Consider the following 72,089-nt stretch of genomic DNA (forward strand, 5'->3'; position numbering starts at 1 on the left):
TATTCAGTAAGAAAACTAAATGATTAAAACTCTCCCACGAAGTGCAATCGCCTGCAAGAAGGTAAAAGTCTATTCAAAAGTTGAATCATCACTTTCTATACTTCAAAAATGTGGCACTTGTCCCTCATTATGCCATGTAGCATCTCTTTGTTTGTGGTTAATAGATAAAAAGGATGTGCCTAGTACCTACATGCTTCTATTGCACAACTAACTATATTTTAAAAAATAAAATAAAAGCACATGTTCAGTCTACTTTTATCTAGCCAAGAAAGGAGGTGAATATACAACAAACTGAGCGTTCAATTATCATGCTTCATTGTATTTTCATTATCTTTCCCTTGGTTAACAATTTAAGTACGCAATCATAGTTCAAGATAAGCATATCATTCATGAAACTATTAGAGAATGGTGCAATACAGTGTGCTACCTAGAACTTCTAGACCTTCTCAAGCATGACATCTTGCGCATTCCCTTTTTGTGGAAGACAGAGGTGAACATTTGATGTGAACAATGTTGGAGCTATATATATCTCACCTATTCTTGACTATGGTCTCGCCTATATGTCTCTATGGAAATATCTAATACATACTTCTTCTAGGAGCAATCTTGTGCATCACTCTCCCTTTCTCTCAGCCTCTCAAGGAAATGATGCAAAATGTCTAGCGAAAGGAAAAGGTACGATTGCTCTCAAGTCAGATGGAGTTGTAAAACAGTTGTCCGATGTTCTTTATGTGTCAGATATCAAGAGGAACTTGTTGTTCGTTTCTGCAATCACGGTTCGGGACCTCAAAGTTCACTTCGATAAGAATGGCGCACAGATTTTGGATCTTCAAGGGAAGGTCATTGGTAAAGGTACACAGCGCAACAACATTTACAAACTCTCAGCTTTCAGTGCTCGAGCCGATGTGAGCAACACTAAGCTGTGGCATGAGAGGTTTGGTCATATAAACCTTCAAGTTATCAGCACCTTCAAGTTTATCGCGGTAAGTTGCTCGTCCTGTCCACGACCGCAACTCGTTTTTCGTACAGCTTCTCGCCACTCTTTCCACCGCTTCCAGCCTCAGAGTGTCGTTGCCAGCTTCCTTGTAGCCTTTCTCCATATTCTTTCTGCTACCTGCTGACGCATCATCCCCAACAGGATCGCCAAAAATATCGCCACTCGTATAGATTTGCTCATTTCCTCCGTTCGGATACATTTTACTTTAACCAGAGTTCTGAATTCCCGAGACAGCGGGTTGTAGTGCCGTGTGTAGACGGGGTGACAAAAGCCTGACACGATAACTTGGTATGAATTAGCACTTCTATTAGTTCTCAAACCACACTTTAGAATAACCGACTTCTCTCTCTCTCTCACACTACTTGGTCTTCTGCTCATAAGGCGGACCATTACAATATGAGTCGCATTAGGAAAAAAGGGAGCTCATTTTGGGGCCCTGTAAGAAATTCACTATTTTCTCTTTTCTCTCTCTACAAAAGCAAGAAAATATGGATACTTGGGTGAGAAATGTCAGTGTGAAAAGGAATAAATATATTCTTTCACATGCTTTACATTCAATGTTCATATAAGAGCAGCACTTTTCTGTGCAGAATCTGGTGATTCTGACACCGCAGACGCGTCCGAAACGGCCAAAACCCCAAAAACGGCACTGGAAACGCTGGAATCGGACATCCGGAGGCCCGGAAACGGCCAAAAAAGGCCGAAGAGTGGGATTTGCAGCAAAACGCGATCTGGCACCTTTGGAATTTTCAAAAGGTGCCAGATCGCGTTTTGCTGCAAATCCCACTTTTTGACCTTTTTTTGCCGTTTCCGGGCCTTCGGATGTCCGATTCCAGCGTTTCCAGTGCCGTTTTTGGGGTTTTGGGCCGTTCTGGACGCGTCTGCGGTGTCAGAATCACCAGATTCTGCACAGAAAATAAATTTTTAAAAGATTCAAATTAGATCACCGCATTAATGTGACATGCTTCTACGAACATATAGTACTATTTCTTTTTCTTATTTTCATATTCTTTTGTTGAATTTTCAACGTTACGTTGGCCCACTCCTGATTGGTTGAGAGCCTATTTTCTCTCTCTTCTAAAAGGCCCCAAAATGAGCTTCCTTTTTTCCTAATGGTCTGCTCTCTGATGTTACTCTCTATCGACTATCGAGTACCCGAATATGAGTCGGACTACTCTCTATATGGGTTAGGCTTTACGGTAGCTAGAGCCTCTGCTCTTGCTGTTGTTCCTGGGTGTCGGCGTTGCCTTGGTGGGTTTGCTGCTGTTACCCAAGACCCACTCCTCCTCCGATGATATCTTATGGGTCTTATCCGAGAAGCTTGGCTTCCCTGTTCATCTTCCTTGGTCTCACTTCTGCAACAGCGATCAATTATCTTCAACTGCAACCCGCAACAGTAGATCATGACTCATCCTTGATCATCTCTTTTCCTTCGTCCATTCTCGCTTCCTTTATAGTGGTCTTCAACGGTGCCTTCTTGCATTACGCCCTCCATTACCGCTCCTATACCTCGGTGGATTCTCCCCTGATTCAGGAAGGTACCCCGCTTTCCATAGAAGGTCGAGTTAAGTAGTCTGCTTTGCTTGGTAGTTGGCCAACTCCTGAGTTCCTCATAGATGACTCGGAGATTCTTGGTCGCCTGCCACCCGGTTCCTATCTTCTCCGCTACACGTGTACTTGCTACTCCTAGTGTCAAGTTTTGTATAAGCCATCCTTCCCCATCAAGTTTTGTAAAACCCGCGTGGGTCTTGGTGGTTGAGGCTCTGGTTCGTGTCGTTGTGTGTGTGTGTTCGATCCTTGTGGTCGACTTCGGATACGCCTACTGTGTGCATCTTGGCATTGTTGTTACGAAGTAAAAAACTCTCTCTCTTTCTCTCTCTCTCTCCACCCGAAAGAGCAAGCTCACAACCACGCTCTCTACTTCTTCAATTCACAAATTAAATCACGTTCCTCAAGAAGAGGGTAATTCTCAACGATCTACAGAGGAAAAAGATCTATCTTGACGATGGCTTCATTGATGTACAAGGACATGGAGGCGTGTAAGGCAGAGGAGGAGGCGTTAGAAGATGGCCATAGAAGGAAAGATGATATTGATGTCCCAGATAGGGAGTGTGCCTTTTCAGTCAATGTACTCTCAGGACTGGACTTCCCCACAACAGTTGTGGATACCAAAATGCAGTTTTTACCCCTCAGACATGATGGTTGGTTTTATTCAAACCTACTCCTCCAAGACATTTTTCAGGTCATGAGGCTCACCATTGGGCAGCTCAGGTCGGCCTTGCAATCTAACAACTCACTCAATTTCACATTCGCTTGTTAAACTATACAAAATAAAATAAATTCTCGATATGTGACATCATAAAGATACCACAATTTTAAAGCTTAAATGCAAAGGTACAGATTTCTATCAAGATCAGCTGCAAAAGTCTTAACCACAATCCGAGGCAAGCACATCTTTGAGAAGTTAAAACACTAACTTACCATCAATTTGCACCCCAAACAACCCACATGAGAATCCTCATTCAGAGTAACAACAAAGAACTAGGCTACTCTTGCAAATGTGTGTAACTATTATCCAAAGCCCAAAGGAAAAAGTCTACAAATCCATATAAAATCTTCTTGACGCTTAAAGCTTCATACACAGTCACCTTCCGATAGTTTCCTGATCACACTCAATAAAGACAAAGGTTCAAATTGTGTTGATGAAAGTGCCTCATGCGCGACAACTATGTGTTCTCAACATCTTCTGATGATTCAAGGTCACAAATTGTCTCCATAGGATCTGGCTTTGTTGTACAGTACAAATAGACAACCTTTATGCCTCCCTCATGATCCAAAGACTATTAAACATGCTACTGAAAGAGCTACAAGAAAGGAAGGTGGATCCACAGAAAATCAGCACTTGTCATTGTACACTGAGAGCATGGATTTCACCAAGCGAGGAATCAGTAGAGTACGGAGGAAACCTGAATGGTATGGGGCTTTTGAGGAGTTCAAAGATGATGAGGAAGGGCACAATGAGGAGTCAGTGTAGGCTCTTCCTTTCAAGCATCGTGAGGGAGGCATCAAGGTTGTCTATTTGTACGTATGACAAAGCCAATTCCTATGGAGACAATTTGTGACCTTGAATCATCAAAAGATGTTGATCCTTGGGTGGAACACATAGTTGTGGCGCATAAGGCACCTTCATCAACACAAATTGAACCTTTGTCTTTATTGAGTGTGATCATGAAACTACCCAAAGGTGAGTGGGTATGAAGCTTTAAGCTTCAATAAGATTTTATATGGATTTGTAGACTTCTCCTTTGGGATTTGGAAAATCGTTACACACATTGGTCTGCCTTGCATAGGAGTGCAAAAGTAACATAGTTCTTTGTTGTTACTCTGAATGAGGGTTTTCATGTGGGCTATTTAGGGAACTTTGTCTTTAGCTGTGGGAACCTTGAAAGTGTACTCTTTCGGATCGCCAGCTAGTGACAGGACTGCAATTTTCCCCTTCTCCATCGTGTGGATAAAAGTTTCTCGGACTGTAGTGTATTGCATGGTTATTAAAGGGCTTTCACACGCCCTTACGTCGTGAACAAAAGCAAAGAATCTTTAAAAACACTCCCCTTCACATGTTTTTTTTACATTGTCACCTCAAATATCATGCAACTCAGACGACCTCTCCAATTACGCAAAAATTAACAGAGTTGGGGTGGAGGAGGAAAATATTCAGCTGATGATTGGTCTCCAAATTTTTGCAGCTGTTGTACATGAATGTGATCCAGGGTTTGGTGGGCTGAGTTGGCAACATATTTGCACCATTCACTAAAAGGAACGACATGTGCTTGTGTGAAAGCCCTCTTATTCTATCATGTACATGGATTATATCTGACGTGTGCTTCTAGCTCTGTAGGCTTGTGGAGGCTTGGAGCTAGGCATGCGATTCTAGGGTTGAGTTGTGGGGACACGATTGCTTTAGCGGTTGCAGCTATTTTGGGCATACGAGTGCACCTCCTTATATAAGGGGGTTCAGTGGCCAGTTGGATCGAAGTGCACTCGTGGGAGCGAGTCTCGGATCTCTCTTGTGGCTCTGATACCATATGACACAGCCACTGAAGCTCTTGGGAATCCAGACTTGCAAACAGACACTAAACAAGATCATGAAAATCGAAGGAATCCACAGGCAAGCTCACCTCCCAACCGTGATGCTCACAGGTATCGACCCGTAGAATCCGAACATCGCCCCCGAGCCAAGGGCTAAACTTCTAGCATGTCTCACTCTCACCGCACGATGTCCCATACCACCATGAAGTGCCCCTCGGGCCTCAGGTGAGATTCGGATGGTAAATGCCGGAGATTTCCTCTTACCTATTTCAACACTTGAGAGGGCTTTGTGCGACTAATATGCATTTCAGTCCTTATTGGCAGAAGGTCCAGGATGGGAGCTCCATTGTCAACCCGAACTCAGGGATTCAACCACCTACTATTCAGGTGGTTGGTGGTCAGTGGATGATTCGGAATGGGTTGCTGTTTTGAAATGATAACATTTGTGTACCGGATGTGGCAGATCTTCGATCCGGGATTTTACAGGAGTTTCAAGATGCACCTAGTGTAGGACATCCTGGGGTACACATGACGTTGTCTCTTGTGAAACATACTTTTTATTGGCCTAAGATGAGGGAAGCTATTCAAAATTATGCTATTGGCTGCTGGAACTGTGAAGTAAATAAGGATGAACACCTTTGAAGCACAGGGTTATTGCAACCTTTGGAAATTCCAAGTAATAAGTGGGAAAGTATTTCCATGGATTTTATTACAAGATTACCACGAACGCGCAGGGGTCATGATGCTATCTGGGTGATAGTTGACTGCTTGACAATGATGGCACGATTTTTAGCCACTTGGAAGAGTGTGACAACAAGTCAATTGGCTCACTAATTTGTTGACCAATTGTTTCGACTGTATGGATTGCCAGTCGACATAGTCAGCGATAGGGATTCAAAGTTTACGAGTGACTTCGAGACACTTGTCTTTGACAAGTTAGAAGCACTTAGTCTGAGTTCCTCTCAACATCCCCAATCTGAAAGGCAGACAGAAGTAGTTAATCAACTATTGGAAGATATGTTTTGTGCTTATGTTTCCAAGCGACAATATTCATGAAAAGATTACTTGCCCATGATTGAATTTGCACAAAATAGTGCAAAGCATTCGAGTACTAGTTTTAGTCCTTTCATGCTTATGTATGGGTTTCAACCTAGGTCACTAGTAATGGTAGGGTTTCGGGGACTTAAGAATGATGCTGCTCAAACTTTTTTGCAAGATATGCAAGAAATGTTACAGTTTGCCAAGGAGTCTATTAGAAGTGCACAAGATCGGGACATATTTTATTCTAATAGACATCGTTTGCCTAGAGAACTCTCTCTTGGAACGATGGTGTGCTTATGGGTTCCACAAGTCTCCATACTGGTCAAGTTGTGAAATTATCCTCCAGATATTGTGGTCCACCATTCAAGGTCATTGATGGATTGGATCAGTTGCATATGAACTTGAGTTGCCTCTTGATGTAAGGGTTCATCCAATCTTTCATGTCAGTTGACTGAAAGAAGTTTTGGGTGCTATGGATCAGGTTGTTTCTCCTTAGGAAATTATTGAGGTTCAAGATTTGACTTATGTTCCACATGAACGTGAAAGTATTTGCTTGAATCCCGTGAACGTCCTCTTTGTAACCAGACAATCATGGAATACAAGATTAAGTGGAAGGACCGTGTTGCTGAGGATGCTACATGGGAGTCATTAGCTCATGTTCAAAGAGGGTTTCCAGACTTTCTTGTGAATGGAGGAGTGAATTCTTAGAGGAAGGGGAGTATGTTATGTGCCTGTATTATATTTGATGTGTGCTTTGGCATAGGACTACTGGCTCAGTAGGCTTGTGGAGGCTTGGAGCTAGGGAGACGATTCTAGGGCTAAGTTGTAGGGGCACGATTGATTTAGCAGTTGTAGCTATTTTGAGCATACGGGTGTATCACCTTATATAAGGGGGCTCATTGGTCAGTTGGATCATAGTGCATTCGTGGGAGCGAGTCTCAGCTCTCTCTTGTGGGTTTGATCCTGGACCAGTGTGGACGCACACCTGCTATCCAGCATAGCCAAATTTCCATTAGCTCGAGGCCCGAGGGGTGCTTCATGGTGGTATGGGACACCGTGCGGTTAGAGTTGGATGGAAGCCGATACATGCCAACAGTTTATCCCTTAGCTTGGGGGCGATGGTCAAATTCTACGGGTCGAGTACCCGTGAGCATCACGGTTGGGAGGTGAGCTTGCCTGGGGATTCCTTCTTTTCCCCTCGACAATTCCTTCTTGTGATATGGCTGAAGGCAACTCCGGGAGTGATAAGGTTGCTCAAGCTAATCCTCCACTTTCACTGCCACCTCAGAATCACAGAGATTATGATTTTTATGAGGATTTAGCTACCAAGGAATCTTTTGGTACTATTAAGGTTTGCTACCTCTACCTCAACTTGTCGTGGGGTTGGAGTTAGGCCAAAAGGGATGCTCACTCCTCTCTCTCCCTAAGCTATTCTTTCAGTCTTAGGTCTTTATTCCTCACCTCTCTCTCTTGAATGTGTCACTCACTCAAGCCTCGGGTCTCTCACTCAATAGCTCTCATGGAAAGGGGGAAGGAAGAAGATGAGAAGGTAGACATGAGCATGGGGAAAGGGGGAATCCACAAGAGCATCAAGGCACTCATGAAGCATGCATGAAGCAAGACACAACAAAAAAGGAATGCAGGAAGTGCTTCAGCTTGTATTTCAAAAGTGCAAAAGAGAGAGTGAAGACCAAGTCACAAGTCTTAAATACACAGCCTTTTTAGGGTTCAAGCCAAACCCTAATTTCTTGCCACTAGTCCTGATTACACTCTAATTGGCACCAAATTGGTCCAAATTGAGATATGAAAATTGCTGCTTAATCCTAGTGGCATCAGGAACGACATTACAAGGTTGAAGCTTCCCTTCTTCCAAATTAAAATAGATTCCGAGTATATTTACAAAAGAATATTCCTCAACATATATACACGGTGTTGATGACAAAAATGGTGCCGTGATCTAGCAGAAAGAACCAAGAAAACATCCCATCCATCCCAGACAACAGCGCAAAAAAAATGTTAAAGTTTGCTACCTCTACCTCAACTTGTTGTGGGGTTGGAATTAGGCTGAAAGGGATTCTCACTCCTCTCTCTCCCTAAGCTATTCTTTCAGTCTTAGGTCTTTATTCCTCACCTCTCTCTCTTGACTGTGTCACTCACTCAAGCCTCCGGGCTCTCACTCAATAGCTCTCATAGAAAGGGGGAAGGAAGAAGATGAGAAGGTAGACATGAGCATGGGGGAAGGGGGAATCCACAAGAGCATCAAGGCACTCAAGAAGCATGCATGAAGCAAGACACAACAACAAAGGAATGAAGGAAGTGCTTCAGCTTGTATTTCAAAAGTGCAAATGAGAGAGTGAAGACCAAGTCAAAAGACTTGTCTTAAATACACAGCCTTTTTAGGGTTCAAGCCAAACCCTAATTTCCTGCCACTAGTCCTAATTACACTCTAATTGGCACTAAATTGGTCCAAATTGAGATATGAAAATTGCTGCTTAATCCTAGTGGCATCGGGAATGACATTACAAGGCTTAAGCTTCCCTTCTTCCCAATTAAAATAGATTCTGAGTATATTTACAAAAGAATATTCCTCAACATATATACACGGTGTTGATGATAAAAATGGTGCCAGAATCTAGCATTCTTTTGTTGCTCATGTCAACCTATGCTGGCCCAAGGGTTATAACAGGTACATTCCTAACCAGATTGGATGCACGATTTGAGGAGATATCCTTGAATCAACATTAGATAGTGCAGTAGATCACTGATATGAAGACGCTTGTCCAGACTCTCACGCATATGGACTCGATGGCATCCGTTCTTGGTCCAAATATCATGCCTAATCAATTCTCCGGGGAGCAAAAGGATCGCAAGAAAGAAGTGGTGGACATTGGCTTCACAAGTGGCAAGTCTACTTTAACTTCCACCCCTATTTCACTGACAAGAAAATATAGCTTGCACTTGGGTATCTTGTTGGGAAAGCTCTCCTCTGGTGGAAGGAGCTGAAACCTCAGCCGACCACTTGGGCTGAATTTGAAGAGACCTTTCAAACTGAATTTCTCAAGAAAGAAGAAGATTATGATATCATAGCCAAGTTTTGGGCTCTCGATATGGGTAAGCAGAATCTAACCTTTGAAGTTTACCTACAGAAGTTTCGTGGCCTTTAGACGCAAGTTACCAAGATGGATCCTACTACTCTCTTGGGATTCTTTGTAGTTGGATTCCCTGATTCATATCGCTTATAGGTTAAAACAACAAAAGCTCCACCCTGAAAGAGGCCATTCATTTTGTGCGCATATATGATGATACCATGGCTTCAACCAAGAAGCCTCTAGTGACCGAGACGCAGGATAAGACCAAGAGGAAATTCTTTCCTCATGCTTCTGGCACAGGTGATGGGAAATCTTCTAATGTTCCCTCACAAAAGAAGTCCAAACTGACTAAGGGTGGCGAGGAAAGTTTCCTCCGCTTGCGAAGAGTGGGGATACGCCCGAGCTAAATGCCCAAAGAACCAGGGCCCCATACTCCAGGACTGATACCGAAACCAAAGACATCACCCTTTGTGAAGTCTAAGACAGCCTTGGTGGCGACTTTACAAGGTATTTTTGTGAATGTTATCACTCGCCCTCATTCTTGTGCTTGTTCACTTAATAATTGACTTTTTAGAGCTCATGATCTTTACCGTGCATATGGTGAGGTTAACGGCACCCGGATTCACGTTCTCTTTGATCTTGGAAGTTCTCACAATTTTGTTAACCACAAGCTTGTGCAGAAGCTCCAGTTGCCCATGACACCTACTGATGATGCCTATGAGGTACGGCTTCCTACTGGGAAGCAATTTTGGGATTGCCAGGTGGATCATTTTCCAATCAGGATTCAAGCCTACAAGGATATTTTGCGGTGCTATGTTATGCACCTGGATCACGTAGACTTATCGTTTGTTGCATCAGTTTCTGTTCCAGATTATTTGTCATTGAAAACATTGAATTAAAGAAGTTGTTGTCTGAATTTGTTGATGTATTTCCCGAACAATTGTCGTCTGGATTACCTCCCAAACGAGTAGTAGATCATAGCATAGATTTAGTCCCAAGGGCCCATCCTATTAGTATTCCCCCTTATAGGATGAGCCAGTTAGAGGAGGATGAGTTAGCTCAGCAACTTCAAGAGTATTTGAAGTTGGGGTACATACACCCGAGCAAATCACCCTGGGGTGCTCCTGTTCTTTTGCATCGAAAGAAAGATGGCTCTTGGAGAATGTGTGTGGATTATAAACGGTTGAATAAAGTTACCATTAAAAACAAGTATTCTCTACCACGTGCTGAAGATTTGATTGACTAGTTAATTGGTGCCAAATACTTCACTAAGATTGATTTGTGTATTGGCTACCACCAGATACGAATCTTTGTGAAGCATATTGATAGGACTTCTTTCTGGACTCAATATGGTCATTACGAGTTTCTCGTATCACCCTTTGGATTGACTAATGCTCCTGCTACTTTCTAGCAAATGATGAATGACTGGTTCCATGATTATTTGGGCAAGTTTGTTGTGGTTTTTTAAGATGATATTTTGGTTTAATCTGGAGGATCATGTTGCTCATCTTTGTCTTGTCTTACTTTTGTTGAGGCAGAGTCAGCTGTATGCTAAAGGTAGTAAGTGTGACTTCTTTATGAATGTAAAATACCATGTTTTGGAATATCATTATTTTTCCATATCATATTTATTATTCACATGTGTTCATGAGTTCTCTCTTGCAGGACTCATCATTTTCGACCAGGCCTACATTTTCTGCTATCATGTGCACATGCTTATTCACAGACAGAGTACTCTCACATTCCATGGCTAATCACCATGAGGCTATCTTCAGTATAGCTTGGCACCTTCAGTGTGTCTAAGTCACCTCCAGTGTCACCACAACATTTTGGCACCCTCAGTGTGTCCATATCACCTTCAGAGTGATTAGTCATCTCTAATATGACTCATTTTCATTGTCACCATCTCCAGTATGGTGCTAGTCACATCCAATGACAGGATGACGAAAACTAGTGCATGATTCTTTATTGGATCATCCCTTTCTTACAATCATGCCATACGAGAATGAGATGTTCCATGCATCCATAAGGGTTTTCCATACTCGACGTCTCTAACACCTTCAATGGCCTTAGGGGTAAGCCTTGGTGTGTTAGGAACCGATTGATGCTCAATAAATAAGGACAAGGCGAGGTAGTTCTCGCGATAGATCATGATGAGATCTATCTAGTGGGTTCAGTTTGAGTCAAAACCGAGTTGTCTAGCCTTAGTTATAACCAAATGTGCATGTGAATGCATTAATTAATTAATTTTCCCAATGTGAGGGGGTATAGTGGTATTGAATAAAATTTGGCTAAGTTATTGGACAATTAAAAACTAAATAAAATTCAATTTTTGGAAATTAAATTTTTAGCAACACTCTAAATTCAGTGTCAGCTTTTCAAAAAGCGATTTTTTCTAATTTTAGTTGCTTTTTGCATCCATCTATTTAGAGTCTACTCAACTTTATTAATGGCCTTTGCTTTTGTGCTTTCTCGGTCACTCCCTCCTATAAAACAGGGTGCCTATCTCTCTCTTCTCATTATCTGATATGCGCCATCTTTTGAGAAGCTTGCCCTGCTCTGCTCCTTGCTCACTTGCTCTAGTTAGGCAAAGTTCCTTATTCCTTCTCCATCGCTCTTGCTTATGCTCTGTCTAGACTTCCATTCCATCGCTTCCTTCTTGCTATCTCAGGCCAACTTCTCATCGCCTATTTCTATACTAATTATTGGCCATAAACAAGTGCGATTTTTCCTTGCTGCTGCTTGTGTTTCCAACTACCTCTCCATCAACGTTTTCTTGCTTCTTCACTATTAATTTATCACAATCTTCGCATAAGATTTCCAGCAATCAGTTCGTTGTTTTTCCATTGTTTCTACGTGTGGATTCTTCACCTACTTCGTGGGGTAACTGTTGGTTCAATTTTGCTAATTTTCAGTTCGGTTTTTTGACCTAATTCAACCCAGGAATCCACATAAACAACGTCTAAATTGATATTTTAATAGCTAGAAGTGTGGGGAATCTTATGTATATGAATCTAGTAGTGTTTTCTTGATTATTCATGAAGTTATATGCTAATTACTAACCCTAGACTATGTATTGGTGCTTTTTGTAGATTATCCTCAGAGATAGAGTTCATGATGATGCTACCCGCTACCAGGAGTTGTTTCCTTGAGAGTGGATTCCCATAATTTTTGTATCTAGAATCTTCCACTAGATTTTGAGCTAGTTAGATTGAGAACTATCCCTTGTATTCAACTTGGATGTTGTTGAGCATTCAATAAATCATTTAAATACGGCTACTTTGTCTTTGCAGCAGGTAGTACAGGGGAAGTGTGCCTTATTCACACCTAGTCTGGCGTAATTGTGTGGATTGGCTATCTTTTATTGTGTATTATGGATTGTATGCCATGTGTGAATGTTTGGTTATGGTTATCTTAAGTAATTAAGCATTTCAATTGGAATTTACGCTTCCACATAAGCATGGCTCTTGACAATGAAGGAGATCATTTACCTAGGCCACAACATTTCGTGGGAAGGTATTAGCATTGATGAGGATTGTATCCAAAAAGTGTTGACTTGGCCTATACCCCAAACAGTTAAGCAACTACAGTCTTTCCTAGGCTTTACTGTGTTTTTAAAGAAATAAGTACATGATTATTCCCAAGTCATGGCTCCTTTAACCAACATGTTGAAGGGTCATGGATGGAAGTCCAATCACCCTATTACTTGGAATACAGATATGAGCATTGCTTTTGACACTTTGAAAACTTGTATCAAAAGTGAGTCTGTTCTTGTGTTGCTCGATGCTACTCGACCTTATCTGTTGGAGACTGATGCTAGTGATTATGCTATTGGGGCAACATTATTCCAAGAGGGTCGACCTGTAGCTTTTGAGAGTAAAAAGCTCAATGATACTCAATCTCGTTGCTCCACACTAGAGAAGAAACTTTATGTGGTGATACATGCTCTCAAGATTTGGAGACATTATCTGCATGGTTCTAAATTTGTGGTCTTGATTGATCATCGATCCATCAAATATGTGTGTGATGGGGATAATTTGAGGGGAAGGAAAGCTCGTTGGGCGGAGTTGATGCAAGATTTCGATTTTGAAATTTGGTATCGAAAAGGTTCTTTGAACAATGTTGCTGATGCCTTAAGTCGATTTCAGATGGTAAATGCCTCGGCATTTACCGAGATTTCCTCTCACCTATTTCAATCCTTGAGAGGGCTTTGCACGACTGATATACATTTTAGTCCTTATTGGTAGAAGGTCCAGGATGGGAGCTCCATTGTCGACCTGAGCTCAGGGATTCAGCCACCTACTATTCAGGGGGTTGGTGGTTAGTGGATGATTCGGAATGGGTTGCTGTTCTGGAATGATAAGATTTGTGTACCGGATGTGTTGGATCTTCGATCCGGGATTTTACAGGAGTGTCATGATGGGTGCAGTTGGTGGCTACTTTATATGTAGTGCAGTAGGCTCATACTATCACCATGAGTTTGTGTTCCCAGTTGGTGGTTTGACTAGCTTCGACCGTGCGGGCCATGATTAAGCTAAACATCTTCTTTGAGCTCTCCACTAAGCCATTGGCCCTAGGGTAATAGGTTGTGGATTTTTGTTGCATGATCATAGATTCACTTGTTAGGATAGCGATGGTTTCATTTAGGAAATGGATTCCTCTATCACTAGCTAGCTCCAATGAGCATCCAAACCTCATAATTACATTTTCATACAGGAATTTGGTCATCAATCTTGCATGGGCCCTTCTTGTGTCCTTTGCTTCTGCCCATTTTGTGAAGGAATCCGTGGTCGTAATGATGTATCGTGCCCCGTGCCTTTAGCTACAGCTGGGCTTATTGGGCCTATGAAATCAATACACACTTCTCAAATGATTGATCAATCAGCACATTGGTAAGGGGCATCATATTGGCATTTTAAGGCACTTTTGCTCGGTGGTCGCATCCATAAAAAGCATGGACCACCAGAGGCTTTCTTGCAATTTCTTGCCTAAGCTTCCACAGGCAATCCTTGAATAGCTTCATCAAGAACTTCTACAAACTCATCCTCCCACACACACCAATGTATGATGTCATCCTTTCCCATACGATAGAGTTAGCCAAGTATTAATTGGTACACTACGGAACCCTTATAGAGCTTGCATGCCCTATCGTGTTAATGGATTTGTGTAGTGGGAATCCATTGGTGAGAAAGTGTTTGATCTCCTTGGCCCATTCCAGTATCAAGTCTATGAGGAAGAGTGGGGCATCTAAAAGATTGTCATCCACACCTATTGGTGGTTCTCCATTGGGGATTTGAGACAGATGATCAGCCATCACGTGGATCTTCTCCTTACGAATTGCAACAGTGAAGTTGGCGAGAAGAATTAACAGCTAATGGGTTATTATCCCCATGGCTTATTTACTTGGTGATCAACAAAGAACATGAACTTGTTTGCTAACAAGTAGTGTCTAAAATTTTTGGCTGCATATACCATGGTTAGTATTTCCCTATCCATGGTTGTATAATTTACTTTAGCATCATTGAGTTGACGGATTGCAAAATAGATTAGGTAGTCTAAATTATGCTCACTTGGTTGAGCCAATACACACCCTATTAAAAATTTCAAAGCATGTATATGAACATGGAATATCAAGTCCCCATCTCATGCCCTTAGAACTGGTGCAGTAGCCAAGGTGAGTTTAAGGGTGTCAAAGGCTACTTGGCATTCCTCTATCCAAACAAAAGCCACTAGTAACTTGTAGAATGGGCAAGAAATGTCCACATAAAAGATTATGAAGCTTTGGTATAGCTTGTGTGCCTTGTGAAATGTTGTACACCCTTAGGGTTTGTAGGAGGTGGGAGCTCCAAGATGAGCTTGATCTTGTTATAGTCTATGGAGATCCCATTCTTTTATACAATATGCTCAAGAATTACTCCATGCTTTATCCAAAACTGGAAATTGAGGGGGTTAAGGGATATGTGGTACATGTGACACCTCTCTAGGACCAATATAAGGTATTTAAATGATCATCCCACTTAGAATCAACATTTTAGTCATCAAGAAAGACTTGTATGAAATCTCTTAGGTACTCCCGAAAAGCTATGCTCATTAGTCTTTGGAACATTGCAAGAGAATTGGTGAGCCTGAAGAGCATCAGTTACGGACCAAATACTCCCCATTCCATGGAAAATGATGTTTTATGTTGATCTACCAGGGCTGTGGATACCTAGGTGGAACAAGCCAGTGGATGCCAAGACTCGACTAGAACAGGCCAATGTCGGCGTAAGAGTCTCTACACTTTTGTAGGGGTCCTCAAGGTGGGACCTCTTTTGCATGAGACCTCTTGACTAAGAGTCTCTATAGTATTTATAGGGAACCTCTTGGGGTCTCTACACGTTTTGTAGGCTTTTAGTATTTCTCACTTTAGATCCTGATGTTGTAGGTATGCTTGAATATTTTCTAGAAGGATTTTGGCTATCCTCATCCTTTTAGATTCATCATACCATCTTTCAAGCTCAACATATTACAACCAAAACTTTGCTGCTACACTAAACACACAATGATCTCATCTTCATTGCTCTAGACTGTGCTTCTATGCTTCTGGCCGTTGTTGTCACAAGGTTAATGCTTCTTCTCATTAATTAGTTATTAGAAAAGAATTTTTAAAATCCACTCAAAAATGGGAAAATTATAGTATGTTACTATGACAATCACTATGCACAATGCTGTTATTTTTATTGTTGGAGTCAATTTTTCATTATAATCAATCCCATATTCTTGAGCATAGACTTTTGCTATTAAGCTTGCCTTGTATTGTCAACTTGACCATCTATAATGACTGTAACTCTATAATCACATTTTTTTGTCCAATGCTATGATTACATTCAATTTAACTAGTGTCCTATTAACAATTGTGGTGCCATGATCACATAAGTAGAGGCAAAAGCTATGAGTAAAGGTATGAAGCAAGGGCATGTTGCCATATGGATGGAGGCATTGTCCCACATGTGACCAAGCATATGCAACTATGTATCCACTCCTATAAAAGGGAGAAACTTCAAGCAAGCTCTTGAGCCTCTCTATGAGTACAAATCTCAATGTAGTAGCTCTCTTAAGGAACTCTTAGCTTAAGTTTTACCATAGCCATAGTCCAAGGCACTCGTGTTTTTTCACATGGTATCAAAGCCTCCCCTTTCCTCATGAGCCACTCTCCCTCCTTGTCACAATCTCCCTCTTCATAACTTTAGTAGCTCACAATGCATTTCCTCACTAGTATTGTATCAGAGGAAAGGTTGCTAGTTTTGGGTCATTGATAGAATTTGTAATCTTCCTATGTTCCCTCAACTCTATCCTTTTGAGGAACATATGCAAAACTAGTGTGCAATGAGACAATGTTGTTATCAGGCTACAGACTGTACATGTGTTTGTCTTGAGCAACTCCATCTGATTGTTCTCTGGTATCCCAAGCTCCACTTAATGTTATTTTCTACTCTCCAAGCCTTCAACTATAGCAAGCACACTTGAAAGAAGCCAATCATGCATAACTCAAGAAATGACCAACTCTACCAGCTATAGCCCACAAAGCAAGAAAGCGATTGCATTAGATGATGGCTCTCTAACTCGACAAAACTTTGATGCTACCACATTGTGCATCAAGCCAAACACACGAACAAACTCAGATGAGGAGAGCTAACAATCCAGTCACCCATCTATGGCTACTATAATGGATAGATGCAATGACATAAGTAGCACACAGCAATCATGGGATGGACCAAACAACACAACATAGATGGTTGCATCTATAACAACATAGCCACACTAATTCTATGTATTTAGTAGCTAGACCTCAATGCTACAATGGACAATGGGCAGACGGTACCATCGACCCAAACAAATCTTCTTCCTTAGATCATAGTTGCACTGTGAAATGACCGTCATTTCCATCACTTAGCCCTATAAGTTTCTACAAGTTGCCATCACTCAGCCTTGCGAAATGACCGTCGTTGCCATCACTCATCCCTGCAAGTTTCTACATCGTCTTTCTTCTATGGTGTAGACCTTAGGCCACATGGCATTTTCACATCATAGATAGGTTACCCATATTAGGGTTGGTTCGAGGTGTGGTTTTGGTTTTGCCACATGAGACCTTATTTGCAATGTCAGCATAATCGCCCACCCTACCATATCATCAACCACAACATTATTGCCACATGGTATTCTAACTCCACCTAAGCATAATTTTCCCCTTGCTAGAAAAGGATTTGTACATGCTCCAAAATGGAAACTTAATAAATTTTTTGGGCTCCACATACTTATCAGGTCAAAATCATAGTATGCTATTAGACTTTGTGAATATTCAAAGAATTCAATTGATAAGACCTTTGCAACAAATGATAAAGCAAAGCATGATTATCATAAGCATGCAAAAAGCACAAGTGCATGAGATGATTAGAACACAAAACATGGTGTCCACACATAATGCATTAAAGATGGGAAAACATAGAAGATGATGCATCCTCGAATTACTTGACTGGTAGCATGAAGAACAAAGCACCATGCATCAAGAAAAGAGGATATTTCCATTGATAGAATGCATTAAAAAGTAGATTTTATCACCTTTGACCCATGTTTTGTAAAGGTCACCAAAGGAGTAGACCTTTGTTTTAGTTATCAAACTTGACTAGCTGAGAATAGCTATGCAAACACCCAAGGAAGTATTGATAATGTTGTAATACCACGTGGACTTGACCACCTTAAGTAGCAAGTATGGAGGTGTTGGAGTTTTCTTTGCTAAACTCACATCTATCCACCTTACAATAACCAATGCATCATGGCACCAAGGGGAGCTACTGAGAATTATGGTGCCATGGCAGATAAGTAGAGGCAAAGGCATGAGTAAAGGTATGGGGCAAGGGCATGCTGCCACATGGCATGGAGGCATTATCCCACATGTGAGCAAGCATATGCAAGTATGTATCCACTCACATAAAAGTAAGGTTCAAGCAATAACATCAAGCAAATATTAATCCTCTCTATGAGTACAAGTCTCAATCTTGTAACCTAGTTGTGCTTGAGTCTATGCTATCTAGCTTAGTTCTCCATCATGTGTAGTCTTAGGTTGCATCCACCATTGAGTAGCTCTACTCAAGCACATTTAGCTTAGTTGCACTAGAGCCATATCTCCAAGGTACTCATGTTTCTTCACATGTCCATGTTTGATTGTCCATGATGGTATTGTGAGTCTTGTAGATTCTCTCTTTAGCTAACCAATTCATTGATTTCCAGTACCTTTTCCATGACCTTTTCCATGAATAAAAAATCTGCTATAAAATTTGTAGTGTATGTCCATTACCAATTCATTGATTTCCATTACCTTTTCCATGGTATAGTGAGTCTTGTAGATTCTCTCTTTAGCTAACCAATTCATTGATTTCCATTACCTTTTCCATGAATAAAAATTTGCTATAAAATTCATAGTGTATGCCCATTACCAATTCATTGATTTCCACTACCTTTTCCATGAATTATTGAAAATTGCTTAAAAATTGGTAGTGTATGTCCATCTATGTGAGGCCTTTTTTCCAGTTGCAGATGTAGAGTCCGCTGGCTGGCTGCTTTGCTTGTAGTAGGACGTCGATGGAGATCAGGAGGCAGGGCTGGCGTTGTTTGGAGAAGGCCCGTGAAATAGTTGATGGAGTCACCTCTGTGACAAAGCTACAAGAGACGTTTTTTGATGCTGCATGTTGATGAAGCTGCTGCAACTGCTATAAGGGTCACCCGCCACAGTCGAGAGGGATCCACAACGTCTATTGGCTGTGGAGAAGGCTACAGTTGGAGAGATAGATGAATGGAGCCAAGATCTGTACGTAGGCGAGAATCCTTAGGGCTTGGTTGAGTAGGTTGTTTGAGATCTAGGAGTCACCTTCAATCATTTGCACCTTAGAAGAGCCGCTATGCTAGGCACTGTAGAGGAGCCATTATGCTTGGTGTTGTAGAAGAGCTGCTATACTATGGAAGCCGCTGTAGAAGACCAAGCGTGAAGAACAAGTGGACGAGCCACAGGTTGAAAGTCGCCTTATGAGCCTTAGCTTGCTGCCCGTGGTCTGTGGACCTTTCTTTAAAGCATTTCTTTGTCGAAGTAGTGTGCCTTGTACCTCTTAAACTTCATACACTCCGATCTCTCATAAGAGAATACTCTGATCTCTTTGAAACAAATCTCTCTCTCAAATTACTCACATGCAATGACGGAAAACTCTCTTTTTCATACAATCTCTCAGCGGAAGAGATGTATCTCAAATCTCTCTTTCTCTTGATGAACTAAGAATTCCTCTCAATAGAACAGAACAGAAATCTCTCAATCAAATGGACAAAAATTCCTCTCAAATGTACGGGAATTTCTCTATCACTCAAGGAATTTTTCTCTCACGAAAGAGAAAACTCGATCTCTCAATGGAATTTTTCTCTCACGGAAGAGAAAACTTGATCTCTCAATCTCTCAAACTATCACACTCTCTCATACTCTCACATACAGATCGCAATGCCTTAGCGGAAGGCAAGGGTGCTCTGATACCATGACAAAATATGAAGAGGGGAGAAGAGAAGAGTGGAGATGAGGAGAGAGGGCACAGCTAGAGAGCACAGCACAAATGATTAACTGTACACTAGATTTAGTTGAAAATGTAGAATATATACAAACCCATTTAGGGTTAGGGTTAGGACATCTAACCCTTTCCTTTATAGCACTCTATTGGGTTAGTGCTATGCACATATGATCACATGATATTGAGCGTGATCTCTCAACATCACAAACCTCATTTGGGAAATGAATAGGCCGTAAACCTTGAACAACATTGTACCTCTTCATGAAAACAATGCTTTTGCAACCCAGTCACCCAAATATTTTGTGCTTAAAAAAACTAGCAAAATTTGGATTGTCACCACATTAGATGCCAAAAAGGCATAGGAATAAACAATTTGTATAGTCTAGCAACTTTGGTTTCTTTAGTCACAAGCTATATGATTGTGTTGTCTAATGAAGACTCCACTTTTGTTGAACAAGATATCACAATTGTTGTTAACCATTTGTCCAACTGATAGCAAAGTTTGAATGAGATCTAGTACGTCTAGAACATTTTCAATCACTCTTGCTTGGTTTAATTAAATGTTCTTTTAAATTCAAAATTTAGAAATCTAGGTGCTTTTTGGTTTTGGGGCCAAAAGCTTGGTGACCATGGCATTCAAAAATTTTTGGAAAAATGTGTGTTGATTGCAAAAAAAAGGCTAAACTTTCATAGCTCATGTCATGTTACTTATTAAATCACATGATAAGATCTGATTTGCATGAATATTGTGTTTTGTGAACCATTTATTATAAAGCTATTTTATGAAATTAGTCATTTAATGAAGTTATGATTAATTTAGCACAAGGTTACCCATTTTATGAAGTTATGGCTAAAAGTTACCAATGGAGGCTTTCAGTTCTCAAGTGTGGGAATGATGGGATAGTCAAGCTATGCTATCATTTTCCAATGGGGTCCCCAAAGAAAAAAATTGGTCTCAATATTTCTTATTTGCACAAAACCTATGGATTTCACTTTGCACAAGTGTCCACTACAATGAGCACATGCCCTTTGGGATTTGGATTCTTGTAATATAAGAGATCCATTCTCTATAGGCAATCGTGTGATATAGTAGATAATGCAACTAGACATTTTAGATCATATGTGTGATTGGGATTTGAATTAAGAAAAATATATGCTACTTTGAGAATTTGATCATGAGAATTGGCATAAGTTCCACTCTATCTATAACCTTTGGCCGTAGGATTGAGCTCTTTATTTGTTATTGCATTTAGACTCCCAATTTTTTAGTACTTTGTAGTAATTGCAATTGTTGTATCTTCTTGGTGCATTTTTACTAGCATTCATATTGTTGAACTAATTGGTCCTTCTAGCATTGCCTCACCTTGCTTGAATGCAAGCATTTTTTAGCATTTTCTACCTATTTTGGTGACTAGGTGATGACCTTTGATTCAAGTTTTTTAATTTTTTGATTGAAAAAATGTCTCTTGTTTGATCATTGATAACCTTTGTTAGACTTTGATGGGCTAATTGAAGCCTCTAGAATATCTGAAACACTGACATACAACCAATACATGACTTTTGTTGAATGCCTTCAATTCTACAGTAGCAGGATTTTGAGCCAATGCGGGTTCCTGCTCAACACCATTGATGAACTCCCATACTCCACTTCCCATAAGGAAGTTTGTCATCCTGAACTTCTATGCTTGGAAGTTATCTTTATCAAGCTTCTCACTTACAATGGTAGATAGATTATCATACATTTTGCAAGTCAAAATTTGCAACAGTAACCTGAAAAATATAGCTCACCCCTCACAAGGGCAAACAACAACACTTCTACAACACGCCTTACAAGGGCAGTGGCAAGCAACCACTAGTCACTTCAAGTGGCGAAAATGCATAAACACAGCAACCCAAAACTGGCCTGTATTTCTCGGAATCTTTGTACTGGTGACACACAACAACCTTTCTGTTGCGTATTCACACACAGATGAAAATCACGCATACACAATAAAAAACTACCACTTTTGCTATGTGCCTCCCGCAACTTTTCAATGCCAAAACGGACCTCAAAATGGCCCCGGAATGTAAGTTTTTGCGACAGAAACTGCTATGCATTCGGTTTTGTCTAGGTAATGCTCTCGTGCTCCACAACGGAGGGTGCCTCAATCAGACGATGTGCACCTTGCACCCATGACTATGTACTTGCACCAATATGCTCCCCAAAAGTCCGAAAGAAAGAAGACATTGATCCTCTTACCAGGGTATTGCAACCTTCACTTGCCTTTGCTTGCTGCCTAAGCTCCTCACCACAAACCAAGCTCTGATACAATGTAAAGAATGTGGGAGAGATGGAGGAGACTCAACTTGCAGCAATCTCACAACTCACAAGATAGAGAGGACACAAGATGTGGAGGCTGAAGCCTGTCTTCACTTACTTGGAAAATAGCACACAACAACAATACAATGAGAGAGTGATATACCCTATATGTCTAGCCCTATAATACATGGTTCATATGTGAACCCAATCCAAACATACGTGGCTGTTTAACTATGCCACAAGTACAACCAACAAAATGTGGAGACATAAATGAGAGTCACCCAGGAGATACGGTGGGGGTTGAGCTTGATATCTCAACATGCCACAGATCCTCCCTTATGCCCATGGAATCTTGCATCCCAGTCATGTGATCTCAAATGATAGACGCCACATTCTTGAAGATATGCATTGGATCAAGCAAGTGATTGGGGCCAATATGCTAGCCGATAGAAGATGAAGTATCTAGACAAAAGATTATGGTAGCATGTAATCTTTATTGCCACACAATCTAGAACACAAAAGTTGCAAACTCTTATCGGGTTATGCCACGTGGAGATACGTCTTTGCAACTTTCCCAAATTTGCTTCCAATGTCCTACATTGAGTGACTGTGGAGGTTCTGCATTCCAAGGGGAGACATAGCTAGCATGATCAATTGGGAGAAATCTATGGTGATTCTTGTAGATGCACTTTTTCAAGAAATTTGGCCGTGAAGCAAGTAGCGGAGGACCACAAACAGGGCATGTCCTTAAACCCAATGTAGAAAGACCTACACAAGAATCATGTATGCATAAGGAAGCTGGGTTCCCAATGCCATGTCAATTGCATACTCATAATCAATTCTCCCATTCTTACCTGAACACTTCGCCATAGCCTGGGAAGTCATGCATCATCCACATCAACACTGCCCTCAAGAGAAAGTCTCTTGATGAGGGAGGCCTACTCACGTCATGCACCTCGATACCTCTCCAAAGTTCCTCTAGCTCTTCAATCAAAGGCTAGAGATAAACATCATTGCTTTTCACTTTATGTCCCCCTAGAATTAGAAGGGATAACATTAGATGCCCCTTCTTAATCGCTATAGATGGTGGGAGATTATAATTCACCAATACCACTGGCCATACACTGTAGGAGGTGCTTTTGAGACCAAATGGGTTCACACCATCCATACCCAATCCAAGTCTCAAGTTCATGGGTTCTTCCTTGAATCTTGGCCATGTGTCATCAATATGCCTCCAGGTTAGAGTGTCCACGGCTATTCTCCACTTGCCATTGGTTGATCAATAGGAGGAATGCTATGACATGAGCTTGGCAATGGATTTGCACTTGAACATATGCTGGATGCAAGGGACTATGAAAAAATGTTGCATAACCTTAAGAGGCACATACAAAGTTTTGAGATCCACTCTATATCTTGGTTTGCCACAAACAAGACACTCACGACCTCCTTATGTGCTCCACGAAATAACACGCAATCATTGACGCATTGCATGTATGTGTTTGTAATCCAACCGTCCAAGAGATGTCACATACTACCTCACCATATCTCTCAAGATAGGTGATCTGTTCTCTTTTGGAAGCATGTTACACAATAACCTACACATAAAGACCATAACTGAGAAAAGTATTCATCTTCATCCATATGAGCATAATTCAACATGTTTGAGAGAAAGAAAGCTTACTTGAGTTATGCATTCAAACTCGCATTTCTCCATCCATTAATTGTTTGCAAGTTTAGTAACTCAAGGGAGGCACGAAGAATAGAGAAAGTGCACCCCTCAAATACTGGTGTCAATGCTACGTTGAAAAGATGGTCCTTCTTAAAATTATCATCACTCCCTTTGGGATCATGGGAAAATAGATCATGAACCATATCATCAAATACCTCCTCCTCTGGCCTCATGAGGTAATGGTGGAGGGATACTATCACCATCACAAAAGTCATCCATAATAGTCCCCCTTGAAGATCCAACTTGATCCCGCCACCAATTTTCCTCCGCATGACAAGCATAGGGCAACATTTGCACATGTGGAATTTGATAATGTGTGAAAAAAAAAGGAGCATCAAGAACTTAAACATAACACATGCAACATTGAAAACGATTCCCAACTTCCTTCAATACTTACTGGGTTTACGACCCGATCCCATTTTCCATATTCTTCGACGTGATTGATTGTAATTCTATGTGAACGAAACATGAACTTTTGGCATCGATCACAAGGACATCTCTTTTTTTGTTCCAACCATGCTTGTAGATTATGGATACAAAGGGATTCATCATCACTAGATGACTCCTCACTTGTGTTCCTTGTTGAGGATGAAGACATCCTGTAAACATTTCCAAATCACAAACACATGAGGCACAAAAAAATGAATGATTTCTTTTTTCTCTGTGTTCGTGTTTATAAGCGCGGCTAAATGACAGTAACAACACGGCTAAAACACAGGCTGACGCACCTATAGTCGTGCTTTTAGATGCAAAAACTATTTAAAAACCTTGAAGAAACCTGTATTTTCCCACTTCCTATATCATGTCTTCTAATTCTCTCAACCTCACATCACACCCTTTTGTCCAGCAAGGACGTCTCAAGAGGAGGTTGCAAGCACCCGCATCAAACAAAGAAGAGCTCCCATCCCAAAGCTTCCATACCTCTCTCTGGGTGAGTACTTCTCTTTATCTTCTTGCTTTGTCCTTGCTTCTTGCCTTGTGGTCTTTGCTTTGTCTTGTCCTTTTTGTATGCTCATAAATGGACCAAAAAGTTGGAAAATGTTGCTCCCTTTGTCCTATTTCTGAAGCAATGTCAGGATCCGACACTTTTGGTCAGGTGCCTTTTTGCAGAACCGTGGTTATAGGCTCAACTATTAGCTTGGCTAAACTGCAGAATAGCCGGGGTCATAGGTGCAGCCATAAATGATGTTCTGCAAATCATGCTTTAGCTTGGGTGCAAGGAGCTTGTGCTTGAGATTGGTTGCAAGGAGCCAATGCATATGCTTATGCGATGTCCTTGCATTGTGCAGGCAATGGATCATGAAATACATGTATTTGCAGGGGTAGTGGGAGAATTGCTTGCATTGGCGGTCCTCTCTTGCTTGGGCATGAGGCTTGTCCAGGACTTTTCTGGGGAGCCCAACTCTCCCGTGCATGAAAACTACCATGGCATGCATGAGGAGCGTGCTTCGAGAGTGGGACCATGACATCGTGTTTGAGATGTTGGTCTTGTAATATGTGTATAATGGGGCCTAAAAATTGCATGAGGTGCCCCATTTCGTATTAATATTTACTGGCTTTAGGTGCCATAAATACCGGCTTGTAATCTATAACTTGACGTGAGCTTGACGTCATGCAATTTTGAGATGACTATGTAATCACGGATGGTTGGAAATTGCCACCCCTAGCTTCTAAATGAAAAAGAAGTCTTTTATTATCAATATATACATATGATGTTATGGCTTTTGGATTTGGCTGTTACACTAGGTATGCATCATTATGGAATGCATCTATGCACCTATGCATCATAGGGAATGCATTATGCACCATATGCATCATGTGGAATGCATTCCTTTATGCATCATATGTAATGAATCTATGCACCTATGCACTTATGCATCTATGGATTAATTCTCTTCGGATTATGCAATATGGTTGTTTATACACTTGTGCATTTTGCATATTGATTATGGATATGAAAGTGCTTTTGGTGTCTTCCCTCTCTCTCTCCCCCCTCTTTCTCTCTATCCCTCTCTTTTCCGCTTGTCAATAGGGCCCTTTCCCCTAAAGGGACCCCTCAAGGGCCATATTGACATTCATGTTGCCCTTGAGGGGTCCCCTTTAGGGGCAATGCTTGTCAATCGGCTTTCTCTATCCCTCTCTTTCTCTATCCCTCTTTCCATGTCCCTCTCTTTCTCTATCTCTTTCCCTATCCCTCTTTCCTTCTCTCTCTTTCCCTCTATTTCTCTATCTCTTTTCCTCTTTCCCTCTTTCCCTATCCCCATCCTTCTCTTTCTTTAGGGTGGCAGGTAGCATTTTGTAAAAGAAAGCTCTATATGATGGATTTATGAAAAAGGAGACAGCTATACATGATGGAATGGCCATAGAAAATGAGATCGTCCTAGTGCTCATCCAAACCTTGCCATCCTCTCCAAGCCTGTCTTCTAGATTGGATGCTACAAGGATCCTCCGTTGCCATAATCATTGTCTGATGAAGTAGAATATTTTCTTCATAAGTGTTTTGATCCCAGGGCAAGAGGACAACTTTCCATGCTCGAAACTCCTATGCTTACTTCATTGTTGACTTGTTGATCATGGGAAAAAAGCACAATCCCATTGACCTCACGATCTCCATTGATAGCATGCTCAATTTTTTGTGCAAGCATGATCTACAATCAGAAAGGACCATGATGTGGTACTTTGAAAGTACCCAAAAGTTTATCTAACCTTTCCCTTACCTTGCAACTCATGATCTAGGAATAATCTAGCATCTAACAGCATAGAAAAACAGGTCACGCATCTACAAAAAAAGAAGCAGTCCCTAGGCTTCCCTATTATAAATTCACATGTCTGATGTTTTCAGATCACACATAGTTTCTTCAGCCTCCTTCCAATCACAGTGGGTTGCCACATATATTGAGCTAAATTATTCAGTAAGAAAACTAAATGTCTATTCAAAAGTTGAATCATCACTTTCTATACTTCAAAAATGTGGCACTTGTCCCTCATTATGCCATGTAGCATCTCTTTGTTTGTGGTTAATAGATAAAAAGGATGTGCCTACATGCCTCTATTGCACAACTAACTATATTTTAAAAAATAAAATAAAAGCACATGTTCAGTCTACTTTTATCTAGCCAAGAAAGGAGGTGAATATGCAACAAACTGAGCGTTCAATTATCATGCTTCATTGTATTTTCATTATCTTTCCCTTGGTTAACAATTTAAGTACGCAATCATAGTTCAAGATAAGCATATCATTCATGAAACTATTAGAGAATGGTGCAATACAGTGTGCTACCTAGAACTTCTAGACCTTCTCAAGCATGACATCTTGCGCATTCCCTTTTTGTGGAAGACAGAGGTGAACATTTGATGTGAACCATGTTGGAGCTATATATATCTCACCTATTCTTGACTATGGTCTCGCCTATATGTCTCTATGGAAATATCTAATACATACTTCTTCTAGGAGCAATCTTGTGCATCACTCTCCCTTTCTCTCAGCCTCTCAACATGGTATGAGAGCCATGGTCCATTGAGTTCATATCCCTCGTGTCCTCTTCCATCATGGCATGGCTTATCAAGCCTTGTGACTCTGAGTATCGCTTAGTAGTACTTCCATAATCATGTGATTATTGCACTTTTGATACAAACACCGCTTATACAAGGTTTGTATTCGTGATAGTTGCATCAACACATGTGGAGAATGAAATCAGTTTTTCCTCTTCTACTTACACGAGGTATGTATGATGTTTTCCAAGCTTTTGTGAATTGGAGACTTGATGATCTTAGTTTTCTACCAATATTTGAACAATTTACATGACCTGGATATATTTTGTTTTGTCTCTTGGTTTCATGCTTGAGATGCACCAACTAATATGTATCTAAGGCAATTTCTTTTGTGTACCGTGATTCTAAGATTCCTTATTTGTTTTTACAAATTCCAATTTGATCTATTCACGATTGAGTTTTATGTTCAAGTGTTCATCTTGGATATGTATATTCAAAAGAAACAATTCCGATGAGGTGTTTTCCTAGTTATGCTTGGTGATCTGGTAGGAGATCTGATATGTATAAGCATGTGCTCCCTATCATATTGTTTTGGAGGAGAAATAGGATATGAGTTTTCTCAAAATAAACGTTCTGGGTGTGTTGTTTTTGTGGTTACACTTGGTACTCTGGTAGGGGATCGGATATGTATAAGCCTATGCTCCGCATCATATTCTTTTGAAGGAGAAACATGCAATGAGCTTTGCCATAATATTCTTTGAAAGCATGCTATAATTAGCAGAGATTGGTCCCGTATTGATGGCTCTATACATATTTGTCATATCTTAATCGAGAAGGCAATTTTCCTTATAGTTTTGCTCGTTGCTTATTATCTAGCCTATGATCGACAATTGAAGTTGAACCACGCAATAGTAAGCATCATGCTTTGTAAGCAATTAGAATTTACTTGGAAAAAAATCTCCATTTCTAGTCTGCTGGTGTGTCTACTTCTCACTTCCTGCTTCGAGGTGCACTCCGTCACCCATGTAAGCTTCTTGATATAGTAGAAACCACTTCGGGGCTGACCCAAGATTATGCTACCAGTGTGATGGTGAGGGGAGCTTAGTTCTGGTCGATAGGGTTGATCTATTGTTCTAGTGCTCGATTCCTTTGTTTCTATGGCTGTTTGGTCCAATATGAGTATGTTGCATTGTGAGTGTGGTGATGCTACACTTTCTGGACACTACCCAAGATCTCTGACATGCAGGGTGTCTCGTAGCACCTTATGAGCTTGAAGTGGTCGGTGGTCTAGGATTAACGTAATGCCTAGCTCCTTTCTTGGGGTGGTCATTATGTAAAAAACCCATAAGTTACACATGCAAGCAAGCACACATTTAAAATACCCCTATATTTTAAATTTTCTCATTTTTTCTCATAATTGTTTACCCCTCTTCTGTATGTATACATGTTTTAATTTTGTAATTAAAACTACCCTCCTTACATGTACATACCATAGCTATATTACATAGGTATTTTTTCAACCCCCTCATGTCTGTAAATGGCCCATAAGTCCCCCGAATTTAAAAATACCCTTCCATTAACTAACATGTTATCTTACATGTTTAAAGAGTGACCGTGCCTTGGGGCTCCTTTAGGCTGATGATCATATTTGAAACAACATATATTAATAACTCTGGAAAAGCAATTGTGAAAAATCATATGCTAATAGTGTGATATGACAAGAATAGCATCATGGACCACTACCATTGACTAGTGCTTCTATAATTGCCTTCATTTTTCTAGGCTAGACTTGTATCCATTACCTCTGCAAGCTTCTTGGAACTACTTGTCTGATGATCAATAACTATTGAGTAAATTTAAATTGATTTTTAAGTTCCTAAACCTTGCTTAGTTTCGTGGTTGGTATGGCCGAACCGTATGCCAATGTAGACATGATTTGCTTAGTATTATGGATCAAGATTCTTTGAAGTGTATGAAATTTGTTGTTCAAAGGATTGCTTTTAGTCATAAGTGATTTTTTTTAGTGTTTCATTACGAGACTATGCATCTCTATTTTTGTTGGACCCTACATTTGGTTGCAAAAAATTTAGAGCTTATTACCCTAAATTGACTGTTGACACCATCATTGATATCTGAATGTGTTACTTGTATGTGAAGAAGGCAGAACATTGAAATTTAAACCGGCTCATACTTCTCTGGGTAGCTAGAGTTCTATGTTGGCCTTGCACTTTTGCAGGCAACCTAGCAATTCTGTTGGCCCTTGAGTTACAAATAGCTGCCCCTTCAGGATCTATCATTACTATTTCATGCCTACTATTTGTAGTATCAATTTTAATTTGCCTCGAGCATCACTAGTGGATGATTGCCATGAAGTTCTAGACTGCACTATTTTATGTAATAAACACCATATTCATTAATTTTGGACTATTTTCTCATTTTTGGACAAAGACTAATAATCGTTCGAAGATCAAATTTTGATTTTGAGACACTTTGGTTTCGGACAAAAATTACAAAAAATAGGATCACCGTATGCCAATGTAGACATGATTTGCTTAGTATTATGGATCAAGATTCTTTGAAGTGTATGAAATTTGTTGTTCAAAGGATTGCTTTTAGTCATAAGTGATTTTTTTTAGTGTTTCATTACGAGACTATGCATCTCTATTTTTGTTGGACCCTACATTTGGTTGCAAAAAATTTAGAGCTTATTACCCTAAATTGATTGTTGACACCATCATTGATATCTGAATGTGTTACTTGTATGTGAAGAAGGCAGAACATTGAAATTTAAACCGGCTCATACTTCTCTGAGCAGCTAGAGTTCTATGTTGGCCTTGCACTTTTGCAGGCAACCTCACAATTCTATTGGCCGTTGAGGTACAAATAGCTGCCCCTTCAGGATCTATCATTACTATTTCATGCCTACTATTTGTAGTATCAATTTTAATTTGCCTCGAGCATCACTAGTGGATGATTGCCATGAAGTTCTAGACTGCACTATTTTATGTAATAAACACCATATTCATTAATTTTGGACTATTTTCTCATTTTTGGACAAAGACTAAAAATCCTTCGAAGATCAAATTTTGATTTTGAGACACTTTAGTTTCGGACAAAAATTACAAAAAATAGGATCACCTAAAAATACAAGTTATTTAAACTGGCATGACCATGTCTATATTTTGAGAGGCTACATGATTTAGCTTTAAAGAAACCCTTCATATAAAAACCTCCACTTTTTTCAGTTTTACTTTCTCAAAGCCTCACATGGTCTCATTTACAAGTGTGACATAAACATTTAAAGCAAGAATGACATAACATTTAATGGCACATAGGCACGACATAACAATTTAATGCAAGGATGAAAAACTTTTGTACATTAACTTTAGCTAATAAAATCTCAAAGCCTTTGATGGTGTTAACAAACACCTTTTAGTACTTACAAGAAATAAAATCCATTACATTTTGCTTGGAGCAAAATGTAATGGATTTAAAGTTTAGGAGGAGGACAAGGAGAAGGGGACGCGAGGGGTAGGAGAGGGGGGAGGAGAAGGGCAAGAGGGGAGGGAAGGGAAGAGGAGCAGAAAGAGAAAGATGGGAAGGAAAGAGGAGAGGAGGGAGGGAGGGAAGGGGTTTAGGGTAAGGGAGAGGGAAAGGGAGGGAGGAAAGGGAAGGGAAGGGAGGGAGAGGGAAGGGGAGGCGTGGGAAGGGTTTTTCGACCACCGAAAATATTTCCAGGGGATCTCGCGTTGCCGCAGCAGCGTAGAGAGGGGGGAGTCGATTTTTTTATTATTTAATTTAATTTTTATGTTTTTTAAAAAAAATTTCCCGCCCCCCACACCGTGGGGCCTCCCCTCACTCCCTCCCTTCCCTCTCCTTCCCTCCCTAAGCCCCATTTTCCTCCCTTTTTCAAAATTCTAATTTTAAATGGGGAGAGGGGGGAAATGGGGGAGAGGGAGAGGAGGAGGGGAGAGGGAAGAGTGATGGGAGGATATGTAGTCCACTAAATCCCATTTCCCTCTCTTTTTCAAATTTCAAATTTTGAAAAAGGAAGGGAAAGGGGGTTTAGTGGACTACATATACCCCTATAGCTCATTCATTCCATCACTCTTCCCTCTCCCCTCCTCCTCCTCCTCCGCTTCTCCCCCTCCCTCCTCCTCTTTCTCCTCCCCCACTCTCCCCCCATTCTCCCCCTCTCGTCTCTCCCCTCTCCCTCCTCCTCCTCAACCCTTCCCCCATTCTAGTGATGGGGGGGGGGGGGGGGGGAAATACCAAATTTTTTTTTTCAAAATTTTCTTTTAAATTCAACCCCCTAGCGCATGACCAGCCAGAATTATTTCTGATGGCAAGGAAAAACAATTCGAAAGAAAAAATTTTGGAAATTTTTTTTTGAAAAAAAAAATAAATAAATAACAACGAGAGGAGTAGGGGGGGAGTGGGGGGGGAAAGGAGGAGGAGGGAGAGGGGAGAGAGGAGAGGGGGAGAATGGGAGGAGAGTGGGGGAGGACAAAGAGGAGGAGAGAGGGGGAGAAGAGGAGGAGGAGGAGGAGGAAGAGGGGAGAGGGAAGAAGGAAGAGTGATGGAATAAATGAGTTATGGGGGCATATGTAGTCCACTAAACCCCCTTTCCATCCCTTTTTCAAAATTCAAAATTTGAAAAGGGGATTTGGTGGACTACATATCCCCCCATCACTCTTCCCTCTCCCCTCCTCCTCTTCTTTCCCTCCCCCCCTCCCCCTCTCTCCCCATTTAAAATCCAAATTTTGAAAAAGGGAGGGAAATTGGGCTTTAAGAGGAAATGAAAGGGAAGGAGAGGGAAGGGAGGGAGTGAGGGGAGGCTGCACAATGCGGGGGGTAGGAAAAAGTTTTTGAAAAAAAAAAATCAAAAAAGAATTTGAACAAAAAAAATTTCCAAAAAAATCTAAAATTCAAAAAAAAAAATGACACCCCCCTCTTGTGCTACCACAGCAGTGCGAGATCGGTCAAAAATATTTTTGGTAGTCAAAAAACCCTTCCCACTCCTCCCCTACCCTCTCTCCCTTACCCCTTCCCTTTCCTCCCTTCCCTCTCCCTTCCCTTCCCTCCCCTCTCCCTTCCCTTTCCTTCCCTTCCCTCCCTCCCTTCCCTCGCCCTTCTCTTCCCTTCACTTTCCTTCCCCTCTCCCTCTCCCTTACCCTAAACCCCTTCCCTCCCTCTCTCCCCTACTGTTCCCTTCCCATCTTTCTCTCTCCTTTTTCTTCCCTTCCCTCCCCTCTTGCTCGTCTCCTCCTCAACACCCCCGAGATCGGCCCCTCGCCTCCCCTACTCCCCATCCTCCTCCTAAACCCTAAATCCATTACATTTTGGAGCAAAAAGTAATGGATTTTATTTCTTGTAACGAGTAAAAGGTGTTTGCTAACGCCATCAAAGGTTTTGAGATTTGATGAGCTAAAGTTTATGTACAAAAGTTTGTCATCCTTCCATTAAATTCTTATGTCGTGCCTATGTGTCATTAAATGCTTATGTCATTCTTGCATTAAAATGCTTATGTCTGACTTGCCAACGAGTCCATGTGAGGCTTTGAGAAAGTAAAAATGAAAAAAGTGGAGGTTTTTATATGAAGGGTTTCTTTAAAACTAAATCATAGCCTCTCAAAATATGGACATGGTCAAGCCAATTTGAGTCTTTCAATATTTTTCACTACTATTAATAGTTCATATTTTGCTAACAAGCTTGGCTCCAGATTTACTTTGATGAGTTGGTCCAACCATACAAAAGGACCGCCCCGTACCACCAAATTTAGAAGAATGCATACAAGTTATTCCTTTTGATCCACATTAAGTTACATATTGTTTTGAAGGTTTAATTTTTCTTTAATGATCAAAACATATGTTTCTTCCTCTATCTCATAATTTTCTAATAATTTTGGAAGGTTGACTTTATTTTTCATGATGAGAGCATATGTTTTGTCCTATTATTGTTTCAGCTTTCATTTACAAGTTTCAATCCACCATGTTTCACTAACAAGTTTGGCTCGAGCTTTCAAATCTATTAGTGTTTCATGTTCCCTTGACAAGTTTGGAAACAACTTCATTCGACGAATTGGTCCATCCTATGGAAAGAGACTTGCCAAATATTTTGTATCATTTTGAAGTCCAGATTTATTTCTAGGATGAGATGACTTACGATATGGAAAGGAGATTCTGGCCAAATGTTCCATATCATTTTGAAATCATGATTTTGTTTCGAAGATGTGCACAAATGCTTTCTTTATCATAAAAAACTATACTTACAAGTGCATGCAGATTCTTACCGGATAGTGGTACGTGCCTTCTTACTGATTAACTTGCATGACTACCTATTGGTCACTTGGCGGACAATGGTTTGTACCTACTTACTGATTTCTTATGTTCTATGGTTTATGTTGTTATTTTATCGATTATGCCTAACCAGCACACATTGTTTTCCATGGCATAAGCTCATGAGACTTCATTATTTATCATTCTAAGCTACCATCTTCTCGTTGTACCAAACCAAGACATGCTGCGTTTCCATGGCCTGAGCTCGAAGATTTCATTATTTGTTATTCCGAGCTGCTATATTCTCAGTTGTGCCCAACCAACACATGTTGCTTTTCAACGACCTGAGCTCGAAGATCTCATTATATGTTATCCTTCTGGTTGGAAGTAATTTTTCTCTTGGATGCTTCTTCTCCATTGAGCTTATTATTATTACCCTTCCAGTTGAATGTGATTTTTCTCTCAGATGCTTCTTCTTGGTCGAGCTTATTACTATGCTTCCTATTTTTGAAGTGACTTTTCTCCTGGATGTTTCTTCTCGGTTGAGCTTATTAATATTACCCTTCTGGTTAGAAGTGATTTCTCGAAGGGGGGGGGGGGGGGGGGGGGTCACTCATAATATGTAACCCTATCATGTGAGTTCAACATAAGGGATTTGAAAAATCTCTTTTACACATTTTTTACATACAGAGGGGTACCATTTAAAGGGGGTGTTCATAGATTGACTCGATAAAGGGTGCATTTTATTCAATTAAAATTCACAGATAAGGGATTTCTAAATTAGGCCTTGAACGCATGTGATAGAGAGGATTTACATATAGTGACCTCCCCGAGAGTGATTTTTCTCCTAGATGCTTCTTCCTGGTCGAGCTTATTACTATCCTTCCAAATGGAAGTGCTTTTCCTCCCGAATGATTCTTCTCGGTTGAGATTATTATTATTATCCTTCTAGTTGGAAGTCATGGTGCAAGTGAAGCATTATCTACATGATCACTTTATTGGATAATATGGTTTGTGCTTTTGGCGACACATTTATTTGATTAAAATGGAGATGCACCAGAACATTTTGGTGACATATTTATCTAATTAAAATGGAGATGCAACAAAACACCATTGTTTTATCCTTTGGTAACAAGTTTCATATTTTTCTAACATTTGAGTTTCATACCTTGCTTACATGTTGTGATCTTGCAGTTTCTACAGAGAACATGGATAGCCAACCAACAAGTGTTATTTTTGCTCCATATTTTATTTACTAACAAACTTGCAGGACTACTCACTTGGTGGACAATGATCTATCAATTTTATTGATTCTACTAGCCCCGAGGCAATCACCATGCAATATGTAAGATAGCACATGAGTTCAACAGAAGGGGTTTTATTTGCTTGAAAAGTTACATAAATACATATACATAGGGGCTATAAGGGGAACTTAAAATCCCTTTGGGTGAACACACATGATATAGGGGGTTCTTTACACGTTAACACCACGGGCTACCAGCATTGGGAAATGAACTAGGAGATGAAGGATACAAACGAGTATTTGGCTATATTGTTCATCATCCTTTTGAAGAATAGCTCGGAGATCAGTTATATTGAAAGTACATCATGTGGAATGGACTCAAAAGTCTTCTGCATGGGGTGAAATAGCCTGCAGGGTTCCTTATTGATTACTTGGTGGATGCATCTATGTGATGATGTGTTCAAGATAGTTGTTGGTTACAAAGAACTCGGAGAACATTAGCTTGAAAGTGTTGCATGTGCAACGGACTTAAAAGTCTTCTACTTGGAGTCATTTGAGTAAATTGGGATTCCTACATAACAAACATTGGGATCGGCATACGTCATTACATGCATTGTGACAATATACTTTGTAATATGTGGCTTCAACCCACCTTGTACAATATGTGGCTAACGACCACCTTTTAAAATATTTTGACATTTTATACCACAGAAATATATAGGAGCTCGGGTTTTTCCCTTGAACTCCCCAAGGGTTTTTGAGGGGTTTTTTCATCCGCAGCTAGAGGCTCTAGTTTGAGTGGGGGTGTTGAAAATATATATAGCTCACCCTATTCTCGACTATGGCCTCACCTATATATCTCTATGAAAATATGTAGTACATACTTCTTCTGGGAGCAATCTTGTGCATCACTCTCTCAACAAACAATAGTGTTGCAATACCATTCGATGCCTAGACAAAACCTTGTCTAAGACTTGATGAACCTTGTGTAGACCATGTATCGCATTGTGCGTCTCAACTCATTGTCTCTCTGCATTTGGAGCTTCCCCCATCCTTAAAACCCCCTCTCCACCCATGTTCAGCTAGTGGCACACTCTCCACAGATTTGCAATGCCAAATTTTGGCCATGCAATAGTGGGACACATGCAAGTGGTAGCAAGAAGTACATAGAGTAAATTAATGAAAAGCTGAGTAGAGATCAATTTCTCGCGTTGTTCAATCATGGGAGAGTTCGATTAAGTTTTTGTCGTCGACCAAATTAGATCTCCAACAATAGTAGGCAGTACTTACTTCATTGAGCACCCACCTACGTGTCTGGGCTAAGGTAGAGTGTAATTTATTTAGAATCATTTGGAATGATTATTGTAATCCAAGTGATGGCCAGTTTTTTTTAATCCCGCACCTTCTAACTTGCACTCATGTAGGGAGATATGGGATCATTTCTGATCTTCCATGCATTCAAAACCCGTCAAGACATGCGGAATATCTAATGTTTGTTGTTAGAATTCCTTCCAGTTGGCTTAAAAAACATAAAGCCATACACCACACCAAATGTCTATTGTAGACTTCCTTCCTACTGGCTTCAACAACACATCACATGTTTTTTAAAATTTTTGGGACTCAAGACTATTGTTGGCTCGCTATTTAAACACTTGAAGGATGACGAAGAAGATTGTATGCAGATGACTTTTGATACTAAACGAAGGCAAAAGCTCCTAATTTGAGACATAAAAGTGCGAAGGAGTCATTGTGGATAGATGGTTGGTGCAACTCAAATTGGGTCAAATATATGCTTGACATGAAAGAAAAGCAAAAGATTTGGGTGGATCACATGTCAACAAAATTAAACAGAGAATTCGAGTTTCAGAAAGCTTGCCAAATTTTACGAAAGGTCAAGATAGCTCACTTGAGCCACCACTATTCATCGGTATGTGATCTATGTTCGTGTTCAGCCTCAGCAACATGCATCATTATGATCAAAGAATCTCCTTGGCAAACCGGAACCACTCAAAACATAGGCTAAATGCAATGGATGTAGATAAATGTTCCATTTCTAGAACGGCTTCAAGAAGGGTCTGTCCCCCATAGTGCTAATTCTTTCTTACATAGCTCAAAAGGAGTTGTTTGAAATGGTACCTTCTTTGTTCATATACCTTCTTAATCAGGCTCCTTGATGCGACAATAGTAGGTTCCTTGCACAACACTATGGACCGGTATGCACAACGGGTCCTCCTCCATGGATACTTATTCCTGGTTGTGGAAATTTGTATCTTTCGACCAAACTTTATGACTCAGGTTTCAAGCGCATTGTGAACATTTACTTTTCCAAGGTGGTTGTATTGCCGAGATGCTCACACAACACTTATGCAAACGACCAAAAATGCTTTGGAGTTCATCATGGACATGACGGAGATGCAATTTTCAAACATAGGAAACGGAGGTATAAGGCTTCTCGAAAGGAGGTTTAAGTGATGAGAAGCTAATGTAAGAATTGGAATCCCTACATTCGGCAAGGGTTGAAGTTTCTCAGCGAGCCACCCATTCCATTTACTTGGTATCCTCTTCAATTCATGTAGGTTTATCCTCCCAATCATTTCTAATGGAGAAGGAGTAGTTTGATCAATATTAGTCATATGTCTTTATAGGCCTTCATGATGATAGATGATTTGAATGACAAAAATGATGGAGTGTGGATTCAAAATGAATCATCAAAGGGAGATGTGGAAACTCAAGACTTCACGATGCTTGACATTCTAGCTCCATGAATATGAGGTGACATCTCCTTGCTGCCACCATTTGGGCATAGTCGATCTCTTTTATGTAAATGTTTGGGTATATGGATTACACTTCCTTCCGAGCAGCCGTTACACTTTTTTTTTGGGCAATCATGGGAATTGGAAACATCAAATCTTGTATGGCTAGCATTTAGCCTAGCCTTTCCCTAGTGGTTCCACGTGGGCACTAGTGATCCATCCTTAATAGGATAGATACTCACACAGAGTGCATAGACCAATGAGAAATCCATCTTGCATGCGTGCATGAAAGATACATGCAAATCCAAGACAACACAATGAATTAGATGAGATCTATTGGATCAATCTTTCTACAAGTTGCTCAAAAAGGCCAGTCATCAACATATAAATAGTGAGTGGAGAAAATAGACTCACTAATAGTGGGTATTCGAAACTTCATACAAACTAAGAACTAATTTAACCTCGCAGACAACATATGTGAATCATAGATAGCAATCAAGGTTGCTTCAAACAAATTCAAGAAGTGATTCTTATTTGTAAAGGTCCATGGCAAGGTGAGATACGACTCACAAAAGCTACCCAAGGTCATTGTTGGAGGGTTGCAAGCCACACTGGTAATAACATTGTCATTTGACGGGTAGGATGGGTTTACCTCATGTGAGGTTCATGGAGATAACTATCAAAGAGACCATGAGCGAGAAAAAACCAGAGGGGGAAAGGGTATGAACTCTCAATGAGAATAACGACCTAATAGTCACTGAGTGGTTTACTTCCAAGGTAAGAGCAGTGGTAAGGTTGAGGGACACCTTGTGTGGAGATCATTGTGGAAGGTTCAAAAGTGGGTTGTCTAAAGCACTATGAGGTGGACAGAGTTAATGATATACTCAAGGTGTTCCTAATTTGATGCTCGGTTCTATCTAGTCGGTTCTAGAAACTCAAAAATATTTGTTCTAACACCCATCTCTTTTGCATGAAAGTTATGCCTTTCTCTAGAGTTGTAGAAGCTTGTTGGTTTGCTACGTTTTTCTTTCGATTTCTCCCCTATGCATTAATCCCATGGAATTTCCACAATTGAGCAGGTATTTCAAGTTATACCATCCAAATTAGTATGCTTGATGTGTTATGGGTTAGGCGGGTCCGAATTAGTGAGGTTTCTACCTATGATGAAGGAGATAAGAAACAATGCGAGGATGTAAGAAAGAGTATTGGTTTTGCATTTTTTGGAAATTCTAGTTGGTGATTGACTTCTTTTTTAAAACTTTGTCTAGACTTTGCAATGGATTCTACATAGTGACAAAATTCTGGTAGTCCAAAATTACTACTCAAAGATTAACTTAACAAAACATAAATCATGGGTGTCTTATGGGCTTTATTGAGTAATCTAGATAGCATTTTCATATCATGTCTTTAATAAAAATATATTTACGGAAGGGTATTTTAAAATACATTTTGACAAAAAGTTATATACTTATATAGAAAAAGGGTGTCTTTTAACCATACAATATCTAGGGAGAATGGATTTATAAAATATCGCTTCAATGCAGGTGGTACATAGGGTTTACAGATAGTGACTTTGTGACAAGTTCCTATTGGTTGAAGACATGAACAAACTAATTAAAAGGTGAATTGACCTTTGTGGTAAATGGAAGATGCTTCTTGGGGTTATTGGATTCCTAATATGTCCTTCACAATGAAGGATTAATGTTTTCATATCGATTCTTTCTTTTAGAAATTTATGCTCATGTACGCACTCTAGAGTTCACTTGAGCTCGCCATATGGTTTGCAATATGTAAATTGAGTTGTAGTTGGGCTAGGGAATGTCCCCTATATTATATCGGCACTCTTGCTAATTCGATCTATTCCCTAATTCAACTCTAAACCTTTTTGGCACTCTTTTTCTGAGCTTGCAAGAGTTTTGAATGGGTTCGAGATTGGATAATGAATGTGAAAGAGGTTTGAACGGGAATCCATAAGGCAATCCATCAGGTAATATGAGGGAGAGAGAGAGAGAGAGGATAATGAATGTGAAAAAGGTTTGAACGGGAATCCATAAGGCAATCCGTCGGGGAGAGAGAGAGAGAGAGAGAGAGAGAGAAATCTGCCACTTGACATTTCACAATACTAATACGGAGAAAGTTGTACACACGCGTCCATGGACAAATGTAGCTTTTGGCTGCCAACACGAATCGCGATTTATTCCTGGGCGTGCTGATGATCGTTAGCCGCCGCTACCAGTGTACGTGACACATGCACATTCCAGGCGTCCGCATAACTCGTGAGTGTGCAAAGTTCAGACGAAGGTGCTCTGCTGTGCAAACAAAGGTGCTCGATCTGCTGTGCAGCAAGTGGGAGGCGGGAGCAGGAAGATGGCATCATGCCAAAGAACGTAACTGATAAAAAGCGACGATGTTCAAGCAGATTGCTTTACCCTTATTACCTTATTACATCTTGTTCAGGTTTTAAGGGCAGGCTGGACGCCATTGGCCGCCCGCACACCTGTACACACGCAAGTGCCAGCGCAGTTAGTTTGATCGCTGCAGTGGCAATTTGGCAAGGGAGCGCTGCAACCGTAGGCGTTGCAGGGGGCGGGGCAGCCGGTTTGAAGAAGAAGCTGGAGGGAGAAGCCACCAGCAGAACAAGCAGCAGCAGCGAGGGGAGCAGCATATTGCGAGGCAGGGTCATGGCTGATGAGTGAGCGCTGGCACTGCGCAATATAGTCACGTTTTTATAGTTGCTCGGGAAGCCGAATAGCACAAACCGCAAGTGTGATCCACGCCCCGAAAAGAAACTACCCAATGGAAAAGCTTAACCGCAAGTGTGACACGCCTCGAAAAGAACAATAACTTATTGCTAAAAGGTGACAAAATCAATGTGATGATAAGTCGAAAAGGATGGCCGATAAGTTTAAGAAACTGCTCTTTCAAGGTACTCATAAATATATACTCCATCCTCTAATCCTTGACATTTGTAAGCAGATTCAAGACTCTTTCAAACACGTGAGGAAGAAGATGAAGGCCCTGGAGTTGAAGATGGAAGGCCACACGTACAAAGAACAAGATCCCAAGCTGGCTCATATGGAGGAGAACCTAGTCAAACAAGAAGAAATCATCGTAGCCCTGTCACTACTCAAAAATCAGATCTTAAGCTTGTTGTAGACTGTGCTAGCAAAATGCTCTTTAGATGAGAGACACTAGCACCTCCCTTTTGAATAGGACTTCCCTATTGTAATTCCCCCAGCATGTTGGGGTTGTTGACTCTGCCTCCGGGCAGCGCTGTAATCTTTCTCTTTTCCTCCAATTTAATATAATCGCAGCTTTTCGAAAAAAAAAAAAAAAGTTTAAGAAACTGTAGATGGCTATACAGTGGTAGGGACTCGTGCAAATCCTCCTCTGCCACACGTGCCACACGTGTCATAGAACCACGTCTTAGGCATGCAGGGACCATCATTTTTACCTCTCTTACCCCTGACTCCTCTGTCCCCTTGTCTATTGTGGTATTTTTGCTAAATCCGGCCCCCTAATAATTGAGAAATCAAACTGAAGGAGCGAACTACGTGAAACATAAAAGCAATGCATTTTATTTAGATGCAACACACACAATACTTGCATGGCACACATCCTAGGGGGCTTGTTGTGATCTTACAAAGCTTCTAAAACACTGTCTTGCAAAGGCCAAAACGTCCTGCAAACACATGAAGTACAGAAATGAAAAAGCATCATCTAATCGAGCCAAATATATAGATGTGGTAGATGCTTGAGTCGATGAGGAGCCATGATAGATGCCAGCTACATCTTCCCACTATAGCTGGGCATAGTCGAGCACAAAGATGATCACGCATAGTATGTTGCTACCAGGAGTAGCATACACTGGCTCTCATGCGAGAGATATCAAAGCCGATCACGAACCGTGTACAGAGAAGAAGACTCCTCGATCCACTCACAAAAGTCGACTTTGTAGAAACTTGTAGAAGAATACATGTGGTGAAGCCACTTGGCAATGTACACACTCAGGGGGTTCACCTAAAAAAATTAGTGTACCACATGCATTCAAAAGGAGAGGTATTTTAATTCAACTTTTGAAAAAAATTCATTATGATCACAATGACGTGTGCAACTTAGTAACCTCATTGACACACAAATATCGCAATGCCATGTGCAACTTTGAAACCTATTGGATGCAAGTAGACAAGTATTGAGTGGGAAAACTAAATTGAGGCGATGATGAGATTAAAATGTTGGTTACTTTCGATCGCTTGGCTGATGCAGAATTGAAGTCTTGAGGTTACAATATTGAACTTAGGGGAATATAACCGGCCCTAGCATTATCACAATTCCGTGTGCAACTTGGTAGCCTCATTGACAAACAAATATCACAATGCCATGGAAGTCTTCAGGTTACTTTTGATCACTTGGCCCGATGCTGAATGTAAGTCTTGAGGTTACAATATTGAAAGGAAAATATAACCGGTCCTAGCATTATCACAATTCCGTGTGCAACTTGGTAGCCTCATTGACAAACAAATATCACAATGCCGTGTGCAACAATGCGGATGACGTAAAGAATAATAATGAAGCTCTTGCTCACCAATAATAAAAGGAGCCCCGCTTCATTCAAGCTCCAACACAACACTCTTGAGACTTGAAGACACTCTTCACTGTTCAGCGCACAACTTACATGCAAGCAAGCAAGCTGCTAGTAAGTAGCTACTATTATGGCAGCCGCATTGTCCACCAGACCCAGACCCACTGCACTGCAAGCGATATTGCTAATGGTGTGTGTAGTAGTATCGCCTGCCTTGATCCGGTACGCCAACGGACAGCAATGCGGACCTAATATAGGATCTTGCAGTGGCTCCTACTGCTGCAACCAGTTTGGCTACTGCGGTACCAGCTGTAAGGATTGCGGAGCCGGCTGCCAGTCCGGCTATGGGGTTTGCGGCCGGTGCAAATGTTTCCCAGGTGAGCTACACTGAGCTCCTGACTCCTTATATTAACGCGGCACGCCTTCAGGCTCTCATGCTGCAACTATATTAGATTATTAGTACACAATCTGATGCTAATTTGCCCTGTAATTGCAAATGGACAGCAAGCGCAATGGTACTGACGCGAGGTGGGATCACCAAGCCAATATCTGAGCTCGCCATCGGTGAGGAGGTAAGTATATATATCCAGCCTGCTTCACTAGTCCACACTTCCTACTGTATATTATGGAAATTAACGCCTCACTGCCTGAGTTTTCATCCGAAACTTAAACCGCAGGTGGCAGTTCGCAATGGCAACACAGGATCAGTGGAATATGACGCTGTGTACGCACATGGATACTCGGATCCCTACGCATTGTCGGAGTTTATTGTCCTCACACTTTCCAGTTTGCAAGATGAGAACGTGACCCAAACAATTGAGCTTACTGCTGGGCATTTCACTCTAGTTCAAGGTTTTCTTGCTTTTAGTGCTTACCCATCGTCGATCCTTTCCACAACTGAACAACCCATACATGCTTTCATCACATGTTTATACGTATATGCATGTACGTCACCATTGACAATCTTGTATGCAGGATTTGAAGACAGTACACTTAAGTACAAATTAGCCCAGGATGTGAAGGTTGGAGATCGAATGCTCACTACCCGTGATGACGACCTTCAATTCTCTACTTTTGTTGTCTCGGGTACAAAGTTCAAACCACATCTTTCAATCATCAGCTTGACCAATCCAATATTCAATTCGCATGTATATTTATCTCATTTCTCAAGACTGATGCTGCAGGTATCGGGAAGGAGGTGATGAAAGGTCTCTACAAGCCGTTTACGTTGAAAGGAACTATTGTAGTTAACAATGTGCTAGCATCCTGTCATAGTGAATGGTTCCTACACTCCACCCTCAAGCGCATTTTTGGTGCACACAATCTACCCTCTATTTATCAGGTTGACCACTTTGTTCAAGTTTTAGATTCCAATCATGTTCTCTTTTTGGAGCAAAGCATTCATTTTTAAAACTTACAGCTTTCATTTGTGACTACTCCTTGTTTAATGAACTTTAGATATTTCCATGATCAATAACTAATTTCCTTTAATATATAATTTTACAGGCAATGTTGACACCTATAAGAATGCTCTACAGCGGAATGGACAAGGATGCTTACAAAGGAGTTTATACTCAAATAAATTCCCATTCTAGCATTGCAAAATTTGGAAGTGTCTTCAATGGATATTTGAAGCTCGACATCCTCATGGGGCCTTTGTCACCAAAATCGTATGACATCCATACCACCTAATTAAGGAAGATGTAAACCGAGGTTTATTATCTTTATGAATGCATGTATGCAACAAGTCTTCAAGATGCACTAGTGTGTGCCAGTTATGTAATTAAATAAGGACACTTGTTGCTCCAAGTTTGACCAATATAAAGGTTCCAAGTATGCTTCATCTCTATCTATATTAGAGATTGTATTCAAAGTGTGCAATTATTATTAGATAGTCGAAGACTTTCTTAAGTACTTAATTATAATGGTCTCCAGTATTGTATATCGATGGCATGATTTCTTGGCATCTTGTATTTTAACTAAAGAGACTTATGCTCATACTATTTACTCATTCTAGTAGGATTTATGCCCTAGTTCAAGATTAAGAGATGAAGAGAACCTACGTTATTTTTTCCAAACACACAAAACATGCTTTTAAAGTTTTTAGATTCATGCTCACTAGTATAATTGAAAAGTGTTATCGTACTTGTAAATATAGAAGCACACTGTCTCTTAAGCAATGCAATATTTGCTTATGGCTCTCATTTTGTATTAAAAATAAAGAAACCTTTTGAACTCTTTATGTTTCCTTGAGATGACTCGCTCTCTACTAACACCATATACGCATGATTACAAGCGCTTGCTAATCACATCAAACACTAATGAAGAAATGACATTGAAATAAAAAAGATGCCCGACTAATACATGGAGGCGAGGGGGAAATTTCAATAGATCTTCTAGTTTAAGAGAAATTTGTGAATAAGAAATGAAGTATGTGCTAGCGTCAAACTATCATCCATAAAAGGAGAACATTAAGTTCAAAATCCTTCATTTTTGGCATAATTATGCCATTGCATGTATATACTTAATTACTCCATTGCATATCTATGGAGTAATTCAGTATATACATGCAATGGCATAATTATGCCTTGACATACTATGATATTAAAGATCATGGTTCTTTGACCCTAAAAATTTACGAGGAAAGTATTAACATCAAAAGCTATCATTTTTTATCAATTAGGACTAGACTTGCAACGATGTGTAGATGGTCCTTGTGAGAACCATATTGAGCCTCTTAGGTGATATCTGAAGTATGGATTCTTTAAAAATGAATGAATAGTCTTTCGGGATTCAAGGCAAGTGTAAGCCTCATTTCTCTCCAGTTTAGTATATGGTAATAATTTCAAAATCAAGGAAAAGAATGTGCCAGACCAAGCTTGTTGAAGAACCTGCATGGAATAGAGTGGATGAATGCATACACAATTTCAATTTCCATACCAAGTAAAACGAAAGTTCTCTCTAACTCCAAAGGGCTAAACACTACATTATAGACAATCTCTCTTTGTTAGTCTATGTGATATAACTATTGGGGGGACTCATGAGTTGCTACGGCATTCCACTGGCCGAGTTAGGCAACTGAGAGTTGCTTGAAGTTGAGATTGAACGTAATCTACATCATAAATTAAGAACTCTCAATAAGATCACTAATTTGAAAGTTCTTATGCTAAGAAAGCAGACATGTCATGCCCCCCCAGAAACACTTAGGACATGCACGGCCCTTGGTAAGGCTTTCGATTGACATTAACTATGTCCAATTGTCTACCTAATTTTAGCATGATAAATTCATTGTTATTTACAAATTTTTATCTTCTTGATGTGTATTGCAAGTGGGATGGATTTATGGATCAGTGACATAGGACATTCTTACTAGATTCATAATGTAAGTTTGCAGTTTTTAGTTCAATGAAGATACTCTTAAGTCAGTATTATCCTATCTCGTATGGCTATGGAGTCCCTTGGAGCAATTCACGTACATCAACATGATAGTTTACCCATTGTGAGCCTGCTTATGTGCAGTCGTTGTGCGGGCTACTAGTATTGCTACCAAATGCAATGCTAAGATTACAAAGTGCTAACAATGTAGATGCTGATGCCATTGTTTGTAGAAACATTGTACTAGAAGAAATGTAAGACAATAGGCTGCAAAGTTGAGTTCATTGATTCATTGATTCACACACCAAAAGGACAAAAAAACATTCTGATGAAATAGGTGTGTCGTCCAGATAACTATCATGCACAGATACAACCGTATAACTTCTGGATTGCATTTCTTGCCATCCCCGCATAGAATTGACTATTGATATCCCTTATCAATAATAGACAACAATATTAAGGCCCTTAACACATGGCACTCATGGTGGACTGTGCGAACCACACATGCAACGCTATCCCCTGAGTCATAGTTAGATGCCTTATACAATAGTTACACCTTTAGCTTTAAAACACAACCCTAACACTTTTCATCAAATCCAGAAGGAGCTTGTCATCTCGCTCACTTATTGCTCGAGGAGCCTCTCGCAAGCTTGATTTAATACACCTAGCTACTATTGAAAAGTAGCAGGACATGAAGGACTTGGACGATCTGGATCCAGCCGATGACTCGGACCAGCACGTTCTTCCTCTTGTCTCTTCTGCAATTGCTCAATAACATCTCGAACGCTGCCTAGCACCCGCACTGCTTCAACATAATCCAGCTGAAACCGAGCCTCAAGATGATCAATCCGGAGAGCTCTTGCTACTCCTAGTGGCACAGGAGTTTGAACAACAGCTCCCCTTGGATGAATACGCCCTAGTGGCGCTACTGGTATAGTACCTTCCACTTGTGCAATATCCAACAACCCTTGCAATGGATGAGAAGCATTATAATCAATAGGCTGAGTATCATGCCATAAATCACGAGGCAACTGCTCCATGATGGCCTCCTGCCAACAAAGTCACCATCGAATTCGCTCCTCCGGTAAAGGATCCCACCGAATACGCATAGGGAAAAGAGGAGGATTAGGTACCAGACGAGGAAAAGGAGTATGGAAAGGATAATGTTTTTCCAAAAATTGATCAGCCACTTCCCAATACGGAGGAGTAGGAGGAAGAGTTAGAGAAAAAGAATGAGCACATAACTCAATCGAGCCATCTTTCCTATTAATGACATACCAATGGTGCCCACATGGCAGCACTAGGGAAAGAAATGGAGAAATTCATGTTGTAGAGAGCAGCACGATAGATTACTTTCCAATGCCAAGGAGATATGAAGCGTCAACTTTGGCAACTTGCAAGAGAAATAGGAAACTTAAAGGTCAAGATATGAAGCATCAGCTTGCAAGAGAAAGAAGATTTGTAAACGCCAATGACTATTGCTGTGAACTGAACGATAAACACCAAATGTTTGCACTAAGATAAATATTGGCAGATAGATACAAAGTAGCGTAGTATGCGATTGAGTTGGGCAGAAGAGCAAGAGCAAGCTGTCCTATTCTTTACAAGTATTATGTATATCATTTTGTTCAATGTACACTTGCCATGAATTGCAAATTTTTGTCATATTTCACCCATTGCATTTGTGTTATTTCATCATTCATTACAAGATCTAGGAGAGGCATCATGGAGCACTTGATCACTGGAAGCCCCAATTTTCCCTGACATAAATGATATGAACCTTGAGAATAGATCATCTCTCACGTGTTTAACCAACAAACAAATTAAACATCAGAGACCTACAAAGGGTCTCTCCCTCCAGCTCACAACAATGACAAGCTCAACGTTGTTTAAATCGTGGCTATGAACAAACAGATCTCTACTTTATATATTTTGTGGCTTGGAGTTGGAAAGCAACAATTTGCCGAAATAACATCAAAGTATCATATTGACCACGATTTTTTTGATAAAGTAGCATTAATTCACGTGATATTTGAGCATAAGAATTGTGTCCATTGACAAGACAATTGGAGAGTGCCATCAACAGGAACTACACTATGTTGAGAGCACTATCCATAGATCACAACAAGACAAAGCACCCATAGACGCACACACAGACGCGTTTACTGAACTAAATAAAAAACTTACGGGTGCATCTATTTCCACATCTGGAGACCCGCATCTAACAACGCATCTATATAGCAGACACACGCGCTTATAGATGCGCATTTAGATGCCTAAGTAGACGCTCTGCTTAAAAATTTAAAAAATAGACAGATGCATCGTTAAACGCGTGTATAGACACATTTTTAAACAGTCTTATAAACGCGTTTATAGACGTACAAATAGACACTTCCCGAACAGACAGACGCGTATATAGATGCATTTATAGATGCACTGATAGACGCACTGTATAATATTTTTTTTAAAATTTACAGAATGCTATGTATGTTGTGTATGCTATATAGTTACAAGAATCCCATTTCGACATTGTGTAATTCAATTCTTACAGCCAACCGCATTTTAATTACAATTCCAAATAAAACATTACAACTCCAAAATGCAATAAAATTGAAAGCTCAAAAAGTGCTTGTATGTACATATAGCATGAAGCTAAGCCATGTCATGTGGCTTCAAGTACAAAAAATAAGGAAGCTAAGCCACGTCATGTGGCTTCAAGTACAAAAAATAAGAGGAGTGTATATACAAGAGGCACGAAGCCAAGCCGGTGGCTTTAAGTACAAAAAAGAGTAGCTAGCACTACTTCTACAACTAATCTATGTTCTTCATGTCCTCGCACTACTACACACGCATCCTATTGCGACGTTTACGTACCGACGATTAGCGCCCGCTTAGCATTAATCGTCGGTATAAAAATCGGGTTTCGTAAATCGTCGCTATATAGCGACTTTTGCTAAAAGTCGCTATATAGCGACGTTAGTAAAAGTCGCTATATAGCGACTTTTAAAAGTCGCTATATAGCGACACTGAGACAAAATATTATAGCGACGTTTTACAGAGAGGTTTTTTTTTTTTTAAAGGCCTTAAAAATTATTTTTTTCCAATGACAAAATTTTTTAATTTTTCATACATGTTTGAGCTCATAGAGAATTAAAAAATGAGAGCATGTACATCAAGCCTTTGAAGCTCATATATTCATGTCCAAGTTTGAGATGAGAAAAATCAAATAAGAGCATTTACATCAACTGTTTCATCTTGAGCCAAGTCTAAGGCGCCAAGCAAGTCTATCTCCAACTCTATACCGAGTTGATCTCCTATATCATCATCGTACTCTAGTATCGTACGTTCACCTAAAAGTATTTGATCATCTTCTTCAATAAAGCTTAAGTGTGGTGATTGATCTTGATGATTGTTGTCTTCTTCGTCAATATCGTGATCTCCATCCTCCTCCCGTGCGATGTCATTATGCGCATCTTCCTCTTGCCTCATATGGTGATCTACATCTTCTTCGCTAGATTCATCAATTGGATCCGGCATTGGTAGTGGCATCTCCATATCCACATCTCGATCTTCAAAAATTTGCTTACTTCGTGGTGCAACTTGGATCACGTACCACCATCTTGGATCAGAACGATCCGGATGAAAAACCACCTATATTGAAGATGGGTGCCAAATGTCGTCAATTATATATATATCAATGGACTTTAAAAATGAAAGCTTCGACTAATTAAATCATTAGTATGAACCTGCTCACAGTGCTCGGGAAGAAGAAAAGTATCACTTTCATCGGTCCAATGTTTGGTGGAGTCTATTGCAAAGAGACCGCTACTATCTTTTCTCACTGTCGCATGGGGACCGTTGTAAGTAGTTCTAAACCATTTTACATCAAGAATGAAAATAGTAAATCGTCTAAAATCAATTTCATAGATGTCGCGTATGGTTCCACAATAATCCAACTGTGAGGAGAGAAGATTGGTATCCGAAGCACTTGCTCGGCTATCTTGTGTGAAGTTAGCCATGACTCCACAATCAACGTGACTCTCTTTGAATCGATGCGTTCCACGTGAAAATGTCGTCCATATGACCATAATGCACTGTACTTTTTGTACTGTAAAAGAGCATCATTAAATCAATGAAGATGCACCTATTTTATAGCATATATTGCCTCAAATAATTACTTAATTATGTCAAGAGATAAGAAACTTACATGCACCATACATCCAGATGATAACTCTCGCTCGCGCTCGTTTATTGTCTCTCCATCACGTTTGGCTTTACGTACAGCTAGTTGTAGCCAATCAAGTGACATGTGAGTAGGGAGAAGAGCCAGATCTCGTGGATATGGTTGTGATCGCCTGTACATTACTCTGAATCTCGTCCTTGCATTTATTCTTTCTGCTTTGGCCACTTCATATCTCTCAATCCACTTCTGCATCTCAGGGCTATTGAGGATACAAAACTTATTGAATTTCTCCATTTGCTCTTCGCTCATCTTTCTTTCAATCCCTTTTCCTTGGGGGACCTCGCCAATGATGCGATCATCATCCTTGTTGTGCCAAGCTTGCGGCATATCAGGATCCGTGGATGCAAGAAACTCTGTGATATATACTAATGACTCTTGCACAAGCCATCCCTCTGCCATGCTTGCTTCTGGTCTTGCTCTTTGTCCTACAAACCCCTTTAAATTTTTCATAAACCGCTCGAGAGAAAACATCCATCGATTATGAACGGTACCTGCTATAGCCACCTCATCAACTATGTGCACAAGCAAGTGGACTTGAGTTGTCATAATGCTTGAGGGAAAGTGCTTCTCAAGCAAGCATACGGCTTCGATGGATTCCACCCTAGCCTTCTCGATGCTCGATATAGAGATCTCTTTTTGAGATATCCACCTATTTCACATGTCCATGCATATGTAAGATATTTGAGATATCCACCTATTTCACATGTCCATGAAGAAAATACATAATGCGAATTGATAGTAAGCATACCTCACAATACCACAGATCTTGAATATAGCATTTCTAACATCTTCTTGTAAGCACCCTTTTATTGTAATTGGAAGGATGAACTATCAAAGCAACAATGAAATCATGTCAACAATATAACATAATAATAATTATGCTAATGCATCACTATTATTGGTACACTAATTCTACTTAGAATACCTGTAAGACCTTGTGCCAATCATGGGACTTGAGGCCACTAAGCTTATTGTCCTTTGAAAATGCTCCTTTCAAGCAACGCATGTGAGTTTGTTTCAACAATGTAGGTTGTTTGTTTGTTAGCTTTGGTTTTGTGAGTGTTTCTACTTGTATTGCTAAAGTTGTAAACTAGTTTTCATGCTTGATTTGAAAGGATTGAAACAAAAAACGAAATTTCAAGAAAGAAAGAAAGAAAGAAAACTCACCTCTTCTTCCTGTATTTCTTTCCTTCTCTTTCTCCTTGTCTCCTCAATCTCCTCCTTTCCTTGTCTCCTCAATCTTCTCTTTCCTTGTCTCCTTTCAAGAAGTTGCTTTTGTGATCTCCTCTTTCCACTAACATCTTATTTGAAAAAATGGGTTGTTTTCTCTCTTTTCTAGGGCCAGTCCACTACACCGAGCAGGACATACTCTCTCTTTTGTGGGGCCAGTCCACTACACCGAGCGGGACATACTTTTACAGGTAAGTGCTTCCTCTTCTTTCCATTTAATATTTTTGTTATTTGCATTGGCCTGCAGCTAGCGCCTTAAGCGCTAGCTGCAGTGATGGGCGTAGGAACCCTCTCTGTCCCTCTCTGTCTTTTCGTCTTCCCCCTTCTCTTTTTCTCCTTTTTCCCCCTTCTCTTTTTTCCATCTTCTCTTATTCTCTCTTTCCCTCTTCTCTTATTCTCTCTTTCCCCCTTCTCTCTTTCCCCCTCTCTCTTTTCCCTTCTCTCTTTCCTTTCCCTCTTATTCTCTGTTTCCTTTCCCTCTTATTCTCTTATGCTTATGCTTCTCTCATTCCCCCTTCTCTATTTCCCCCTTCTCTCATTCGCATAAGCTCTTTTTCCGCATGAGCATAAGCTCCTTCTCTATTTCCCCCTTCTCTCATTTGCATAAGCTCTTTTTCCGCATGGGCATAAGCTCCTTCTCTATTTCCGCATAAGCATAAGCATGAGCTTATGCTTATGCTTATCCTTAAGCATAAGCATGAGCATAAACTCATGCTTATGCTCATGCATGAGCATGAGCTTATGCTTAAGTTTCCGCATGAGCTTATGCGGAAATAGAGAATGAGAGAAGCTTATGCTTCTCTCATTCTCTTTTTCCGCATAAGCTCATTCTCTTTTTTCGCATGAGCATAAGCTCCTTCTCTTTTTCCGCATGAGCATAAGCATGAGCTTATGCTTATGCTTATGCATGAGCATAAGCATAAGCATAAGCATAAGCTCATGCTTATGCTCATGCATGAGCATGAGCTTATGCTTAAGTTTCCGCATGAGCTTATGCAGAAATAGAGAATGAGAGAAGCTTATGCTTCTCTCATTCTCTTTTTCGGCATAAGCTCCTTCTCTTTTTCCGCATGAGCATAAGCTCCTTCTCTTTTTCCGCATGAGCATAAGCATGAGCTTTTGCTTATGCTTATGCTTAAGCATAAGCATAAGCTCATGCTTATGCTCATGCATGAGCATAAGCATAAGCATAAGCTCATGCTTATGCTCATGCATGAGCATGAGCTTATGCGTAAGTTTCCGCATAAGCTCTTTCTCTTTTTCCGCATAAGCTCCTTCTCTTTCTCTTTTGCGTGAGCATATGCGGAAATAGAGAATGAGAGAAGCATAAGCTTCTCTCATTCTCTATTTCCGCATATGCGAAAACATGAGCATAAGCTCATGCTCACCCATGAGCATAAGCATAAGCTCACGCGGAAAAAAAGAAGGAGCTTATGCGGAAATAGAGAATGAGTTTCCGCATAAGCTTCTCTCCTTCTCTTTTTCTACATAAGCTCCTTCTCTTTTTCCGCATGAGCATAAGCATGCGGAAACTCATTCTCTATTTTATGCATAAGCTCGCTCTCTATTTTCGATGCTTAAGTTTCCGCATGAGCTTATGCTTAAGTTTCCGCATGAGCTTATGCGGAAATAGAGAATGAGAGAAGCTTATGCTTCTCTCATTCTCTTTTTCCGCATAAGCTCCTTCTCTTTTTCCGCATGAGCATAAGCATGAGCTTTTGCTTATGCTTATGCTTAAGCATAAGCATAAGCTCATGCTTATGCTCATGCATGAGCATGAGCTTATGCGTAAGTTTCCGCATAAGCTTATGCGGAAATAGAGAATGAGAGAAGCTTATGCGGAAACTCATTCTCTATTTCCGCATAAGCTCTTTCTTTTTTTCCGCATAAGCTCCTTCTCTTTCTCCGCATGAGCATAAGCATGCGGAAACTCATTCTCTATTTTATGCATAAGCTCGCTCTCTATTTCCGATGCTTAAGTTTCCGCATGAGCTTATGCTTAAGTTTCCGCATGAGCTTATGCGGAAATAGAGAATGAGAGAAGCTTATGCTTCTCTCATTCTCTTTTGCATGAGCATATGCGGAAATAGAGAATGAGAGAAGCATAAGCTCATTCTCTATTTCCCACTCTATATCCCCCTTCTCTCATTTCCCCCTTCTCTCCTTCTCTATTTTCCCTCATCTCTTTCCCCTTCTCTATTTCCCCCTTCTCTCATTCTCTATTTCCTCATTCTCATTCTTTTCTTTCCTTTACATCTTCTTTCCCTCTTCTTTCCCTCTTTCCTTTCCCTCTTCTTTCCTTTCCCTCTTCTTTCTTCTTGCCTATGCCTATGCCTATGAGAATGCTCATGTTTGTTTTTTGTTTTCTGTTTTCGTGTTTGTGTCTATGTTAGACATGGGATCACGTCGCTCATCCGACGAGTACGGACAGCCTCGCAGGAGGAGAGCTCACGATCTATATGCTTCAGAGGACTTTGATTCCTCTCAGGCGACTACCCCGAGGAGTACCCCTGGTCCGACTCCTCTCGGTCCTAGCACTGCGACTACCCCTGGTCCGACCCCTCTTCCACGTAGCACTGCGACTACCCCTCAGGGGACTCCTTTGCTAGCCGCGCATGGCTTTGTCGGGACTCCCGACGAGTTTGTAGCGCAGATGAGCGATGAGGAGGCAGCGAGATTCTTCTCTCTGCTCTCTCAGAGGACCTCCGCAATTCCTTCCCCTACAACGACGGGTGGACGTACTGCCCAGCCATCCCCTCGCGCCCCTTCGACCGCGGGATCATCACCTGCGCATGCCTCCCGCAAGGGAAGGAAGAGTAGGATGGGCGGCTCATGTTGTGCTGACTCAGGAGATGTAGACGAGTCAGCACACTCACGCTCCTTTAGGTCTCCACTTGGTCCGGAGACACAGTATCAGTTAGGTCCCTTTCCCTCTCCTACTCCCACAGCTACTCCTCGATCCGGAAGCGGTCGCGCAGCTTCCACTCCTTCAGACTCTGCTACCGTCAGTCCCCCTTACTCATCAGGGGATCTCTCCTATCAAATCACATCTGCCGGAGAGATAATAGAAGACAAAAAGGGCAAAGCAGTGATGGCCGCCATGAGGAGGTTGATGAGTCATCACTTCAAGAGCGGCATAAATATCGATTGGCGGTATCAAGATGCCCAAAAGAAGCAGGCGGTGATCGATGAGTTAAAACAAAGATATCCTAATCCGCCAAATGTGGAGTTTAATAACAATTATATGCTCGAGCGCATGGGTTTGGTCCTAAAGCATCGCAGATCAACCTTGCGTACTTCCATTACAAAGGGGTTGGCTAAACCCAGCTGGGCAGACAAAGCTGATTGGAAGTACTTCAAGAAGCAACATAGGGACCATCCCGAAATGTTCAAGGGTCAGAGGAGGGCTGCAAAGAGACGGCTTGACGTCGTAGGTACTTCGCACTTTGGTGCAGGCGGACGGTATGCGTTCGAGGCAACCGTGGTAAGTCTACTTCTTCCCATTTAATGTATTGTTCTATTTGTTTTACTTACATATTACATGCACTTTAGCTAACTCTAACTCTCGTAAATTGGATCCACAGCAAGCTGCGATGGGTCGTCTTCCTACGGATGCAGAGACGCGACGCGCATTTCAGATAGGAACAAAGCCGTGGTTCATTGAGCAAGAGGCAATGGGAGCGACAGTCGATTGGGCTGAGGTGGCTGCTCGCACGGTATAAGTTTACACTTACTTGTAATCTCACTTTTTAATTTAAGTTCCAATCTAATTTTCGATTTATATGGTTCACTCTTAGGGTCAAAGCTCAAGCATCCCATCATCAGAGATGAGCGATCAATAGGGGCAAGGATCGGACGCAGGTGCCGAGGACGAGGGAGAGGACGCAGGTGTCGAGGACGAGGGAGAAGACGCAGGTGTCGAGGACCAAGGAACAGGCCAACAAGACGATTCGGATTCGGATTCGGATGAGTAGTGGTAGTACCATTTTGTATATCCGCTCATTTGAGCAATTTTGTATCGCCCTTTCACAGGGTAATTTTGTTACAAACACAGTTGTATATGTATATGCATTTCTTCCTCATTGTTCACAAGAACAATTTTGTATCACCCTGCAAGCAAGGGAAATTTTGTTATAAAAAACTTTCTTTTGTAATTACAAAAAAAAAAAAAGGATTAGTGGGGCTAAACAGGGCCAAAAGGAAGCCCTGTTTAGCCCCACTAACCCTTTTTTTTTACTTCTGTTAATCGTCGCTATATAGCTACGATTACCAGTGTCGCTATATAGCGACGGTTAACAGTGTCGCTATATAGCGACGTTTGCATCATCGCTATATAGCGACGATTATCAGCGTCACTATATAGCGACGGTTTATAGCGACGCTCCTTTTCCGATGATTTTAACGACTTTTATAGCGACCTTTGCGCCCGTGAAAAAAAAAATTTTTAATGTAAAAAGCGTCGGTATTCCCGTCGAAAAATGGCCTATGCCTTGTAGTGTCGCTCCCTTCCATGCTCCCTTCTATGCTCCATTCTGTGCCTCCTTCCTCGTCTTCTTCCTCGTCTTCTTCCTCGTCATCTTGTGCACGGGCCTGTAAACAAGGGACAACATATATCAATGTATGAAAAATCAAATCTTTACTTATAATATTGACATTATTTAATTACTTTCAAATACCTCGGGGGCCGCTCCAGTAGCCCGGATATACTGCTCCTCAGTAATCAACTCGTCATGATAGAAGTAACTCCATGTATCTCCTCTGTGATGGTGGTGGTGGTAGGCTGTCTCGACAAGAGTAGGGTATCTGTCCATGATCTCAAGCTGCAAGACGACACAATTTGCGGAGGGATTAGTACAAAGAAACAACCTCTTAATAAACTACATAAGCAATATAATTTGAGATCGATACTTACAAATTGGGCCTCCCATGATTCAACACCCCCTGCTCCAAAATGCATGCTTCCATATTGCTCCATCTGGATCCTTCGTGCCTCCACGTGCTGCAGACTGGGGTCCTCCCCCGCTAACTTCATTGCTTTCTTCCACTCACGCTTATGAGCGGTGTGGGGCGGGCCCCTTGGTGGTTGACCTCCCTCGAGCCTGGCAATCTCCGTTAGTGCCTGCCTCTTAGGCGAAGATCTTTTATTGCCAAGTATCGTAACAATCTTTGACTTGGCCCATTTATCTGTGAACTGGCGATTGGGGGGTTAGGATACCTAGAGCGAACAGCAGCGAGGGTCTCATGAGCCAACCTCTTTGGCTGGTCTCACAACAAGACAAAGCACCCATAGACGCGCGCACAAACGCGTTTCATGAACTAAATAAAAAACTTACGGGCGCGTCTATTTGCGCGTCAGGAGACCCGCGTCTAATTGCGCGTCTATATATCAGACTTACGCGCGTATAGACGCGCTCATACACGCGTAAATAGACGCTCCTATAAACGCTTTTATAGATGCACGTATAGACGCAAGTCGAACAGACAGACGCGAATATAAACGCGTTTTTAAACGCACTGATAGATGCGCCTTTTTTTTTAATATAAATTTTACAGAATACTGTGTATGTTGTGTATGCTATATAGTTACAAGAATCCCATATCCACATTCTGTAATTCAATTCTTACAGCCAGCCGCATTTTAATTACAATTCCAAATAAAATATTACAACTCCAAAACGCAATAAAATTGAAAGCTCAAAAAGTGCTTGTATATACATATAGCACGAGGCTAAGCCACGTCATGTGGCTCCAAGTACAAAAAATAAGGAAGCTAAGCCATGTCATGTGGCTTCAAGTACAAAAAATAAGAGGAGTCTATATACAAGAGGCACGAAGCCAAGCCAATGGCTTTAAGTACAAAAAATAAGAGGAGTCTATATACAAGAGGCACGAAGCCAAGCCAATGGCTTTAAGTACAAAAAAGAATAGTAGCACTACTTCTACGACTAATCCTCGCTGCCTTCCACGCTCCCTTCTGCGCTGCCTTCTGCGCTGCCTTCTGCACCTCCTTCCTCGTCTTCCTCGTCGTCTTGTGCAGGGGCGCCCTGTAAACAAGGGACAACATATATCAATGTATGAAAAATCAAATCTTTACTTATAATTTTGGCATTATTTAATTACTTTCAAATACCTGGGGGGCCTGTCCAGTAGCTCGGGTATACTGCTCCTCAGTAATCAACCCGTCATCATAGAAGTGCCTCCATGTATCTCCTCTGCGATGGTGGCGGTGGTAGGCTGTCTCCACTAGAGTAGGGTATCTGCCCACGATCTCAAGCTGCATGACCGCGATACACTTTGTGGAGGGATTAGTACAAAGAAACAACCAACCTCCTAATAAACTACATAAGCAATATAATTTGAGATCGATACTTACAAATTGGGCCTCCCATGAGTCAACACCCCCTGCTCCAAAATGCACGCTCCCATACTCCTCCATCTGGATCCTCCGTGCCTCCACGTGCTGCAGACTAGGCTCCTCCCTCGCTGACTTCATTGCCTTCTTCCACTCACGCTTCTGAGCGGTGTGGGGCGGGCCCCTTGGAGGTTGACCTACCTCAAGTCTGGCAAGCTCCGCTAGTGCCTGCCTCTTAAGGGAAGATCTTTTATTGCTAAGTATCGTAACAATCTTTGACTTCCCCCATTTATCTGTGAACTGGCGATTGGGGGGGTTAGGATACCTAGAGCGAACAGTAGCGAGGGTCTCATCAGCCAACCTTTTTGGGTGGTCTTTATAGTGGATAAAGCAATCTCTGTAATTGTTAGCAATTACAGAGCGCATGAAGGCCATTATGTCCTTCCCCCGCGCATCCATCAAGATGCCTCCTGTCTGGGTGATGTCATAATAAATCGTACCATCACCCAGAGGCACGTCTAAATCATTTGAATCATCCTCCTCCTCACCGCCACATGGCCCAAAGCAGCATCCGCCACCGCTCTCCCTACTACTACGCCTGCTACCCTGTCGTGTCGAGCTCGTACGCTGGCCACTCGTAGCTGGGGACTGCGCGGGACTACGCTGACCACTCGTAGCTGGAGAACCGAGTCTCGACGGCTGGGGAGTACGTCGACGGCTCGCTGAGGCAGAAGGACCTCCTGAAGGCATGGGGGAAGGGGCATAAGACGGGATGGCAGAAGGGACATAAGACGGCATGGGGGAAGGGGCATAAGACGGTACGGGGGAAGGGGCATAAGACGGGGCATAAGACGGCTGTGCGGACTCCGCTGGGGTGATCTCAGGCGGTGTGGGGTGGCTCGGAGTCTGTAGTGCCGACTCCTGGGGAGTGTTAAGGGTGCCCGTCATGTACCCGTATAACTCCGCAGGACTAGGAGGGTGCCCTAAAATATTATATAAATCCTTCCATATCGATTCACGCGGATCAGGTGAGCTAGAAGCACTTCCTCCCCACATGTTAAACTGGAAAAAAATAAACAAATCTATTACTTTGGGAGCTGAGAAGAAAGGGGAAAAAAAAAAAAGGCTCTGTCAGAGCGCGTCTATAGACCCGTCTAATCTTCGCGTCTATAAACGCGTCTAACAGAGCGTTTAACAATTGAAGTAAAAGCGCGTCTAACAGTCCGTTCATCAATCCGTCTACCAGTGCGTTAAAAAGCGCGTCTAACAATTCGTTTAAACCTCCGTTTAACAGAGCGTCTGCTTGGGCGTCTATATAGGCGTCTGTGTGTGTCTGTGACAACCCAGACGCACATATAGACGCGCTTGTAGACGCGCGTTTACACGCGCCCTCAGACGCCCCTATACACGCGCTCCGACAGTCGAGAATACTCAAAAGTCGAAAAGGACGTTTCGCCCGACAAAAGAACGCGTCTCTCATACCTAGATACTGCGTTTCGTGGATGCGAAAAAGTACAAAACTGGAAAAAGAAAGTAAGAACAACTTCAAAAGGACTTACTTGGAAAAAGGTATGGAAGGATCTTTCTTTTCCAAACTTGTTTCTTCTCCTTGTTCGTACTGCTCCTCTTCTTTAGGCGATGAAGCAAGCTGTGTAGGTACGGTCCCTTTGTCTTGAGTGAAAGCTTGGAACTCTTAAGCTTCGAATCTATAGAAGTGCTAATAAAGAAGGAAGAAAGCCGCTCGTGAAGTTTAAGTAGGCAAAAGAAAAGCAAAGCGAGCGGCGCGCCGAAAAGCAGGTTTAAAAGTCGCGGGTATAGTCACGTCTATTAGCGCGTCTATAGTCGTGTCTGAATACACAGAGTCGATGCGTTTATAAACGCGTCTATTAGTGCATCTACAGGCGCGTTTAAATACACAGAGTAGATGGGCATGTAGACGCGCAATTAGACGCGATGATAGATGCGGCGATAGACGCAACACAGAGTTTTTTAAGTTAAGCATTTGAAGAAGAGCAAATTTGGTGGGTTGTTTGTTTGTAGGATGTCTCCATCTTCAACAAGCAGCTCCAATGAGGATGAATCCCTCCGTATCCACCATCGCGAAATGTGGTTGGAGCAAAAAATCAAATGTCTGTGTGATCGATGTCGAGGAAACATGTATCGTGCACGCAGGATTACGCTCAATCATATCTCAAAGTATGGAGAATGGGATGTGACCGTAAACAGGGTAAGGATTTGTAAGTTAAGGTTGATTGAGATACCTATGGGTGTTCATATGTTTGAGTTATAATGATCCCATTTTAATTTGATACAGGATGCAGTGCCACACCCGCACATGTTACCCTATGCCCGTCGTGAGGAGGCGAAGCGTCGGCGATATGAGGTGGGATCTTCAGAAGGGACCGTTACGGATGCATGGAGTGATGGTGATAGTAGCCCTCCACCATTACCTCATGAAGCCATGGAGGAGGAGGTGTTTGATGATATGGTGTGGGATTTATATGTCCATCAAGGGAGGGATAATAGCATGGAGCAGGATGATCTTTTCACCGCAGCATCGACTCCACTGTTTGAGGGGTGCACATTCTCTGTTCTACGTGCCTCCCTTGAGTTACTAAACTTGCAAACCATCTATGGATGGAGCAATGCAAGTTTGAATGCATTACTCAAGTAAGCTTTAAAGTCGATTTTGCAAACATGGTGAATTATGCGCGTGGGTCAATTACTCGAATGCCTTTCCTCATTTATGGTCTTCACGTGCAGGCTATTGTGTAAAATGCTTCCAAGGGAGAATAAATTACCGACCTCAAGAGATATGGCAAGGCAACATGTGACCTCTCTTGGAGGATTAGATTACAAGCGCATCCATGCATGTGTCAACGATTGCGTTTTGTTTCGTGGACTACATAAGGATGCAAGAGAGTGTCCTACTTGTGGAGAGGCAAGATATAGAGCAGATCTCAAAACCTTGGACGTGCCTCGTAAGGTATTGCGACATTTTCCCATAATCCCTCGCATCCAACATATGTTCAAGTGCAAATATATTGCAGAGCTCATGTCATGGCATTCCTCCCATCGATCAACCGATGGCAAGTGGAGAACTCCCGCGGACTCTCCTGCGTGGAAGCATATTGAAGACACATGGCCAAGCTTCAAGGAAGAACCTAGGAGCTTGAGACTTGGATTGGGTATGGACGGTGTGAACCCATTTGGTCTCAAAAGCACGTCTTACAGTGTATGGCCAGTGGTATTGGTGAATTACAATCTTCCACCCTCTATGGCTATTAAGAAAGGACATGTCATGCTGTCCCTTCTAATTCCAGGGAAACATAAAGTCAAAAACTTTGATGTTTATTTGGAGCCTTTGATTGATGAGCTAGAGATACTTTGGAGAGGTATCGAGGTGCATGATGTGAGCAGGCATCCCTCGTCACGAGACTTCAACTGCAAAGCAGTCTTGATGTGGACGATGCATGACTTCCCAGGCTATGGCGAGTGTTCAGGTAAGCATTGCATTTTTTAATTATGAATAGGCAAGGACGTGGCACCCTAAACCCACCTTCCACTCTTAATTGCATCTATTGTTTCAGGTCTCACTACATCGGGTTACCATGCATGTCCTGTTTGTGGTCCTTCGCTAGTTGCCTCACGGGCAGACGCATTAAATAAGGTCATCTATGAGAATCACCATCGATTTCTCCCACCTGATCATCCTAGATATGTTGCCCCTTGGAATGAAGTCCTCCCACAATCACTCACCGCGGGAGATTGGATGAGAATTTGGGACGGTTCCACGACTCCTCCACCACTTGGCATGAGCCGGTAAGGATTTGTAACTATTGGCTGGAAGTAAAGATTGGCTATATTGGTTGAAAGTGAGGATTGCACGCTAACACTTTATTTTTTTTAGATACTCCATCTTTTATCGTTTGCCATATTGGTCCCACCTCAAGATCAATCACCTGCTCGATCCCATGCATATCTTCAAGAATGTGGCATCTACCATTTGGGAGCATTTGAATGGGACACGAGATTCGGCAGGCATAAGGGAGGATCTACGTACCACAGGGAGGATGCGTGAAGCTTGGCCTCAAGAGAGACCAAATGGGCGTGTTTTTTTACCTCGTGCACCGTGGATGTTATCAAAGTTAGAGATGGCGACGGTGAAGCGCGCTATTACTACAATTCGTACTCCCACTGGATGCATGAGGTGTTTGAAGGGAGCCTTTACAAAGAGCAAGAAAAGAGGTGTAGAGCAATTATATGGCTTGAAATCTCATGATTGGCACAAGATGCTCCAAGTAAGTATTTTATATGCATAATATCTTTTTCCTTTCAAATTTGTGAGTGAATAGCTATAAGCAACTAATCAACCACCTCCTCGCGGGTTCAGTTCATACTACCTACTAGCATTTCACGTAGTGCATCAAAGGACGTGAAAGATTGTATTTACAAGATGGGCGAGCTTGTGAGGTATGTGAGCTCAAAGGAAATAGATCCCACCATGCTTGAGAATGCTCGAGTTATGTCAGTGGAGGCGGTTTGTTTAGTGGAGGAGACATTTCCACGTTCTATTCTCACAAGCCAACTACATCTCATAGTGCATTTGGTGGATGAGATTGCTATATGCGGTACTATACATGCACGATGGTTGTTCTTCCTCGAGCGCTTCATGAAGACATTGAAGGGCTTCGTGAGACAAAATGCAAGACCCGAAGGTAGCATGGCCGAGGGTTGGTTGGTACAAGAGTCACTTGTATATATTTCTGAGTTTCTTGTTGATGTGGATAGCTCTCTCCCACGACTATGGAGAGATGATGAAGACCTAAGGATGACCTCTATTGTGCCTCAAGAAAAAGGACGCAACAAAGTAATAGACACGGAGTTGCGTAATAGTATCAACCTCTTTTGCGTGCTTAATAGTGATGTGATGAAAAGATGGGTGACAAGATACGAGGATGCAAAGGCAAGAAGACAAGAAGAAAGGGCCCTCTTTCGTACACACCACGGATCTCGTGTGCCATACCCTCAGCGTCTAAGAGCACTTCCAAAGGATATTCATGTGGATTGGCTACTTGATGAAATGGAGAAAGCCGAGAAAGACGAGGGGATGCATATCACAATGGAAGAATGGGAGTATGCTAGGGGATGCATGAGCAAGGTCGGTATATAGAATGTTATGCATAAGTTAGGAGCTTTTTATAATTTAGATTGCTTATTTAATTGATTTTTTGTTGGTGTAGTGCACTATGTTCAATGCTATATGGTGTGAGGGCAAGCATTTTCGAACACAACGGATTGATGATAAGAGAAACACACAAGATTGTGGCGTCATTGCTAGCTTTGAGGGAGCCAATGGAGTCATGGATGATTATTGTGGCATAATCCAAGATATCATTATGCTTGACTTTCGACGCTTCTTTGTGTATGTTTTGGATGTAAAGTGGTTTAAGGACGTGGTGGAAAGAGGCCCTAATGCAACAATCAAACGCCATGCAAGTGGCTTTGTAACTATTGACTCCACAAAGTTTTGGCAAAGTAGGAAGGACACACTAATACTACCACAACAATGTGAACAGGTACTGTGCACACACATAAAAATACTCGCTTTTAAATATTTGATGCAAGAAAAGTAACATGATTGTATTTGTGTTTGAATTAGGTTGTCTATCAACCAATGGTCGATAATAATAGGTGGTGGCATGTCATACCTATTATGCCACGTTCCAAAGTGATGTATAGTACATTTACTAATATGGAGCATATGGAGGATGATCATGGCCATGGACGTGATGATGACCGTGATACAAGAGAGGAGGATGATCATGAGATAGGAGATATAGATATTGAGGCCGGCATTACCCGTGAGGACGAGCCTACCATTGGAGATCTTGATTTCGATGAGCACATGAGTGGCACAAGTAGTAGTGGGTTGAATGTATTTGTAGATCTAAACACTTGTTTGGATTTTGAAGTAGATAGTTTGGCAAGGGTTGATCTCATTGAGGATGAGATTGAACCGTAGCCCCACAATTGATATTGGCAAAACTATTTTACATATTGTCTCATTCTCCTCATTTCCCTTAATTCTTGTATATGTGGGCTTGCAAAAAATTATGTGCTTTGGTAATCATGGGCAATGTTTGGAAAGCAATGATGTACACCAAAATCTCACTTTCTGTATTCTCTGGAGCGCGTTTATTTACGCGTCTAAATGCGCGTCTGATTCTTAGTGTAAACGCGCAAATAAACGCGCAAATACACGTGCAAATAAACGCGCTAATAAACGGGATGTTAGACGGGCCCGTATTTTCTCCGGTCTAACGCGCAAATAAACGCGGTGATTGATGCGCAAATAGACGAGCATTTAGCCACGCTAAAGACGCGCCCGTAATTTCTCTACTAAAACAACGCCTATAGACGCGCTCGCTATTTTGCACGTCTACCAAGCACGTCTATAGTTGCTTTGTGTTGTTGTGTCTTTGAAGTGGATAAAGCAATCTCTGTAATTGTTAGCGATTACAGAGCGCATGAAGGCCATGATGTCCTTCCCTCATGCATCCATCAAGATGCCTCCTGTTTGAATGATGTCATAGAATATCGTACCATTACCCGGAGGCATGTCTAAATCATCTGAATCATCATCGTCCCCACCGCCACCCCTCCCAAAGCACTGTGCCATGCATCCCACACCGCTCTCCCTGCTACTACGCCTGCTACCGTGTTGTGTCGAGCTAGTACGCTGGCCACTCATAGCTGGAGCCTGCACGGGACTACATGGATCACTCGCAGCTGGAGAATCGAGTCTCGACTGCACAGGAGTACGCCGATAGCTCTGCGAGACAGAAGGACCTCCTGACGGCATGGGGGAAGGGGCATAAGACGGCATGGGAGATGGGCCTGCGCTGTGTAGCCGGCTGGGCTGTGCTGACTCCGCTGGGGTGATCTCAGCTGGTGTGGCGTGGTTTGGAGTCTGTAGTGCCAACTCCTGGGGGGTGTTTAGAGTACCCGTCATATACCCGTATAACTCCGCAGGACTAGGAGGGTGCACTAAAAGATTATATAAGTCCCTAAAAATAGACTCCTGGAGATCAGGTGAGCCGGAAGCACTTCCTAGCCACATGATGAACTGGAAAAAAGAAAAAAAGACGATTACTGATGAGCTGAGAAGAAAGGGGAAGGGAAGAGAGGATTACTGTCGGAGCACGTCTATAGATGCGTTTGATTAGCGCGTCTATTTTTGCGTATAATAGCGCATCTATAGATGTGGCTGTCTGTGTCTACAAACAGGCTAGACACGCATCTAGACGTGATTTTAGACACGCTCTGAGACGCACCTATAGACGCGCTCCGATAGACGGACTTTTCTAAAAAGTAGAAAAGGACATGCGCCCGACACAAAAACGTAACACTGATACCCAAATCATGCATTTTTTGGATACGAGAAAGTACAAATCCAAAGAGAGAAAACTTCCAAAAAAGATCAACTGCAAAAAGACTTACCTTGGATAGAGGTATGGAAGGTTCATCTCCTTTTTCAAAGTTGCTTCTCTTCCTTGTTCGCCCTCTTCTCCTTTAAGCTTGGAAGTAAGTGTGGGTGCCTTCCTCTTAAGTGTAAGCTTGGAAGTAAGTGTGGGTGTCTTCCTCTTAAGTGTCGAAACTGTGGATCTGCTAATAACGAAGCAAGCAAGCCATGCAAAGTATAAGTAATGTGAAGAAAAGCAAAGCGAGCGCGCTAAAAGAAGATTTAAAATCCGCATCTAATAGCGCATCTATATACGTGTCTAATTACACAGATTAGATGCGGTTTTAGACGCGCTTGTAGATGCACACCACAGAACAAATAGATGCGGTTTTAGACGTGCTTGTAGACGCGCACCACAGAGCAGACAGACGTGGTTTTAGACGCGCCTTTAGACGCGCCATAGAGTTTAAAATTAAATATTTGAAGAAAAGCAAATTTTTTTGGGTTGTTTGTTTGTAGGATGTCTTCATCTTCAACAAGTAGCTCCAGTGAGGATAAATCCCTCCGTATCCACCATCGCGAAATGTGGTTGGAGCAAAAAATCAAATGTATGTGTGATCGATGTCGAGGAAACATGTATCGTGCACGCAGGATTACACTCAATCACATCTCAAAGTACGGAGAATGGGATGCGACCATAAACATGGTAAGGGTTTATAAGTTAAGGTTGATTGAGATACCTATGGGTGTTCATATGTTTGAGTTATGATCCCGTTTCAATTTGATACAAGATGCAGTGCCACACCCGCATATGTTGACCTATGCTCGCCATGAGGAGGCGAAGCGTCGGAGATATGAGGTGGGATCTTCAGGAGGGACCGTTACGGATGCATGGAGTGATGGTGATAGTAGCCCTCTACCATTACCTCATGAAGCTATGGAGGAGGAGGTGTTTGATGATATGGTGCGGGATTTATATGTCCATCAAGGGAGGGATGATAGCATGTAGCAGGATTATCTTTTTACTGCAGCATCGACTCCACTGTTTGAGGGGTGCACATTCTCTGTTCTACGTGCCTCCCTTGAGTTACTAAACTTGCAAACCATCTATGGATGGAGCAATGCAAGTTTGAATGCATTACTCAAGTAAGCTTTAAAGTCTATTTTGCAAACATGGTGAATTATGCTAGTGGGTCAATTACTCGAATGCTTTTCCTCATTTATGGTCTTCACGTGCAGGCTATTGTGTAAAATGCTTCCAAGGGAGAATAAAATACCAACCTCAAGAGATATTGCAAGGCAACATGTGACCTCTCTTGGAGGATTAGATTACAAGCGCATCCATGCATGTGTCAACGATTGCGTTTTGTTTCGTGGACTACATAAGGATGCAAGAGAGTGTCCTACTTGTGGAGAGGCAAGATATAGAGCAGATTTCAAAACTTTGGATGTGCCTCGTAAGGTTCTACGACATTTTCCCATAATCCCTCGCATCCAACATATGTTCAAGTGGAAATCTATTGCAGAGCTCATGTCATGGCATTCCTCCCATCGATCAACCGATGGCAAGTGGAGAACTCCCGTGGACTCTCCTGTGTGGAAGCATATTGAAGACACATGGCCAAGCTTCAAGGAAGAACCTAGGAGCTTGAGACTTGGATTGGGTATGGATGGTGTGAACCCATTTGGTCTCAAAAGCACCTCTTACAGTGTACGGCCACAGTGATATTGGTGAATTATAATCTTCCACCCTCTATGGCTATTCAGAAAGGACATGTTATGCTGTCCCTTCTAATTCCAGGGAAACATAAAGTCAAAAATTCTGATGTTTATTTGGAGACTTTGATTGATGAGCTAGAGATACTTTGGAGAGGTATTGAGGTGCATGATGTGAGTAGGCCTTCCTCGTCACGAGACTTCAACTGCAAAGCAGTCTTGATGTGGACGATGCATGACTTCCCAGGCTATGGCGAGTGTTCAGGTAAGCATTGCACTTCTAATTATGAATAGGCAAAGGATGTGGCACCCTAAACCCACCTTCAACTCTTAATTGCGTCTATTGTTCAGGTCTCACTACATCGGGTTACCATGCATGTCCTGTTTGTGGTCCTTCACTAGTTGCCTCACGGGCAGATGCATTGAATAAGGTCATCTATGAGAATCAATATCGATTTCTCCCACCTGATCATCCTAGATATGTTGCCCCTTGGAATGAAGTCCTCCCACAATCACTCACCGTGGGAGATTGGATGAGAATTTGGGACGTTTCCATGACTCCTCCACCACTTGGCATGAGCCGGTAAGGGTTTGTAACTATTGTGTGCTATATTGGATGGAAATAAAGATTGCCCGCTAACACCAACTTTTGTTTAGATACTCCATCTTTTATTGTTTACCATATTGGTCCCACCTCAAGATCAATCACCTGCTCGATCCCATGCATATCTTCAAGAATGTGGCATCTACCATTTGGGAGCATTTGAATGGGACACAAGATTCCACAAGCATAAGGGAGGATCTACGTACCACAGGGAGGATGCATGAAGCCTGGCCACAAGAGAGACCAAATGGGCGTGTTTTTTTACCTCGTGCACCGTGGATGTTATCAAAGCTAGAGATGGTGACGGTGAAGCGCGCTATTACTACAATTCGTACTCCCACTGGATGCATGAGGTGTTTGAAGGGAGCCTTTACAAAGAGCAAGAAAAGAGGTGTAGAGAAATTATATGGCTTGAAATCTCATGATTGGCACAAGATGCTCCAAGTAAGCATTTTATGTGCATAATATCTTTTTCCTTTCAAATTTGTGAGTGAATAATTATAAGCAACTAATCAACCACCTCCTCGTGGGTTCAGTTCATACTACTTACTAGCATTTCACGTAGTGCATCGAAGGACGTGAAAGATTGTATTTACAAGATGGGCAAGCTTGTGAGGTACTTTACATGATACAAAACATGATGCATATCAATGCTCCATGCAAGTTTGAATGCATATTGCTAATATGCTGTACTTTTTCATTTCTAGGTATGTGAGCTCAAAGGAAATAGATCCCACCACGCTTGAGAATGCTCGAGTTATGTCAGTGGAGGTGGTTTGTTTAGTGGAGGAGACATTTCCACGTTCTATTCTCACAAGCCAACTACATCTTATAGTGCATTTGGTGGATGAGATTGCTATATGCGGTACTATACATGCACGATGGTTGTTCTTCCTCGAGCACTTCATGAAGACCTTAAAGGGCTTCGTGAGACAAAATGCAAGACCCGACGGTAGCATGGCTGAGGGTTGTTTGGTACAAGAGTCACTTGTATATATTTTTGAGTTTCTTGTTGATGTGGATAGCTCTCTCCCACGACTATGGAGAGATGATGAAGACCTAAGGATGACCTCTATTGTGCCTCAAGGGAAAGGACGCAACAAAGTAATAGACATGGAGTTGCATAATAGTATCAACCTCTATTGAGTGCTTAATAGTGATGTGATGAAAAGATGGGTGACAAGATATGAGGATGCAAAGGCAAGAAGACAAGAAGAAAGGGCCCTCTTTCGTACACACCATGGATCTCGTGTGCCATACAATCAGTATCTAAGAGCACTTCCAAAGAATATTCATGTGGATTGGCTACTTGATGAAATGGAGAAAGCAGAGAAAGACGAGGGGATGCATATCACAATGGAAGAATGGGAGTATGCTAGGGGATGCATGAGCAAGGTCGGTATATAGAATGTTATGCATAAGTTAGGAGCTTTTAATAATTTAGATTGCTTATTTAATTGATTTTTTCTGGGTGTAGTGCACTATGTTCAATGCTATATGGTGTGAGGGCAAGCATTTTCGAATGCTATATGGTGTGAGGGCAAGCATTTTCGAACACAACGGATTGATGATAAGAGAAACACACAAGATTGCGGCATCATTGCTAGCTTTGAGGGAGCCAATGGAGCCATCGATGATTATTGTTGCATAATCCAAGATATTATTAAGCTTGACTTTTGACGCTTCTTTGTGTATGTTTTGGATGTAAAGTGGTTTAAGGACGTGGTGGAAAGAGGCCCTAATGCAACAATCAAATGCCATGCAAGTGGCTTTGTAACTATTGACTCCACAAAGTTTTGGCAAAGTAGGAAGGACACACTAGTACTACTACAACAATGTGAACAGGTACTGTGCACACATATAAAAATACTCGCTTTTAAATATTTAATGCAAGAAAAATAACATGATTGTATTTGTGTTTGAATTAGGTTTTCTATCAACCAATGGTGGATAATAATGGATGGTGGCATGTCATACCTATTATGCCACGTTCCAAAGTGATGTATAGTACATTTACTAATATGGAGCGTATGGAGGATGATCATGGCCTGCATGGACGTGATGATGACCATGATACGAGAGAGGAGGATGATCATGAGATAGGAGATACAGATATTGAGGCCATTACCCGTGAGGATGAGCCTACCATTGCTGATGCTGATTTCGATGAGCACATGAGTAGCACAAGTAGTAGTGGGTTGAATGTATTTGTAGATCTAAACACTTGTTTGGATTTTGAAGTAGATAGTTTGGCAAGGGTTGATCTCATTGAGGATGAGATTGAACCGTAGCCCATCATTGATATTGGCAAAACTATTTTACATATTGTCTCATTCTCCTCACCCCACTTAATTCTTGTATATGTCGGCTTGCAAAAAAGCATTTATGTTTTTGTTAAAATTATGTGCTTTGGTAATCATGGGCAATGTTTGGAAAGCAATGATGTATACCAAAATCTCACTTTCTGTATTCTTTGGTTTGCATCTAAATACGCGTCTAAATACGCATCTATTTCCCAGTGTAAACGCACAAATAATTGCCCTAATACACGCGCAAATAGATGTGCTGATAAACGTAATGTTAGACGGGCCAGTATTTTCTCAGTTTAGACGCGTTAATACATGCGCAAATAGATGCGTTGATAAACGCAATGTTAGACGGGCTCATATTTTCTCAGTTTAAACGCGCAAATATACATGTTAATACACGCACAAATAGACGAGCTGTTAGACGTGCTATTAGATGCACACGTAATTCCTCTACTCAAGCAACGCCTATAGACGCGCCCGCCATTTTGCGCATCTATCAAGCGCCTCTATAGTTGCTTTGTGTTGTTGTGGATGTTGTCAAAGAAATACCTTGTGATAGAGGTGTATATTATCAATTGGAAGGTTTGGGAGATCCATATGCTACAGTGAAGGAGATTGACCATGTCTTGAAATGCCTCCGGATGGAGAACTCAGGCCATTGTACAATGGAATGTTTGTTTGCATTACCAGATAAGTCTAATAACGATTTGTCCCTATGAGAGTTGAAGGGTTCGCATTATCTTACACCTTTCATGGTTTTGATGATAGTAAGGTACTCAGAAAAGGATGGTAATGAAGCTAAACAATGCATATGATCGATTTACACTTTTGACTGGCTCCACGAGTTGCTTACCTTAGAGCTTTTAATAGCCGATCTTCCTCTTCAATATCTGTGAGGGGATTATAGTGGCATAGCTCTTCGATGTCTGTGATGGGATTAACTATACGAAGTCTATACGTAGTGTTTTTAAAAAAATAAAATACAAATATTCCATGATTCTAATGCAACCACAACAACACAATGCCTTTGTAGCTGCATTTAATAGATGCGGAAAATGACGGGCCCGTCTATAAGCACGGTAAGTGCAGTATGCTTACGAGTGCATCTATTGTCACCTATAGATTGCACGTTTATTAGCCCAGTAAATTTGAGTGTTTATGAATGCGGCTACAGTGGTTTTTAAACGCGCCTATAAACACGATCATACATGCAGAGCAGGGTCCATTTTTCAAACTTGAGACATATAGGCTTGACAAGCAATGGCCACACTACCTAATCTTATGAAAATATCAATGCTGCATATGATTTTGCCTAATGGTCATATATACAAGTTAAGTGAGTTTATGAAAATGAGACAACATATAAAATAGTGTTTCACTACTACAAAACTAGGTAGAAATGGCAGCCCAAAAGTGACATTTCTACATTATTAAATGGCACTTTCTTGCCGCCATTTCCACATGTGCCATTTTTTGGAAATGGCAACCAAAAGTGCCATATATTTTGCCATTTTTACGTATGAAATGGCAACTAAAAGTGCCATATAGTTTTGCCATTTCCACATACAAAATGGCAACCAAGAGTGCCATACATTTCTGCCATTTTTGTCTAAAATGGCAACCGAAAGTGCCATATATTTTGCCATTTTTACGTATTAAATGGCAACTAAAAGTGCCATATAGTTTTGCCATTTCCACATGCAAAATGGCAACCAAAAGTGCCATATATTTTTACCATTTTATGTCTTAAATGGCAACCAAAAGTACCATATATTTTTCCATTTTTATGTATGAAATGGAAACCAAAAGTGCCATATAGTATTGCCATTTCCACATGCAAAATGACAACCAAAAGTGGCATATATTTTTCCATTTTTACGTATGAAATGGCAACTAAAAGTGCCATATAGTTTTGTCATTTGCATAATCGAAATGGCAACCAAATGGCAACCAAATGGGCCAAAAAAAAAAACTTCTACTAGCTTTTAAAATGGGCCAAAAAGTTACATGACATTGGAATCTTAAATTACTAAAATTTTACATCTGACACTTGGTATCCATGAATGAAATTTATTGTCTAAGTGTGAAAAATTAATCAAAAGTCTTAAGTGCATCAGTACTCATAGTACACAGTGTGAAGAACTCATCTAAAATTCTAAGGAATAACTTTTACCTTTTATAACACACATTTTACTTGATAACAAATATTATTCGATAGTTGATTGAGAAATAAATAATACAATTTTTACATAACAAAATAATATATAAAATTATAAAAACATTACATGAAGAGTTTTCCAAGAGCCTACGGCTTGAAATTGATTTCTTTTGTTACCATTACTCACACTTGGGTTGGAAAAAATGCGACTCATGGTTACAAGAAGTTAGTGACTGAGTGTTTGATGTTTGACTCTTGGAATATGTATAAATATCTATGAGCAGTAGACAAGACTATTTAGGAGCTTTTGACTGTTATTTCCTATTAATGAATGGAACAGATACTTAATGCAACATGATACAGACTTGGCATAATTCTACAAATCATTGTATTACTATTGAAAATGGAATGTTATATTGGAAATGAATTAAGGGAACTTATAGAATAAACCCAATGTCTGAA

General features: G+C 41.2%; 1 protein-coding gene across 1 annotated transcript; it reads left to right on the forward strand.

Moving 5' to 3' along the window:
* The first annotated feature begins 42,305 nt into the window (after positions 1-42,305).
* Positions 42,306-44,003, forward strand: LOC147890157 (uncharacterized). Its single transcript, XM_087390221.1, has 6 exons — positions 42,306-42,552; positions 42,680-42,747; positions 42,853-43,027; positions 43,151-43,261; positions 43,360-43,517; positions 43,682-44,003. The coding sequence occupies exons 1-6, from the start codon at positions 42,306-42,308 to the stop codon at positions 43,865-43,867; spliced, it is 945 nt and encodes a 314-aa protein (XP_087246347.1). The 3' UTR covers positions 43,868-44,003.
* Positions 44,004-72,089: the final 28,086 nt, after the last annotated feature.

This window comes from Dipteris shenzhenensis, chromosome 19 (assembly GCF_047967505.1).
Source record: "Dipteris shenzhenensis isolate YYH24624 ecotype China chromosome 19, Dip_SZ_1.0, whole genome shotgun sequence".
Classification (NCBI taxonomy): Eukaryota; Viridiplantae; Streptophyta; class Polypodiopsida; order Gleicheniales; family Dipteridaceae; genus Dipteris; species Dipteris shenzhenensis.

What these genes read in the sequence shown, in the direction of transcription:
- LOC147890157 (XM_087390221.1), top strand. Translation starts at nt 42,306, where the DNA reads ATGGCAGCCGCATTGTCCACCAGACCCAGACCCACTGCACTGCAAGCG. An exon ending in CCGGTGCAAATGTTTCCCAG is followed by an intron (nt 42,553 to 42,679) that starts GTGAGCTACACT and finishes GCAAATGGACAG; the next exon opens with CAAGCGCAATGGTACTGACG. An exon ending in GCATTTCACTCTAGTTCAAG is followed by an intron (nt 43,028 to 43,150) that starts GTTTTCTTGCTT and finishes TCTTGTATGCAG; the next exon opens with GATTTGAAGACAGTACACTT.